The sequence below is a fragment of the Salvelinus fontinalis genome, chromosome 12, assembly GCF_029448725.1.
Source record: "Salvelinus fontinalis isolate EN_2023a chromosome 12, ASM2944872v1, whole genome shotgun sequence".
NCBI lineage: Eukaryota > Metazoa > Chordata > Actinopteri > Salmoniformes > Salmonidae > Salvelinus > Salvelinus fontinalis.
The window spans coordinates 20177800-20238747 of NC_074676.1; the positions used below are offsets into that span (position 1 = coordinate 20177800).

Genomic DNA, 60948 nt, shown 5'->3' on the forward strand with positions numbered 1-60948 from the left:
ATAGAAGTGCCCATCCAATAAGGCTCAAGGTCATTGGCCACAGATTATATTACGTCAAATCACGTTATATGTACAGTAGCTTTGATTGGACTGATAATGTCAACATCATACTTTCACAATCTTAGCTAGCAGTCATCATCATGAATCAAGTTGATAATCTACTGAAAAATCCTTTTTAATCCTTGTTATATGAAAATAAATAATGAAGAGAAATTATAGATAAAATGTATCGGTGCTCATCGTCTATTGGACATAAACATTACACAACAACTTAGAAATCACAAATTCAACGAGTGGTTTGGAAGGAATCATTGGCAGTGGCTGTGGCTGTGTGGTCCCAAATTTGGGATTAAGGGGCTCTTTTCCAAATTTAAAATGATAAACATTCAACATTGGCCAGGCTGTCAATAAAGCATGATTTGTGCCACGCTCAAAACAACTAACTCGGAGGACCACAGCGCCATCTTCCTGTTCTAGTGAGCACAGCATGAACAATGTGAGTCCAAAAATGTATAGTATGCTGCTTCATAAATGATGTAATATGCCATGGAGATATGTATACTGTAGCTAAGAAAGTAATGCTAAGTGTTTGTTGTGTAGTAAGATGTTAGTAGCCCATGTCCCTTGCTCTAATAATTTGGTCTATTTACCCCTATTAATTTCGCTTACTGTTTTGACTGTTCTACTGTAGCCTATAACCTGTTTTAGAGAAATGTAATCATCAAATATTGTAAGAGATTTCACTGTCTGCTTATATGGCCCCTTTATTTATCCTACAGTTCTGACTTGGTGTACAGGGAGAACACTGTAAGAATGGCCCATGTTCTGAATTCTGTTGCTGTACATTTTAAAAGTGCTAAACAAGTAGTTATATTGACTGTTACGTCCACCCTAGCTCGCTCATTAATGTCTTAATCAGAATTAAGAATGGCCTCTTATCCGCTTGTCGTCCCCTTATGCCATAGTTTGTACATCTCAATTGTCAATAGAAACCACATCTGTTTAAGCAAGTCAGCCATATCAGCTATGTTTTTTTAAAAGGCAGTAAATGAGGCTGAATTAACTGTTTCGGTGCCAGACAAGGCTCCTCTGATAGCCAGGTGTAGCAGTGGTAAAATGTTGGGACTGCTGTTGGGACAGCTTTCTGTAGACCCTAACAGTTTTTTGGCACCGTTTGTCACCGTTATTGTGCGATTAATGTATTGTTTAGTGTTGTGTAGTGTAACTGGTTGTTGACCTACCCCCAAGCCATAAGACTCCTGAACACCTAATCAAATGGCTTCCCAGACTATTTGCATTGCCCCCCCCCCCCCCTTTTACACCGCTGCTAATCTTGGTTGTTATCAAATCAAAATCGAATCAAATCAAACTTTTTGTCACATGCGCCGAATACTACAAGTGTAGACTTTACCGTGAAATGCTTACTTACAAGCCCTTAACTAACAGTGCAGTTCAAGAAGAGTTATGAAAATATTTACCAAGTAGACTAAAATAAAAAGTTATAATAAAAAGTAACACAATAAGAATAACGAGGCTATATACATGGGGCACCGGTACCGAGTCAGTGTGCGGGGGTACAGGTTACTTGAGGTAATTTGTACATGTAGGTGGGGGTGAAGTGACTATGCATAGATAAACAGCGAGTAGCAGTAGTGTACAAAAAGGGATGTGGGGGGGTCAATGTAAATTGTCCGGTGGCGATTTTATTAATTGTTCAGCAGTCTTATGGCTTGGGGATAGAAGCCTTCGAGGAGCCTTTTGGTCCTAGACTTGGCTCTCTGCTACCGCTTGCCGTGCGGTAGCAGAGAAAACAGTCTATAACTTGGGTGACTGGAGTCTCTGACAATTTTATGGGCCTTCCTCTGACACCACCTATTGTATAGGTCCTGGATGGCAGGAAGCTTGGCCCCAGTGATTTACTGGGTCGTTACGGTCAGATGCCGAACAGTTGCCATACCAGGCAGTGATGCAACCGGTCAGGATGCTCTCGGTGGTGCAGCTGTGGAACCTTTTGAGGATCTGGGGACCCATGCCAAATCTTTTTAGTCAACTGAGAGGGAAAAGGTTTTGTCGTGCCCTCTTCATGACTGTCTTGGTGTGTTTGGACCATGATAGTTCGTTGGTGATGTGGACACCAAGGAACTTGAAACTCTCGATCCGCTCCACTACAGCCCCGTCGATGTTAATGGGGACCTGTTCGGCCCGCCTTTTCCTGTAGTCCACGATCAGCTCCTTAGTCTTGCTCATATTGAGGGAGAGGTTGTTGTTCTGGCAACACACTGCCAGTTCTCTGACCTCCTCCCTATCACCGTCTCATTGTTGTCGGTGATCAGGCCTATCACTGTTGTGTCGTCAGCAAACTTAATGATGGTGTTGGAGTTGTGTTTGGCCACGCAGTCGTGGGTGAACAGGGAATACAGGAGGGGACTAAGTACCACTAAGGGGCCCCAGTGCTAAGGATCAGCGTGGCAGACGTATTGTTGCCTACTCTTACCACCTGGGGGCGGCCCGTCAGGAAGTCCAGGAACCAGTTGCAGAGGGAGGTGTTTAGTCCCAGAGTCCTTAGCTTAGTGATGAGCTTCATGGGCACTATGGTAGTAGAGATGTAGTCAATGAACAGCATTCTCATGTAAGTATTCCTTTTGTCCACAAGGGCAGTGTGGAGTGCGATTGAGATTGCGTCATCTGTGGATCTGTTGGGGTGGTATGCGAATTGGAGTGGGTCTAGGGCTTCCGGGAGGATGCTGTTGATGTGAGCCATGACCAGCCTTTCAAAGCACTTTATGGCTACTGACGTGAGTACCACAGGGCGGTAATCATTTAGGCAGGTTACCTTCACTTCCTTGGGCACAGGGACTATGGTGGTTGAAACGGTAGGTTGAAACGGTAGGCCTGCTTGAAACGGTAGGTATTACAGACTCGGTCAGGGAGAGGTTGAAAATGTCAGTGAAAACACTTGACAGTTGGTCAGCGCATGCTTTGAGTACACATCCTGGTAATCCATCTGGCCCAGCGGCTTTGTGAATGTTGACCTGTTTAAAGATTTTGTTTACTTCGGCAATCGAGAGCGTTATCACACAGTCATCCAGAACAGCTGGTGCTCTCGTGCATGATTCAGTGTTGCTTGCCTCGAAGCGAGCATAAAGGCATTTAGCTCGTCTAGTAGGCTCGCGTCACTTTCCCTTTGTAATCCATAATAGTTTTCAAGCCCTGCCACATCCGACGAGCGTCAGAGCCGGTGTAGTAGGATTCAATCTTAATCCTGTATTGACGCTTTGCTTGTTTGATGATTCATCTGAGGGCATAGCGGGATTCCTTATAAGAGTCCGGATTAGTCTGCCGCTTCTTTAAAGCGGCAGCTCTAGCCTTTAGTTCGATGCAGATGTTGCCTGTAATCCATGACTTCTGGTTGGGATATGTACTTACAGTCACTGTGGGGACGACGTCGTCGATACACTTATTGATGAAGCCGATGACTGAGGTGGTGTACTCCTCAATGCCAATGGATGAATCCCGGAACATATTCCAGTCTGTGCTAGCAAAACAGTCCGGTAGTGTAGCATCCGCGTCATCTGACCACTACCGTACTGAGCGAGTCACTAGTACTTCCTGCTTTAGTTTATGCTTGTAAGCAGTAATCAGGAGGATAGTATTATGCTCACATTTGCCAAATGGAGGGGGGGGAGCTTTGTTTTCATCTCTGTGTGTGGAGTAAAGGTGATCTAGGATTTTGTTTCTGTTTGCAAATTTGGTAAAAATGATTTAAGTTTGCCTGCATTAAAGTCTCCGGCCACTAGGAGCGCCGCTTCTGGGTGAGCATTTTCTTTTTTGCTTATGGCTTAATAGAGTTGGTTGAGAGCGGTCTTAGTGCCAGCTTCGTTCTGTGGTCGTAAATAGAATGTTACAAATAACATAGATGAGAACTCTCATGGTAGATAGTGTGGTCTACAGCTTATCATAAGGTACTCTACCTCAGGCGAGCAATATCTCGAGACTTCTTTAATATTAGACATCGCGCCCCAGCTGTTATTGACAAATAGACACACAACCCCACCCCTCGTCTTACTAGAGGTAGCGTCTTTGTTCTGCCGGTGCATGGAAAATTCCGCTAGCTCTATATTGTCCGTATCGTTGTTCAGCCACGTCTCGGTGAAACATAAGATGTTACAGTTTTTGATGTCCCGTTGGTAGGATAATCTTAATCGTAGGTCATCAATTTTATTTTCCAATGATTTCACGTTAGCAAGAAGAACGGATGGCAGTGGGCGTTAACTCGCTCGCCTACGGATTCTCCGAAGGCTGCCTGATATGTGGCCCCTTTTCCTACTTCTTCACGCCAACAGTGTAGATCTGGTCCTGTTCCAGTGAAAGAAGGATATCCTTCTCGTTGGACTCGTTAAAGGAAAACGTTTCTTCCAGTCCGCAGTGAGTAATCGCTGTTCTCATGTCCAGAAGTTATTTTCGGTCATAAGAGAGGGTAGCAGCAACATTATGTACAGAATCATCTATGCATTGTCACTTTAATAACTCTACCCACATGTACATATTACCTCAACTAACCGGTACCCCTGCACATTGACTCTGTACCGGTACCCCCCTGTATATAGTCTCGCTATTGTTATTTTACTGCTGCTCTTTAATTACTTGTTACTTTTATTTCTTATTCTTATTCTTATCCGTATTTTTTATATTTTTTTAACTGCATTGTTGGTTAGGGGCTCGTAAATAAACATTTCACTGTAAGGTGAAACCTGTTGTGTTCGGCACGTGAATAATACAATTTGATTTGATTTATACACATGCCATGTTCAACCAGTTAGCAAGTCCTAAATTTCCAAGTTCCGACTAACACGTGAACGCGGCATTTGTACAAGGTATGACAACAATTCATGCTTTCATTTAGTTTCCCTGGCAGTGGCTGGCACTGTTTCCAAATGCTAACCTTTTAGCATGGGTGTTGTTGTGGGTGTTGTTAACCTTTTAGTATTTGTGGCACAAATCCCATTCAAGACATGGGTCTGATATTAGCATTTTTCAGGCATCATGTTCAAAGCATGGATAGGTAGCTCAATATATGGTAGTTGTGTGGTAAGAAACGGAAGGAAAAAAACACTGCTCACTCAAGACTGTCTAACTTATAGCAGAGCACTTTTGACACACCCACTACTTTCCACACACCCACTACATTCTTTTCAACACACCTACTCGTCCATACTCCAGTCGCCATATTGGAAGGCAGTTATCCCCTTTTCAAGAGATTTCCTCTTGAATTTTCCCTGAATTAATTTAGTTAGCCAAAATGTAATCTTGGTTACTAGGTAAAGGTAAACCGTACAGGGAAGTTTCCAAACACAGTGAGGCATGGCTTAATGTGACCACGCCCCAATAGACGGTACAACCATAGGTAATATAGCTAGCTATAAGTGCAAAATTATCTAAATATTTGTCACATTACGTACGTAGTGACGTCTCCAGCTTCAGCAATTTTTGCAATTCGTTCCAGTCACTGGCAGCAGAGAACTGGAAGGAAAGGCGGCCAAAGGAGGTGTTGGCTTTGGGGATGACCAGTGTGATATACCTGCTGGAGCGCGTGCTACGGGTGGGTGTTGTTATCGTGACCAGTGAGCTGAGATAAGGCAGAGCTTTACCTAGTATAGACTTATAGATGACCTGGAGCCAGTGGGTCTGGCGACGAATATGTAGCGAGGGCCAGCCGACTAGAGCATGCAGGTCGCAGTGGTGGGTGATATAAGGGGCATTGGTAACAAAACGGATGGCACTGTGATAGACTGCATCCAGTTTGCTGAGTAGAGTATTGGAAGCTATTTTGTAGATGACATCACCGAAGTCGAGGATCGGTAGGATAGTCAGTTTTACTAGGGTAAGTTTGGCAGTGTGAGTGAAGGAGGCTTTGTTGCGAAATAGAAAGCCGATTCTTGATTTGATTTTGGATTGGAGATGTTTAATATGAGTCTGGAAGGAGAGTTTACAGTCTAGCCAGACACCTAGGTATTTGTAGTTGTCCACATATTCTAAGTCAGAACCGTCCAGAGTAGTGATGCTAGCCGGGCGGGTGTGGGCAGCGAACGGTTGAAAAGCATGCATTTGGTTTTACTAGCGTTTAAGAGCAGTTGGAGGCCACGGAAGGAGTGTTGTAGGGCATTGAAGCTCGTTTAGAGGTTAGCTAACACAGTGTCCAAAGAAGGGCCAGATGTATACAGAATGGTGTAGTCTGTGTAGAGGTGGATCAGAGAATCACCCGCAGCAAGAGCGACATCATTGATATATAATATATATATATTATCACGGCATCTGGTCATTACATACACCTCTGAAGGTAAATAACGTACTTATTTTCAGTATTCTTGAGGGTCCCAGAGATAAAATGTAGCATAGTTCTGTTTGATAAAATCTATTTTATATTAAAATGTAAGAACTGGGTTCTACAGTTTGAACCCCTGCCATCTCTTATCTGATTGTATTTTATTTATTATACCTTTATTTAACTAGGCAAGTCAGTTAAGAACAAATTCTTATTTACAATGACGGCCTAGGAACAGTGGGTTAACTGCCTTGTTCAGGGGCAGAACAACAGATTTTTACATTAGTCAGCTCGGGGATTCGATCTGGCAACCTTTCAGTTACTGGCCCAATGCGCTAACCACTAGGCTACCTGCCGCCCCAATTATACCTGAAAATGTACAATTATTTGTGTAAAACTAAGTGAAATACGACTCATACGATCCACTGGCTCATGAATAGAAGTCACAAACTCTCGTGGTAAGGTGACTTTGGTGAGCTTAACAATCAATTTTAGATACTTTCGGTTGATTACAAACAAAAGATAATACAAACAAAAAAACATGTCACATTTATTTATTTTTCATCTTTGAAATGCAAGAGAAAGGCCATACAAGCTTTCTCTTGCATTTCAAAGATGGGGGAAAAAATGAAAATGTTTTTTTTGTTTGTATTATCTTTTACCAGATCTAATGTGTTATATTCGCCCACATTAATTTCACATTTCCACAAACCTCAGTGTTTCCTTTCAAATGGTATCAAGAATATGCATATCCTTGCTTCAGGTCCTGATCTGAAGGCAGTTAGATTTGGGTATGTCAACTTAATTGAAAGAAAAGGGTCAGATCCTTAAGAGTTGGTTAAAGGGCTAGTTCACCCAAATTACAAAATGACAGCCTATTGGTTTCCTTACCCTGTAAGCAGTATATGGACACGGTATGACAGCAATCATTGGTTTAGTTTCCCTGGCACCGTTTCCAAATGCTAACATTTTAGCATTTGTGGCACAAATTCAGTTCAAGTAATGGGTCCGACATTAGCATTTTTCTTGCATGTCCAAATCATCCGAAAGTATCTAAAATTGATTGTGAAGGTCACCAAAGTCACCTTACCTCGAGAGTTTCTTCTGTTTAAGCCAGAGGTTGAGTCTGAGTCGTATTTCACTTGGTTCTAAACAAATAATTGTACATCTTCAGTTATAAAACTGACGATTGTTTATTTTTATTAAAAGTATCGATGATGGTTGTACTGTTGTTTCATGCGTTGTATGCGTGTGCTTACTGTGACCGTCACTACTTCCCAAGTTGTTGCTGGACTGTAGTGCTTGTCAAGCGGGAGCAAAGGGCACTGTGTCCACTTGCATAATGGTATATACCATATAGTTGTAATTTTTATTAGAAGTTTATAAATAGCATGTCAATATCTGAACAATGAGGAAAAAAGTAGTCAACTTCAGGATAAATTCAGCCACTACTCACCCACTTGAGAGACTACCCTGGTCTTGTGAAGTCCCATTTTGTGTGCAAATATTTTCAGCACAGCCTGTAGGCATAGTGCCGTTGCAGAATTATATATATTTTTATTGGTCCGCTAATACATGACTAGTAAAGGCCCAGTGCATTACTTTTGTGAATAAAAATATATTTTTATTACGATTTTTCAGGGGTTGCCGCAACACTCTCAGAACCCTTACTTCCCGCGGCTATGCCTGTAGGTCCAGGTTGTGGGAACGACTGTTTTCTATACTGACTATTGACAACCCAGCAGTGGTGTAGTGGTGCTTGGAGAAGTGGGTATACTCTAACATTGGACAAATTTTCAAAGCAGCCCGCCCAGCAAAGAAAAGGCGCCCTGTGTAAAACATTCTAACAGTGACCCACATTCTGAATTATAAAACCCATCATATTGGTCTTTCACAGTCAGGACAACCCCAGCTTTACTGTGCAGTAGGCTAATGGTAGGCCTACTATTAAAACAGAAGCTGAGTCTGAAATTCACAGGTTTCAGATTTTCCCCAATGTTTCCAGGTTTTCGTTCAGTCATTTTCTTTTTTTTACAGAAAAACAACTAAATTGTATGATCTACACTGCTCCCAATAAACTTGACACCTGTAACAACGTAATATATTTGGTACAAAAGCTCATACAGGATAAATTATATATCCTAACATCACTTTATCGGTCAAAGACTCAACATCAAAACTCAAAAGAACAGACAATGACTCTGTTTCACCACTCTAGCAACCATGTCTACGTCGCACCAAATGACGAGCGTCACAAACACCGGGAATCTTCCACTTCAGTTGGTCAACTTTAACATTTACTACAACCCCAGTAATAACGCCTTTCAATGGCGCCATTTTCTTGAGAGCGAAACAAGTCACACATTCGTTTAACGCCGAGCACCTTCTTCTCCCTCTGACCTGCAGAAACACAAACTATCACAACACCACTTTTGGTTACCCTCATCGATTTCAAAGTACCCAACTCTGTTTTCACCCACCCTGAACCACAAATGGATCAGCCAAAAGGCAAGAGTCCACTTTCTCCAAAAACTCATCTTTATCCTGACCCTCCGTGTAAGCCTCGGGCTCCGAGAACTTCACCACACCTACCACCTCTGATACTTCGCCCTGATTCACTTCTATTTGTCCTCAGCTCACTTGCTACCATTCATCTTTAACAAACCATCTCCCTTTCCCCACAATTTTTAACCGGCTCAAGCTCGTTTTAACCGACTCAAGCGCTCTCGCTCTCTCTCGTGACATATCTTGTTCTTGCTTTCTCAAGGGACGCCATGTCACAATCTCCGTACAATCAGCATGAACCCCTCGGGATGTATGTAGCGCTCAACTGTGCATCCCACTTATAATGCAGCTGCTTCGTGTTGATGTTATTATTTATCAAAAGCTACAGCGACACTTCTCAATTTCAAACAAGCTCGCTCTCCGCCTTCCTTCTCCGACGTGCCTGCGTTCAGCCTCGCAAAACAGTCTTGATCTGCCCAATTAGCTGATTCGCTTTCCATACACCCACTCCTTTCGACACACCCACTCTCTCATACTCCGGTCGCCAACAACCCATACTTGAAACTCATGAACAAGGAACTCCCGTGAAAGCAGTTGGGCGGCCATTGGGAAAAAGTGTACGGACTAGCTAAATTGTCATCTTCAACCTAGCTCGTAGCGTGTGTGCAAAATGACTTAAATTCGTCATAATCTTTAGTTTAGCTAGATGATTCACTTTAAAGATCGGTATTTACTATTTGAAGATCTGTTCATGCGTTTCACTGAATTTCCAGCATGGGAGATGGCAGTGTCATACCCAAGTTCGGTAGTATGAAGGCTTTGCTTGGGATAGTGGCTGGGGCTGGAGCCTCATACGGGATTTATAAACTTCTCAGTGTAACTAGCTTCAAGGAAAATAAAAAAAGTGCCTACAGCGAAAGTCATGGCCCCAAGAATAACTCACCCGGTGGTATAGTTCTGCAGCCAGGGAGCTTGTTAGCTAAGGTGTCCGGGTTGGATGTGGTTCGTGGAGGCGAAAGTCAGGCCGTGGATGTTGCATCAAGTAAGAACATTAGCTAGCGAGGTAACGTTGGCTAGCTAGCCAATAAACTAGCGAGCCAACTGAGCCTGTCATTTTGTCAAGCTTACGTTACCAAGTCTTTAGTTAGCTAAGCTAGCTAGTCGGTTTGTTTAAATCATTAATGATCGTGTAGATTATCGAACGTCTTATATATACTTAGCTAGGTAACTAGTAAATTCGTGCGGTGCCGTGGTTGAGCATAAATCATTATTCATAACCTTAATTGTCGAGTTAGCATGTTTAGTCCTCTAGCTAACATGCAGCTTACATGTGTGTTGAAAAGGTTGCTGCTAGCCAGCTAGGTAACTAGCTAGCATTGTTGACCGCATGATCTAGTTTTGCTGTTGACAAACATGCCAGCGAACTTGCCATCTAGCTTGAGTAACTAGTGATTCATGGGAAGAGTCCTGTATGTCCTGTTGTCTACAAGCATTTGGCCAGTTTAAGACATTGCTTCTCTTCCTCAGGTGACATCATCTCTAGATCACCTGGAAGCCTGGAGCCACAACACTTGAAGATGCTCCTGTCACTTCTTCAGGGCAGCCCCAACCCCTCTGACAGAGCCCAGATCCTCATCACTTTAGGAAATACTGCTGCCTTCACTGTAAACCAGGTGAGACAGGCTTCTCTAAAGCTTGTCTGTTGCCTCAATTCAAACCACTGAAAAGGTTTCAAACGATAATTTTCCAATTCACATGTTTGGCTTTCTAGCGGTGTCATTACTCTTCAGTGGAAAATCTGTATTTTCTTGTTATATTCAATTGGTGTAATATTTCTGAAATGTACCATATGTTAAGCGATTCAAATACCTGTGTTTAATGATTGTGCCCTGTCTGAGTATTGCACATACAAGCCAACTTAATTTTCTACCCCCTCTCCCTCCCAGGATCTAATCCGTGAGTTTGGGGGCCTTCACATCATAGCTGGCTTCCTGTCAGATCCTGTGCCAGAGGTCAGAGTGCAGACTCTGAATGCCTTGAATAACCTGAGCATGAACCTTAGGAACCAAGAGCAACTGAAGGTAAAACCCACCAGATTTATTTTAGTCTTTTGCTTGATTCCAAAGTAAAACATCACCCCTCTAGGCACTTATAGTACATCTGAAAGGATGGATGCATGTGCAAATCAGGAGGGCTATGATTTCCTACTATGCCAATTTCTCTACATGAAATGGGACATAACTATAAAACTATCCCACTCTTGAACTTTGATATACCTGTAGAGTATATTAGGTTCAACAATAAATATATATTTTTAAAATGGTATATTTTCAATATTCATGTTTATATTTTTCAATATTCATGTGAGAAATACTACTCATATTACAGAGCAAACGGTAAAGCTTCATATGACACTGTTGTTTCATTATGGAGTCTTCAAAGGGGGCCTGGTTAAGGCCAAAATGTCACAAACGTTGGAACTTCAATTATTTCTCAATTATGCTTTAAGATACAAGTGTCAGGTATGTAAACAATCCTTCCTCCAAAATATCCTTCTATGTATTACATTTCATGAAAAAACAAAAAAAATCATGGTCCGGTTTTGTTCTAGTTTCGTAAGGTAAAAATTCACAGAGCCTACCAAATGTCTAGCAGTTATCATATTGCAGATTCTAATCAAATCATTTTGGTTCTTCAGGAAGTTAATTCATTTAAAATTGAGTACCTGATGATGGTTAGGATTAAAGGTCCCGAACAGCCATTCTGATTCCAGTGTAAAATATCCTTTTGAGTGTCTAAAACATCACCCATAATATTTGTTTTGGATAGAAATGCAAAAAAATTGAGAAATCACTCATGGCTAATTACCAAAACGTTTTAAAAGACATGCTGAGTTGGCTGGCCGCTTATATTCTTGAGCTTGCATTGACGGAAAGCTCTTTGAAATGCCGATGTCAAGCAAGTTCAAATAACATTTTATTTGTCACATGCACCGAATACAACAGGTTTTTCACCTTACAGTGAAATGCCTACTTACAAGCCAGCAGCATACCACCCTGCATACCACTACTGGCTTGCTTCTGAAGCTAAGCAGGGTTGGTCCTGGTCAGGCCCTGGATGGGAGACCAGATGCTGCTGGAAGTGGTGTTGGAGGGCCAGTAGGAGGCACTCTTTCCTCTGGTCTAAAAAATATCCCAATGCCCCAGGGCAGTGATTGGGGACACTGCCCTGTGTAGGGTGCCGTCTTTCGGATGGGACGTTAAACGGGTGTCCTGACTCTCTGAGGTCATTAAAGATCCCATGGCACTTATCGTAAGAGTAGGGGTGTTAACCCCGGTGTCCTGGCTAAATTCCCAATCTGGCCCTCAAACCATCATGGTCACCTAATAATCCCCAGTTTACAATTGGCTCATTCATCCCCCTCCTCTCCCCTGTAACTATTCCCCAGGTCGTTGCTGCAAATGAGAACGTGTTCTCAGTCAACTTACCTGGTAAAATAAAAAATAAAAAAACAACAATGCTTTAAGCAACTTACCTGGTAAAATAACGGAAAAATAAAATAAAAAGAAGTTAAGAGAAAAAGTGGTAAGTAAAAAATAGAAAAAGAAAAAAAAAGTAGCGTAATTTAACAGCAGCAGTAAAATAACAATAGCAAGGCTATATGCGGAGGGTACCGGTAAGGAGTTAATGTGCTGAGGCACTGGTTAGTTTGAGGTAATATGTACATGTAGGTAGAGTTATTAAGATGACTGCATAGATTACAAAAAAAAAAAACAAAAAAAAACAGTAGTGTAAAAGGGGAGGTGGGGGGGCATTTGATTAGCAGTTCAGGAGTCTTATGGCTTGGAGGTATTTGTATTTATTATGGATCCCCATCCTGGGGTCCAGCAAAATGAAGGCAGTTTATACAATTTTAAAACATTACAATACAATCACAGATTTCACAACACTGTGTGCCCGCAGACCCCTACTCCACCACTACCACATCTACAGTACTAAATCCATGTGTATGTATAGTGCGTATGTTATCGTGTGTGTGTATGCATGTGTCTGTGCCAATGTTTGTGTTGCTTCAGTGCCGCTCTGTTCCATAAGGTGTTGTAACTGTTTTTTTAAATCTAGTTTTACTGCTTGCATCAGTTACTTGATGTGGAATAGAGTTCCATGTATTAATGGCTCTATGTAGTACTGTGTGCCTCCCATAGTCTGTTCTGGACTTGGGGACTGTGAAGAGACCTCTGGTGGCATGTCTTAAGGGGTATGCATGGGTGTCTGAGCTGTGTGCCAGTAGTTTAGACAGACAGCTCGGTGCATTCAACATGTCAATACTCTCATAAATAAAACTAGTGATGAAGTCAATCTCTCCTCCACTTTCAGCCAGGAGAGATTGACATGCTATTAATATTAGCTCTCTGTGTACATCCAAGGGCCAGCTGTGCTGCCCTGTTCTGAGCCAATTGACATTTTCCCAAGTCCTTTTTTGGGCACCTGACCACACGACTGAACAGTAGTCAAGGTCCGACAAAACTAGGGCCTGTCGGACCTGCCTTGTTGATTGTGTTAAGAAGGCAGAGCATCGCTTTATTATAGACAGACTTCTCCCCATCTTAGCTACTACTGCATCAATGTTTTGACCATGACAGTTTACAATCTACTTCCTGCTTTAGTTTTTGCTTGTAAGCAGGAATTAGGAGGATATAATTATGGTCAGATTTGCCAAATGGAGGGCGAGAGAGAGCTTTGCACGCGTCGCTTTGTGTGGAGTAAAGGTGGTCTATAGTTCCCCGCCTCTGGTTGCACATTTAACATGCTGGTACAAATGAGGTTAAACGAATGAGTTTCCGTGCATTAAAGTCCCCGGCTACTAGGAGCGCTGGGCTCTGGATGAGCGGTTTCCTGTTTGCTTATGGCCGTATGCAGCTCATTGAGTGCTGTCTTAGTGCCAGCATCGGTTTGTGGTGGTAAACGGACAGTTACGAAAAATACAGATAAACTCTCTTGGTAAATAGTGTGGTCTACAGCTTATGATGAGATACTCTGCCTCAGGCGAGCAAAACCTTGAGACTTCCTTTGATTTCATACACCAGCTGTTGTTTACAAATATACATAGAACGCCACCCCTTGTCTTACCCAAGGCCTTTGTTCTATCCTGCCGAAGAAGCTTAAAACCCACCAGCTGTAGGTTATTCATGTCGTCATTCAGCCACGACTCGGTGAAAAGTAAGATATTACAGTTAATGTCCCTTTAGTAGGATATACATGATCGTAGTTCGTCTATTGTATTATAGATTGATTGTACATTGGCTAATAGGACCGATGGTAAAGGTAGATTACCCTCATGGAGACGGATCCTTACAAGGCACCCAGATCTTTGTCCACAATACCTCCGTCTCTTTCTCTTGCAAATGACGGGGATGAGGGCTTTGTCGGGCGTCTGAAGTAAATCTTTCCCGTCCGACTCAAAGAAAAAGTATTCCTCCAGAACGGGGTGAGTAATCGCTGTCCTGATAACTAGAAGCTGTTTTCGGTCATAAGACACAGTGGTAGAAACATTATGTACAAAATAAGTTACAAATAACGCAGAAAAACATACAACAGCACAATTGGTTACGGGATCGTAAAACGGCAGCCATCTCCTTCGTCGCCATTCTTATGGATGCAGTGTTGCAGTGAAATCATCTCAAGCAAATTTTGTGATACACAAAGCAACTCAAACAACATTCAAATTGCATCAGTGATGTCAAATGTTTTATACTTCTCCCGTTTGTCATGTCTCTTGTGACGCAGTTAACAGCAGCACTGATGGGTGTGTTGACTTGAACAGCCCCTCCCTCCCTTTGTTCCATGCTGGCTGAAGACCTAGCTAGCCAGTAACTAGCTAACACCAGACACAGGTGAAAGGGGAAACATATAAGTAACTTTTCCATAGATGAATATGGTAAACTTTGAGTTATATTTGCTGATACCCTACAGCAGAGGTGTCAAACTCATTCCATGGAAGGCCTAATGTCTGCAGGTTGTTGGTTTTCCCCTTCAATTAAGCCCTAGACAACCAGGTGTGGGGTGTTCCTTACTAATTAGTGACCTTAATTAATCAAGTACAAGGGAGGAGCGAAAACCCATATACACTCGGCCCTCTGTGGAATGATTTTGAAACCTGTGCCCTGTAGTCAAATGTTGGCACCAGTAGAGTAGCTATATAAACCACACTCCACTGCAAACATGCATTCTCTGATGTTGGTTACAATGCAGTACTTATTTAAAGTAGGTAAGAGAATATCGTGTTACCATTGGTGTGTTAAAATAAGAGAGTTAGGGTGATGTCACCCTGTCCCGCCTCTGGAATCAAAGTGTTTGACATGGGGGAGGGGACCTGTAACTTTATGATCAAACTTTATAAATGTAGAAGCAACAGTCATTTTTCATACTTTGGTCAGCATTCTCATGAAAAACATGATTTTGACTGTTCGTTGTCTTTTAAGACCTTCCATCCTTAAGTGTTTCTATACTCAATACTCAATTCAATACCTAACCTTCTCTTCAAAGAGGAGAGGGTTTTTAACTACATCAATTTCTTCAGTTTAACAATCAACGTGTCTGTCCTCTGTCTGTCAGGTGTACGTGGCCCAGTTGCTGGAACTAATCGAGATGTCTCCGGTGAACTCTGACCTCCAGATGGCTGCCCTCCGGCTGCTGACCAACCTGTCCGTTACAGACGACCACCACCAGCTACTCAGGGGGTCCATCACCCTCCTCCTTTCTCTGCTCGTTGTTAGCAACCAAGTGTTACAGGTACAGTAGGAGCCATTTATGGACTGTTGTATAGCTTGTGTATATTGGAACTCAACCCAAATGTGATTCAGTGTAAATCCCAGTTATGATTGAATAATGTATTCCTACTTTTTCTTTACAGATCCAAGTTTTAAAAGTGCTTGTGAATTTATCCTCCAATCCTGATATGATGGATGACATGGTGCAAGCTCAGGTAAGACCGACATACAAATACATTTACAGTCAAAACAGACACACGGTCATCAACTCTGATAGGGCCTCGTATTACAATGATTGATAATTTAGCCTACATTTAAGCTTGAACTATCTAGTCACAAACCAGATCTGTTTTCTTTGAACTGTTGACTCAGTTCAACACCTGGGTCTTTGGGTGTGCATATCATACCTAGTCTCATGAGCCAGACTCAGTCTTCCTTTAGTATTCCCCTGATGGTTGTCCTATGCGCCAGCGTCCATGGTCCTGCTGTGTCATTATTGTTTAGAGCTCTAAACTTGACTTGAGCTGTGTTGTTGCTCTCTGCGTCCTTCCCAGGCTCCAGCCTCTGTGGTGCTGCTGTTTGACGTGCGGACCAGCTCGGCGGTTCTCCTGCGGCTGCTGATGTTTGCAGGGAACTTGAAGGCCTGGAGGCCTTCTGCCCAGGTGGCGGAGGCCCTGAGGAGGAGACAGGATGGCCTGTACCGAGTCCTGCTGGATGAGTCCTCCCAGCTCCAAAGCAAACTGATCCAGCTGCTCTCTCACCCCGATGGCGAGGTCCGAGCCCAGGTGGCCCGTGTTCTCTTGTAGACCCCCATACCGAACTTCAAATCTCGACACTTACCTACATTATTAATTTAACCTCCAACTCCAACCTGATTTTTCCCAACCTTGACTCCTTTAACCTCCAGCTCCTCCAATCTTCCTAATCCCCAGTCCTCCTTAATCATGCCACCAAACATGCATCCTACTTTCAAACCTCCACCCTCTTACCTCCACAACCCAACCAGACTTAATCAATCTGCCCAGGCCTGCCTGTGCCTTCAAACACCACCCTGCCCTTCACCCCTTCTGTCAATTCCCACCCAATCTGTGTCCTACTTCTCCACTCCAAACCTCAACCCAACCATCATAAACCTTCACTTCAGAAAAATCACCTACAGCCATTGGAAATCTATCCAATTATCCACCGATCAGTGATCATAAAGGAAGGAGGCGAGGTGGAGAGGAAGCCATTTAATAGTATTGAGACTCGGGCCACCTCTCCCTCCCACTTCTCCTTCACTTAGGCTGGAATTTTAGGCTGTATTTAGAGGCAGTGCTCCACTTCCACTGTGTCTTTCTCTCTCCTGAGAACATGTTGTCCGCTTTCTCTTGAGGCATCCTGTTCTAGGCGAAGCCCCTTAACCTAAACCCACTGCCAAAACCTTTCAAGCAAGGAGAATGTGTGAGTAATATGCCCTCCAACACCTCACCCAACTAACTGCCCCTGCGTGGTGTGCTGTGCATATGTAATGGCGTTGGTTTGGTGAACCACACTTGCATGATGCGTAAACTTGCCTGAGAGCTGAAGACTTGCAATTGCTCCCTGACCTAATACCTAGGCTTTAGCAGAGTGGGCTAACACATCTTGTGGAGGAGACAAACTGGAGAGGCTGGCCAATCGTTACTGTACTTTGAAGTTACTGGATCTACACAATTTGAATGCCTTGTTGACACCAGGGATACACAGCTCCAGTCTTCGAGTGTCAAGTCTTGCCCTCTTAAACTATCAATCAGTAACTGATTTACATCTGGGAAACAAAGGTCAAGTTAGGTATATCTGAAATGTGTGCACTAGCAGCTTAACGCTTTCAAGCGGAAGGGGTACTCCCTACAGACTGCTTAAATAAATTATAGGCTGAAACATTCCGTGACTTGAATTGTTTGTGTAAAGCACTGAGATAAGAAAGATGACAACCAGCTCGTCTCAGGCTTCCTATAAAATCATACAGCTGGTGAATGAGACTGAGCCAGGTCAGACCTGAGAGGACTGGAGTTATGGACCCCTGATGCTGGTGTGTCACACACTAGACAGTTTACAGAGGAGCGAGGGAGACTACTGTCACTGATCTCCTGTTTGTATGACTCAATAAATGTCAATAGGGTTTTCCCTGATCCAACAACATTCACATCATCCAAATGGGATTTTTTAGCATTGATCTCATAAGACATGAGCTGAGGCTGATTTGAAGTATAGGCTGCACTGTACTAGGTTTCTCCAACTCCCAGCACCTAGTTCAGGTAACCGTGGCCAGATTGAAGACCATGACTGTTTCAGTGTTTCCCCTACCCCCCTGTATAGTTGTTCCCCGTCTCAGCAATTTTAGTGGCAAAAGGCCTGGATGTGGCTTTGGGGGCCTTTGCGCCCCACCTGGAAAGTCATCTAGGGGGAAGACTGGATAAATAGATTTTTTTAGATAGGTGTGTCAGTGCTGGTCTGGAACAAAAGCATGCACACCCAGAATTTCTCTGGGACTGGAGTTAGACCTCACTGGTCTGGTCTGTACAAATGCTGCAAAATTCTGATGTCGAGAGACTCCGTGCCAGACCCAAAACTATCTCTTCTCCCAGGCTTTTGTGTTTTCGAGCAGAGATGGGAAGATGGATGTGTATTTTTTAATCAGTACCAACGGTAGCATCCCCTTGTGTAAAGCTTATCTACTACAGTTATTCAGGAAATATTTATTTTGGATTATTCAATTGTTTCTAGTTTCAACCCAGTTTTGGCCTTCTTAATGTATAGATTTGTTTAGTTTGTTTTACATTTGTGAGTAAATATGTTTTATTTTAAAGGTGACTGCCTCCAACTCTCAATGCCTCATTATTTGAGGTTCCTTTATTTCCAGTAAAATACGATGTGCAATCTATGCCCTCTAGTGTTGAAGCTGGTAAGTGGTTCAAAGCCAGCATATTATTATGGCACTGTCGGTTTCTCTGACCAAGAGGGAGGGGAAAGGTTTGTGAATGCTCCCCCCCACATAGCAAAAGATTATTCATGTTTTCATGCTAATACAACTCTTTCCACAAACAAAAGCAGTGAGATCACACATATTGATTGTATTGTCAAAGTCAGACCATGTAGACCAGGAGCATAACAGTTGATTTAAGCAGAAAGACATTTGTCAATCACAGTGAAGACTCGTCAGAGGAGGAAGGGGAGGACCATCCTCCTCAGTGAATTTAAAAAAAATAGTAAAACATTAAAGTTATCCTTTTTAGATAAAACTATACTAAATATATTAACGTTACCAAATAACTGCTTAAAACACACTAATTGTCAATGAAAGTCTAAAGTAGCCTCAACAGCACTCTGTAGGGTAGCACCATTGTGTAAACGGAAGACAGTTTGTTTCCGTCCTCTGGTCACATTGACTTCAATACAAATTCTTAGGAGGCTCAATTATGACAACTTCCAGAGGACACCCTCCAACCTATCAGAGCTCTTGCAGCATGAACTTGTTGGATGCATTTGCAGTTTGTTTTGTCTGTTTCTGAGTAGGGATATCTTCCCTTGACTCGACAGCTTGGGTAATGGGATGGCTGGTTGAGTGGGGCTCCCGAGTGGTGCAGTGGTTTGAGGCACTGCATCTCAGTGCTAGAGGTGTCACCACAGACACCCTGGTTCGAATCCAGGCTGTATCACAACCGGACGTCATTGGGAGTCCCATAGGGCAGTGCACAAATGGCCCAGCGCTGGCCGGTGTAGGCCGTCATTGTAAATACGAATTTGTTCTTAACTGACTTGCCTAGTTAAAGGTTAAATTAAATAAATTCAGCTTGTTCATTATAGACATCAAAACTGCTGGAGTCCCCTCTATTAGCTCCAAAAGAGGAGTCAACATAATTCATGTAATTTCCAAAGCCACAGGGTTTGTAAGGCACTTCTTTTGCCCCTTGTTTAACAGGGACTTTGACATGTTGCTCTGAGACAATGTTAGGGACTGTTTCCCTTTTAGATGGGATGGTGGGTGGGCTGATTCTCTGAGTGCTCACATAGGTTCCACTGCTCTGAGGAAAACCTCAAGTCTGTGCTGGAAACTCTTTCCACAGGTCACATATTTGGGCTTCTTGCTGATGGGGACTTTCAGCAATTGCTTAGAGAAGGGAGAAGTCTTCTTTGACCCAAGGCCTGGTTACTAGTGGGCTTGGGAAATAAGATGTTTTGACGAGAGAAGCCTCTAGGCCAGAAGAGCTGGATGTTGCAGGTCGGTACGCTGGAGACATATCTGGATATGTCTCCAGCGTATTGTGTTTGTGGGCATTGGGGACTGTGTCATTATGGCATCAAAACTGCTAGAATAACCTTAATAGTTTCCAAAGCGACTTGAATGCAAGAAGCTGGACACCGGGTCTGGAGCCCATGTCTTTGGGCTTTTGAATCGGACTGATTGGGACTTGGTTCTGCTGCTCAGAAACTGAGTGACCAGAGGGCTGGTAGTTTGTGGGCTTGGGAAATAAGATGTATTGGCTAGGGGGGCTGACCTTTAGGAAACTCACTTATCCACCAGTTCTGTAAGGACCACATTGTCCAGAGGAAGCGCTAGAGGGGGAAGGTCTTTGTACATTAGCTTTCCTTGGCCGCTGGACATTAGGAACTCTTCCCCCGATTGCTCAGTTTGGCCGGGCGGCCAGTTCTAGGAAGAGTCTTGATGGTTCCAAACGTCTTACATTTAAGAATGATGGATGCCACTGTGTTCTTGGGGACCTTCAACGCTGAATACGTTTTTTGGTACCGTTCCCCAGATCTGTGCCTCGACACAATCCTGTCTCGGAGCTCTACGAACAATTCCTTCGACCTCATGGCTTGGTTTTTGCTCTGACATGCAATGTCAACTGTGGAACTTTATATAGACAGGTGTGTGCCTTTCCAAATCATGTCCAATCAATTGAACAGGGGTGGGAAAAGTACCCAATTGTCATACTTGAGTAAAAGTAAAGATACCTTAATAGAATATTGACCCAGTAAAGTACTAGAGTAAAAGTATTTGGGTTTAAATATACTTAAGTATCAAAAGTAAAAGTATAAATCATTTCAAATTCCTTACATTAAGCAAACCAGATGGCACTATTTTATTGTATATATACAGTTGAAGTTGGAAGTTTACATACATTTAAACTCCATTTTTCACAATTCCTGACATTAAATCATAGTAATAAATCCCTGTTTTAGGTCAGTTAGGATCACCACTTTATTTTAAGAATGTGAAATGTCAGAATAATAGTAGAGAGAATCATTTATTTCAGCTTTTATTTATTTCTCATCACATTCCCAGTGGGCCAGAAGTTTACATACACTCAATTAGTATCTGGTAGCATTGCCTTTACAGATGAACGTGGTACCTTCAGGCGTTTGGAAATTGCTCACAAGGATGAACCAGACTTGTGGAGGTCTACAATTTTTTTCTGAAGTCTTGGCTGATTTTTTTTGATTTTCCCATGATGTCAAGCAACTGCGTTTGAAGGTAGGCCTTGAAATACATCCACAGGTACACCTCCAATTGACTCAAATTATGTCAATTAGCCTATCAGAAGCTTCTAAATTCATGACATAATTTTCTGGAATTTTTCAAGCTGTTTAAAGGCACAGTCAACTTAGTGTATTTAACCTTCTGACCCACTGGAATTGTGATACAGTGAATTATAAGTGAAATGATCTGTCTAAACAATTGTTGGAACAATTACTTGGGTAGTGCACAAAGAAGATGTCCAAACCGACTTGCCAAAACTATAGTTTGTTAACAAGAAATTTGTGGAGTGGTTGAAAAACGAGTTTTAATGACTCCAACCTAAGTGTATGTAAACCTCCGACTTCAACTGTATATACGAATAGCCAAGGGCACACAGCCAGGGGTACACTGTTTAGTGAGTACGCCAAATCAGAGGTAGTAGGGATGACGAGGGACGTTCTCTTAGTAAGTGTGTGAATTGGACCATTTTCCTGTCCTGCTAAACATTCAAAATGTAACGAGTACTGTTGGGTGTCAGGGAAAATGCATGGAGTGAAAAATTACATTGTTTTCTTCAGGAATGTAGTGAAGTAAAAGTTGTCAAAAATATAAATAGTAAAGTACAGATACCCCAAAAAACGACTTAAGTAGTACTTTAAAGTAATTTTACTTAAGTTCTTTACACCAGTGCAATTGAATTTACTACAGTTGGACTTCAAGTTGTAGAAACACCTCAAGGATGATCAATGAAAACAGGATGCACCTGAGCTCAATTTTGTGTCTCATAGCAAAGGGTCTGAATACTTATGTAAATAAGGTATTTATGTTTATTTAGAATACATTTGCGAATTAAAAAAAATATATGTTTTCTTGGTCATTATGGGGTAGTGTGTGTAGATTGAGGGAATAAAAAAATAAAAACATTTTGGAATTAGGCTGTGATGAAACAAAATATGGAAAAAGTCAAAGGGTCTGAATACTTTCCGATTGCACTGTAAGTGTGGCTTGGAACGCTGCTCATCCAATCAGCATCCAGGACCCAAACAAGTTGTATAATAGACCCATAAAAATTAGTTCCAAACCTCTCTGCCAATAACAGCTAGTTTTCTGTTATTTCCTTCCCTACTCAGACCACTCCCAGACAGTCCTAGCAAAGTTCTTACTTGAGAAACACTCTTTGCTACAAAGCTATTTTGTCATTTAAAAAAAATCATATAGCATATAATCACACATTTCATTTGGCATTTAACAACCATGTCAATCTTAAATGCTCATAAGGGCTCCACAAGGTCACTCCATCCCTTCCTGTTTTGGGCTAAATTAAACATTGCCTTCCAGGTGATCCCTAGTCTGGTCTTGATGGTATGTGAGGGCAGGTACTGTAGTCATAATTGCTAGTCATGATTCATTTTTACTGCCGCACCTGTTTTCACAGTAACTATTGCTGGATATTTACAGTGATGATAAACCACAAAACATGGAACAATATTTCACAGGCAAAATATTTATTTAGATTATTTCTTGCGGACTCCAACTAAATTAACGTAATTAGGAGACTCCTTCCTCCACCATGATATTTAGCAGGTGGTTCCACACTGATACCATGCATGTTTATGAATGCAATTAAGACCTCCATTCAGCTACTGGCCTTTTCCCATGCTGGCATGGCAGTGTACAGCAAATCCAACCTTGTTATAGCCAACCACCCTTAACTTCTTATTTTTATAACAAATGTGTTGAATACCCCAAATTGTTTACATAGTCAACTTACACACAGCTCTGACACACACACACACACACTTACCCCACCAGACATGCCACCAGGGATCTTTTCACAGTTCCCAAATCCATAACAAATTCAAGAATATAGAGCCATTATTTAATGGAACTCCATTCCATCATCTATTGCTCAAATGAACAGCGAACCTGATTTAAAAAATAGATAAAGAAACACCTTATGGCACCACGTATGTATTGTTATGTAGGCTTTATTAATGTAATTCTGTCCTTGAGTTGTTCTTGTCTATTAATGTTCTGTATTATGTCATGTTTTGTGTGGACCCCAGGACGAGTAACTGATGCTTTTGCAACAGCTAATAGGATCCTAATAAAATACCAAATACCTCCCCCTGATGTAAATATCTGATGTTCATCTGGCCCAAGCCAGGATCAATTGGACAGTGCCTTCAGAAAGTATTCACACCTAAATAAGTACAAATGTGCTTAACAAGTCACATAATAAGTTGCATGGACTCACTCTGTGTGCAATAATAGTGTTTAACATGATTTTTTAATGACTACCTCATCTCTGTACACCACACATACAATTATTTGTAAGATCCCTTAGTCGAGCAGTGAATTTCAAACACAGATTCTGTTTGCAACAAGGCACTAAAGTAATACAGCTTAAAATGAGTCGTGTTATGAGTATGCTTGTAAATGTTAAGGACTGGGGAGTTTTTGAAGAAGAAAAATAAACGCAATGGAGTTAAGCACATGCAAAATCCTAGAGTAAAACCTGGTTCAGTCTTGCTGTCCACCAGACACTGGGAGATTAACTCACCTTTCAGCAGGACAATAACATACAACACAAGGCTAAATCTACACTGGAGTTGCTTACCAAGAAGAAAGTGAATGTTCCTGAGTGGCCGAGTTACTGTTTTGACTTAGATCTGCTTTAATATCTCTGGCAAAACCTGAAAATGGTTGTCAAGCAATGATCAACAACCAATTTGATAGAGCCTAAAGGTTGTTTTAAAGAATAATGGGCAAATGTTGCACAATCCAGATGTGGAAATCGCTAAGAGACTTAACTAGAAAGACTCACAGCTGTAATCGCTGTCAAAGATGAGTCTGAAATGTATTCACTCAGGGTTGACATGTATTTTTCATTAATTTTGTTCAAATGTTATATATATTTTTAATCCATTTTAATCCCAGTTTGTAACACAACCAAATGTGGAATAAGTAAAGGGGTGTGAATACTTTCTGGATGCACTGTAAATGGATCAGAATCAACATTTCATGTAGTGTACATATCACAGATAGGTGGTTATTGTTTTGCATGTCACTTGTCTCACTGTGCCAGACACCACACCATGACTAAACGGATGGGTACAAGGCCTCTCACAGGCTGTCAAATGCAAGCATAGGCTGTCTTTGAGACTTCCTCTGGTGAAAGGTTTTGAGAAGTTTGCGACACTGAGAGCACGCACACACTTACACACAAACGCTTTCTCTCTATGGCTATGAGCATGCGATGCTCATTTTCAGTTCAGTATTCACAGATGAGTGGAGATTGCTGTACGTCTTCCTTTGTAAATGTGTAAAGGATGCACATGAAAGCCCGATCGAGCGACCAAGAGATAGGTAGACATATGCCCACTCAAACTGTATTACGAGGAATGGGAAATTAATAGGAACACCTTCCCAGTAAAGGTCTAAATGCCTAGCCTACAACACAGCCTATATAGTGCAGCAATCACTACGTTTCCCACAATTCCATGTTGCCTAATCCGTGAGCGCAGAACTCTCGGCCGTCATACAACAAGGTTGAGCAAGAAGCGCGTGATGGAACCCATTACTATAACTGACTGAGATACTGATTTGTCTCTCTCAAGCCCACACATGTCAATAGACACAGAGAGTCGACGGCGGAGATCACCCATCGACAGTCAAGGTGAGGCCGAGCTAAATAGCCTATTATTGATGTAGCTAGTGTTGTGCGATGTTAAACTTTTTTTAGACTATGTAAACTAACACACCAGCCATATACTTCGTCTCGTCGATGTGCTTTAAAAAAAAATCTATGTCATATAATAAATAATCCTACCGCGAAATAATACCTACATGTTAATACATGCACATTAGGCTACAGTGTCATTTCAAGAAATTGAACAAAGGGAAAAGATAGGTGCATTGTCTATGCCTATCCTTTTTTTGATAATGACTGTGTTACTACTGAATAAATACATTATTGTCGCGGTCACTTGAATCAAAATCTGAGAATAACCTGTGACGTATGATCACACGGAATACGCTACAGGTTAGGCCAAAAACGGCAGATGGCGATATTATCTGGTTTCATTTTACCATCCAAAGGCGTTGTATGCAGCCGGCAATACACTGCTATCCACCTTGGACCGGTTCCTACCTACAACGTTCTCCATTAAGGCTGCAAAGGCGTTGATTTCCTCCTGAAATAGATATAATGGAGAGATGGTATTTTTGTTGTTGTTGAAAATATACATACTTTCTTTATGAAACACCATTTTTAACACCATGCAAATGATACTTCCTGGTGTCGCGCCCTGCGTTCAACTAGCGGTAAACAACAGATGGCTGCAAACAGATGGCAGCACGGGATATGCAACATCTGGGATTAGTGTTTGTAGGCATTAGCCACTTTAGCATGGTGGTGGAACATTGTGTTTCATAAAGAAAGTATGCATATTTTCCCCATTTTTTCGCCAGCCTTCTTGCCATTGAATATAGTTAAGGAGGAAATCGATGCCTTCGCAGCCCGAATGGAGGAAGAACCGGTCCACTGGGATACGGGATTATTGCCTGCTGCATACAATGCAGACTGTAAATTGGAAATGACTCAATATCACCATCTGCCGGCCTTTGGGCTAGCAAAAGGTGTGGTGATACTGATGGTTTGTAGGGACTGATGGTTTGTTTACATAGCTGTTTAGAACTAACATAGCAGGTTAGGGGAGTTAAGCAAATTAGTAGAACTAACAACGCAGCAAGTTAGGAGAATTAACATGGCAAGTTAGGAGAATTAGGTTAAGGTTAGGAAAAGAGTTTGGGTTAGATTTAAAATGCTAGTTGTCACCAACTGTTGTCCCTGATACGACAACTAGATGGAGCTGTAGGCCTACTTCATATAATGACAACCATAGAAACATAAACAAACCATCAGTCCCGACAAAACAATAGTATTATAACACCTTCACCAACACATGCTCGGACACCTATCACGCAGGATTTTTTTCCTTGTGTCAAATGTTCTGCTCAGAATTTTAGAATTCATTGGGCTATAATACAGTTCAATTTTTTTTTTTTTACATAACTAGATAGGTGATAACATTGTGGACTTTTTGCTTTTCCTCAACCCCAATCATCCCCAGTCATATCCATAGAAATAGAATCTCATTCTAGTTATGTTCAGTTTCCTGAGCGGGAAAAGGTGCTGTCGTACCCTCTTCACGACTGTCTTGGTGTGTTTGGACCATGATACTTTGTTGGTGATGTGGACACCAAGGAACCTAACTCTCGACCCGCTCCACTACAGCCCCGTCGATGTTAATGGGGGCCTGTTCGGACCGCCTTTTCCTGTAGTCCACGATCAGCTCCTTAGTCTTGCTCATATTGAGGGAGAGGTTGTTGTTCTGGCAACACACTGCCAGGTCTCTAACCTCCTCTCCTCCCTCTCATCGTTGTCGGTGATCAGGCCTACTGTTATTGTGTCGCCAGCAAACTTAATAATGGTGATGGAGTCGTGTTTGGCCACGCTGTCGTGGGTGAACAGGGAGTACAGGAGGGGACTAAGCACACACCCCTGATGGGCCCCAGTGTTGAGGATCGGCGTAGCAGACGTGTTGTTGCCTACCCTTACCACCTGGGGGGGGACTTCCGTGAGGAAGTCCAGGATCCAGTTGCAGAGGGAGGTGTTTACTCCCAGGGTCCTTAGCTTAGTGGTGAGCTTTGTGGGAACTATGGTGTTGAACGCTTGAGCTGTAGTCAATGAGCTGCATTCTCTCCTAGGTGTTCCTTTTGTCAAGGTGGGAAAGGGCAGTGTTATTGTATGCTGTAGTGTTAAGATTTCCCTTCACTGGAACTAAGGGGCCTAGCCCGAACCATGAAAAACAGCCCCAGACCATTATTCTTCCTCCACCAAACTTTTACAGTTGGCACTATGCATTGGGGTAGGTAGAGTTCTCCTGGCAAAAAATACTAAGCGCACACTTCCAAGAACTAAACAAGTTGAAGTCGAGCAGTCATTTGAAAGAGTAAAAATAAATTCAGCGTGACAACTCGGGCGAAATCCATTAACGGCAAGATAATGAAATTCATTGCCCTTGACAATCAACCATTCTCTGTCGTGAATGATGTGGCTTTCGCCGCCTGGCCCGAGCACCCCGAGCCACGGTACACATTACCAAGTAGGCGCAATTTTTCAGATGTTGCCCTACCGGAGTTACACAGTATTGTTGAAACGCACATCCATGAGCTACTTGCTATGGGCGTCACTGCTATTAGCTTCACGACTGACATTTGGACCAGCGATGTCAGCCTCATTGGCATGCTGAGTCTGACAGCACAGTGGGTCAATGAGGATTTCGTACTGAGGAAAGCTGTATTGCATGCTCAAGAATGTGCTGGTTCTCATACCGCTGCTGCCATTTCAATGGCATTTGAGAACATGTTTGAAACTTGGAAACATGAACACACTCCTAGCTCCATTCGAACAACTGACTGGAGAAATAAGCTCATCAACTGCCTCTGCAGCAGACGTGATACCCTCTGTCATGGCATTGAAACGCTTGCTCAACAAAACTGCCGACAGACCGTATGGGTTAAAACTTGAAAAAGTACTCTACAAGAGGCTGCGAACTAGCGATTTGGTGGCATTCTCTCTGAGCCACTTTACTGTGTCGCCACCTTGCTCGATGCTAGGTACAAGGACCACTACTTCGATGCAGACAAGAAACCGGGTTTACGTGAAATGTTACAGACACAGCTGGACAAGATGGTAAAGGACACAGTGACAGTGTGCACTGAGGAAGAGAGGCCACGGACAGACATAGCTGAAACTTCACTGCTTGACATGTATGATAAAACCTGGATGAGACTGAACAAATGAACAACGAAACAGGACAGCAAGTATGTGAAAGAAATAGGTTTTGATTATGTTTTACTGGTAATGGGGACATACGTAAATGACAACAAAATAACTTTTTGGTCAGTGTGTGGTTAGGTTTTATTCAGGGTTACTACTCATTTTAGTCTAACAGGCATTGCTGTGTTTACAAAGTAGCTCTTTTTCCCCATGGACAAATAATGTCACTGAATGGTAGTGGGTACTGTAAGAACCGATTACCAGTAAGACACGTCTCACAAGTTTGATCTTTCAGTGTTAAGGACAGGAACTGCCCTTGTTTGTGGCTGGCGGCCTGCTAGTATCAACATTGGATAACGTCTGTCTGCCTCGTCTGGTTACAGGAATCATTAAATGTTTGTAAAATGCAGTTGAAACTATGACCTTAAGGGACATTGAAGACATTTTGGCAGAAAGATGGGGAAGTTCAAGAACATAGTTTTTGTATTTATACTGGTAAAGGGAAGTGATACTAATCCTTCTGTATTTTACTCAAATCAAAGGTTATTGGTCATGTACACAGTTTAGCAGGTGTTACTGCAGGCCTACTGTGACTATGAGAAGCCTTGGTACAGAAAAACAAGTCAGGGGAACATTAGATCACACTTTGGCCTAAGTACATTGCATGACTGCTTACCTGGGTGAATAAAGGTTAAATAAATAGTGTAATGTATTGGGTCATAAAGTTTATTTGCCACCATCAAGCACATTCTGAAAATAACCGACCAGGCAGGCACGCCTGTCTTGTTTCCTGCAGAGTTTTGTCTCTGTGAACAAGCCCAGCTTATGTCTGTCTGTGCCCATCTGTCTGTGGCTGTGTGTGTCTGCCTGTGGGAGGTGGTAGTAATTAGAAACAACAGCTCTTGTTATAGCCAGTATACAGTGCAGACGAAGACACACGTCAGACTTAGTTATGACCAGCACGAGTGTGTTCTAACTTAAATCACATGCCTCTCCTCCTCTTCCAGACATGAAGTACAGGGCATTGTCTCTGACCTACGGTCTTAACATGTCTCTCAAGTTCCACCAGAACACCACACGCTAGACCAGTGTTTACCAAACACTTTGGGCCATGGCCAGAACCTCTTGTGCCATTGCTTACATCTCCTCTCCTTGTCCACTCCCTGCAGATTATCCATGGGACCAAGATCACCGGGGGGGGCACCTGTGTGTGGCCAGCCTGCACTCCGAGCTGAGGGATGCCTGCACCACCTCGCTTTCCCCCTCCCTCCTCCCCGGACCAGGTGTCTACACGCCAAAATGTCCGTCCACACACACACGTGAGTACAAGGTCCAGTCACATTTTGGTACTATAGCACTAGGAGAAGAGAGGGCGCTAACGGTTGAAATGGATCCGGGCCAGAGATGAACTTTTGGTTGTTATTATTAACCTCAATAGAGTTTGATTGTAACATGATTGAATACATCTCACCCTTCAGGACTCAGCGCCCATGCCTCTGATGATGTATGGGAGGATGCCACCAACAAGACCACTATCAGAGCAGAGAACGAAGTGGAGGCCAACAAGCTAGCCAACAACTACAGGGTATAGTACAGTATAGTATATGAAGCAGAATAAACAACATTGCAGATGAATGAAAGATGTTGATCCATCCCAGGGATGCAGCACACGATCATACAAATTCACAATACTTACACTTTCAACACAATAAAAACATACCATACCAAGGAATTTAAGAAAAGTCACTAACAAAACACGTTCCTGAAAAACAAACACATTCCTCAGTCAAAACGTAATCAACCAACTGTCTGAAATGTCCTAGCGACACCAAAACATCCAACTTTGTAGAATTCTAGAGATCATTCCAAAGGTGCATAATTAACTAAACGCAGATCTACCTAACTCAATGCTGACCAAAAGGATCTCCAGAGTTGGCCATCCCTGTGATCCGGTCTGGTGACTCATATGTCTGTAATTTAACAGTGATGTAAGGTATGGCAGAAGTTTGCACGAGGGCTTTATAAACTAAAATAGAGCAGTGCATTGATCTATAAGACTTTAGAAAATGCATACAGAATGCAGTGTACTGAACCTATCACCGGTAATAAAGCATAGTGCACTATAATAAACTGTGTCCATTGGCTTCAATATAGTGGCAGCTGCATTCATATACCGTGCATTCGGAAAGTATTCAGACCCCTTGACTTTTTCCATGTTTTGTTATGTTACAGCCTTATTCTAAAATGGATTTTGAAAAAATTAAATACCTTACTTACATAAGATTTCAGACCCTTTGTTATGAGACTTGAAATTGAGCTCAGGTGCATCCTGTTTCCATTGATCATCCTTGAGATGTTTCTACAACTTGTTTGGAGTCTACCTGTGGTAAATTCAATTGATTGGACATGATTTGGGAAGGCACACACCTGTCTATATAAGATCCCACAGTTGACAGAGCATGTCAGAGCAAAAACCAAGCCATGAGGTTGAAGGAATTGTCCGTAGAGCTCCGAGACAGGATTGTGTCGAGGCACAGATCTGGGGAAGGGCCTCAAAAGGGCCCCAGAAGGGCTTCCATCACTCTTAAATGGAAGAAGTTTGGAACCACCAACACTCTTCCTAGAGCTGGCCGCCGGGCCAAAGTGAGCAATCTTGGGGGAGAAGGTCCTTGGTCAGGGAGGTGACCAAGAACCCGAAGGTCACTCTGACTGAGCCTCCAGAGTTCCTCTGTGGAGATGGGAGAACCTTCCAGAAGGACATCCATCTCTGCCGCACTCCACCAATCAGGCCTTTATGGTAGAGTGGCCAGACTGAAGCCACCCCTCAGTAAAAGGCACATGGAGTTTGGAGTTTGCCAAAAGGCACCTAAAGACTCTCATACCATGAGAAACAAGATTCTCTGGTCTGATGAAACCTAGCTTGAACTCTTTAGCCTGAATGCCAAGCGTCACGTCTGGAGGAAACCTGACACCATCCAAACGGTGAAGCATGGTGGTGGCAGCATCATGCTGTGGGGATGTTTTTCACAGGCAAAGACTGGGAGACTAGTCAGGATCGATGGAAAGATAAACGGAGCAAAGTACCGAAAGATCCTTGATGAAAACCTGCTCCAGACCGCTCATGACCTCAGACTGGGGCGAAGTTTATCTTCCATAAAGACAACAACCCTAAGCACACAGCCAGGAAAACGCAGGAGTTGCTTCAGGACTGAATGTCCTTGAGTGGCCCATCCAGAGCCCTGAAAATAGCAGCGCAGCGACGCTCCCCATCCAACCTGACAGAGCTTGAGAGGATCTGCAGAGAAGAATGGGAGAAACTCCCCAAATACAGGTGTGCCAAGCTTGTAGCGTCATACCCAAGAAGACTCTAGGCTCTAATCGCTGCCAAAGGTGCTTCAACAAAGTGCTGAGTAAAGGGTCTGTATACTTATGTACCTGTAATAATTAAGGATTTTTTTGTTGTTTATTTTTATTTACTTTTTTCTCCCCAATTTTATGATATCCAATTGGTAGTTACAGTCTTGTCCCATCGCTCCAACTCTCGTACGGCCGAGAGCCTTGCGTCCTCTGAAACACGACCCTGCCAAGCCGCACTGTTTCTTGACACCCTGCTTGCTTAACCCAGAAGCCAGCCACACCAATGTGTCGGAGGAAACACCATACAACTGGCGACTGTGTCAGTGTGCATGTGCCCGGCTCGCCACAGGAGTCGCTAGAGTGCGATGGGACAAGGACATCCCAACACAGCCCGGGCTCGTACCGGCCAAGTACATTTTTTTGTTTGTTTTTTTGTTTTAATGAATTTACCAAAATTTCTAAAAACCTGTTTTTGCTTTGTCATGGGTTATTGTGTGTAGATTGATGGGGGGAAAACAATTTAATCAATTTTAGAATAAGTCTGTAACGTAACAAAATGTGAAAAAAGTTAAGGGGTCTGAATACTTTCCGAATGCACTGTATATAAAGTGTGATATTGGGACGCAAACTCAACATTTAAACTGACATGGTACAGGTGTCTTCTTTTTTTAAGCCCATGACCATGTGTGTGAGGCGTATACTTTTATTTCAAAGTAGATTTGTTTAAGACTACCAAGAAACACTCTGTGACCCTGATTTAGCCCACTGCAGTAAAATGTTAACATGGTTAAAACTATCATTTTGCTATCATGGTCATTCCTTGCATCCATAGCTCTGTCGTTGAATTTGAGAGTTGTTACATTTCTCCAGCCTTATCCCCCGCTTTTTACTGAAATAGTGTTGGGGAGAAGGCTTTGTCATTGTTTTAACTGCTGATTTGCCACTGTACGCAGGGTGTCTAGCACATCACAAGTAGAGTTGTTGAAATGAAAACAAATATTTACTAAATCTGAAGTTAGAAAGTATGTTTTGTACAGGTTCAAATGAACTGTAAATCATGTGTGCACATTTACTCTCTCGCTGTGTGTGCGCGTGCATGCGTGTTTTAGTTTGGATTTAGGAAGTGGAAGAGTCATGTGACGGAGCGTCCCTTTGAGGACAGGTCGGATGTGGTCAAGGAGCTCTATTCAGAGCTCAACGTCATCAAACCACACACAGGTGAGTGTTTGTGTGTGTTTTTGTGTATGTAAGGAGGAAAAGTAGTCAACTCTATAGATGTCACTGTGATACTCAGTACAAACCCTGAAGTCCTCAATCATGGCTTGCTGTGAATAGGACTACATGGCGTCATCACTAATTTCTCTCTGTCTGTGTCTGTGTGATGTTAGGTCATCTGATCACCTGTGGAAATGTGGTGTATGTGTTGTTGTTTGGCTGGTGGGTGTCTCTGGGCTACCTCCTGGTCAGCATACTGATGTTCATCACCATCATTGAAGTACCATATGGTATGGATATCCATTAGCAGTACTTACTGTCTATCCTTTGGCAGTACTGTGTTATCAATTTTTTTTGCCACATGCGCCGAATACAACAGGTGTAGACCTTACAGTGAAATGCTTACTTACAAGCCCTTAACCAACAATGTTTTAAGAAGTTTTAAGAAAAAATAGGTAAGTCCAAAAAATAGAAAATTAAAGTAACAAATAATTAAACAGCAGCAGTAAAATAACAACAGCGAGGCTATATACAGGGGGTACGGGTAGAGTCAATGTGCGGGGGCACCGGTTAGTCGAGGTAATTGAGGTATTACCCTCGCTCTCATCAAAGAAAAAGTAGAACGGGGTGAGTAATCGCTGTCCTGATATCTAGAAGCTCTTTTCAGTCATAAGATATGGTGGCAGAAACATTATGTACAAAATAAGTTACAAATAACGCGAAAAAGCACACACAATAGCACAATTGTTTAGGGAATCATAAAACGGCAGCCATCACCTCCGGCACCATTATTTTCGATAATTATGATAATTATTATAATTGGTGGACTCCAATCTGAGATGAAAACTTTGTATCTTGTGGAGGGAGGGATTATCACATACTGCCATCCTAACATATGATTCCTTTAGATATGATTGAGTCTCTCGCTCTCTCTCCCTTTCTGCTTTTAGGGAAGATGTGCTGGAAGTTGTCTTGGTATTTCTTATGGCCATTTGGGAAGTCCATACAGGAGGTACAGTAATACGTGTTTTGTCCATCACATTGCTTCCACTGGAAAAGATCAGGTTAGAGGAAGTCAGTTAGAACTGTTAAGATACGCCACATCTGTTTCAGCTCCTGTCTTCACTTCCTGTCTGTTTGTCTGGGGTGGCTGGGTAGCAGAAGTCCCTGTTTCCTTTCCCTACCACAAGCCATTCACCTCATAACACCCACTTCATCTGACTGGTCATTAAAGGCAAATGTCCACAACAATCATGTAGACTTAAAGGTCTATGTTATCGAAGCATATAAAATAGCTAGAATACAGCTAGATTGTTGAACATTGTTGAACATGTGATGACTTATAGGGCAAAGATTAGACAGACAGACAATGTCCTCTAAGAGAATGAATGTTGTGTCTGGGCTAAACTCTCCTGTGTTCCCCCTCTAGTTGGGAGGAGGTGTAGGGAGGTGCTGTGGGAGGTTCCCCCACTGTGAGGCCATCCCAGAGGATGTGGAGGACAATGAGGACGCTTCTCCCATCCTCCTGCCATCACCCACTGAAGAGCCCATCCCAGACCTGCTACAGGGGCCACTGCAGCACAAGCCCTACTGGGTAAGAGTCTGATGTGTGATGTGGGGGCTTATAGACAGTTGCGGAAAAATATATTGACACCTTGCACTTTTCTTAAATAATTCCTAATTTCTACTAAAATAAAATTTAACAAACTTTTGGTCACCACACCTTGTTATTGGATTTTCAACATTGCAGAACCAATTTTATTTTTCTTAACTTAAGTTTACACATTTGATTTAGAAAATAATGAGCTTGCTGTACCTTTCTGCTAACCTTTCATGTTTGTTTACTTTTCCTTTACGCGCACATTTTTTGTGGTCACCCTCCCTTCACATTTCCCACTGTCAATTGTGATTGATAATTATTCAAACTTTACTGGTGAAACGTCCATGCAGCACCTCTATACAGTAGCATAGCCTACCTGTGTTTAGTTTCAATCAAAGCACCTATTTTGCCTAGTGGCCCTTCGCACAATCATCCTAAAATCTCATACGAATTGAGATGGTGTTTTTTTGTCTTAGAGTAACTTTATACTATGCTATTATATTCGGCTCTTATGTAGAATGCTATCATTATGTGATATTGCATACATTGATTCAGCTTTGATCTAACTTTATTAAACGAGCACCATTCGCCATGAGTAGTCTGTTATCTACAATTAGAGCAGCGATTGTGCGTAAAGTAGAGTGTCATGCGCAGAAGTTTCGAGACCTTTAGCTGTCGGGAAGAGGGGTCCAGAAAGGTTGGATCTGCAGCCACTGCGTGTGATTTATACCTTCTATCTGTCTCCTCTATCCTGTGTAGCATCGTGTGAGCACGTATGTGTGGCTGCTGTTGGGTTATCCTTTGCTGGTTGTGGTTCACTCCATGGCCTGCCTGATCTCCTGGCTGCTGGTGTTCACCATTCCCGTGGCCAAGATGAATGCCCGGACCCTGGCCTCCATCCTTCTCATGCCCCCTGAGAACCTGTCTGTCTCCACCTGCTCAAAGAGGAAGGTAGGGGCAGGGCAGGCAGACAGGGCGCTGATAATTTAAGAATTTAAGCCAGGTATAGCCAGATCTCCTCCTTGGGTGTTGGCTATGCAGGCCTTTGTTCTAACCCTGCTGTAACACACATGTTTTAGAAAATCTAAGGCCTTGGTGAGCAGCTGGTAAAATGAATAAGATTTTCTAGATTAGGTCTCTGTAAAGAAGCCATGTATTATTACTAACTGTAATATCCTGTATGACTTCCAGCCTCAGGGTTGTGAGACTCGAGCGCTGCTGTGCTGCTACCACGCGGTCAACTGGTATTACTACAAATACACTGTGGATGGGATCAATGTGTTCGCTGTCAGTATCCTTTATCACAAGGCCTATAGTGTTGGGGCCAAAAGGACTAGGCCGGCGTTGTTTTTGGACCAGTCATTTTACATTTTACATGTTGAATTCCTTAGCCCCTTCATCAGACCTCCTTCCCCTGGTGATAGTGTCCCTGGTGATTGGCTATGTAGATAAAGGAAACCAGTTTGCCAGCTCTGAGGTCAAGTTTGCCACAGCAGTCGGCTCCATCATTCCTCTGTCCTACTACATCGGCATGGGCATCGCCAGGTCAGCACACGCACTCACACACAAATACTGGAGGGGGGAGTGGGGTATGTTGAGCCACCCTTGTTTCTAGGAAACCATACACAAAATTAACAATTTGACCAAATATTTGGGAAGAGGTCATCATTTCATGGAGTCTGTGAAGGAAGAAACCACATGGAAAAAGTGGTAAACAGTTGCGTCCAAAATAACAGATTTTCAGCAAGTCAAATTAATTTATTGTGTTAAGGTGTCGTGATGCTTGTATATAAACAAAAGTAGAGATTGTTCTATACATCAGTTGGTGTCTCTTTAAGCTTCTATATGATGTCCTAAACCTAGCATGAAGGTACATCCTTGTAGCTGTGTGGGCTAATAGTAAAAATGTTTGCCTTGGGGGCAAGTTGAGCCAATGGCAAGTTGAGCCAATGTAAGTGTTTTCTTTCCAGGTGTAATGCAAGTCATTATCACTGGGATATGAGGTAACAACAGGGCCTATGTTTAAAGTGTACAAAAAAGTACAAATTGTTTGTTAGGCGTTAAGCCTGTGTTAAAAGATGCTTAATAACCATATCAGTGCCGAGACCCCAGCAAAAAGGGTCTTTTCATTTATCTAACTTTCTGCATCTGCATGTCCAGCCCTTATATTTAGGATCACAATGAAGTGTTTTACAATTTTATTTTCAGGACGACCAGAGCTACAAGTACAACACAACACAATTTGATATGAAACAGTTGCATTAATGAGTTATATTGACAAATGAGTGCTGCAAGTACAGCAATAGAATATACAACTAGTCAGTGACATCTCTGTGGAGTTTGTGACAGCAACTATGTGAGCTTATTACAGTATATGTCGTGGGATTTCCTGTGATCTTCTATGTAGAAGAACCCCTCACCTTCTAACGACTCTTGTGAGCAAAACATGTTACCTGTTTGTGAGAGTCTCAGCTTTTCATGGTTAGCTTTTAATAGTTTGTAGCTCAACCCATTCACTCTACAGAGATTTTTGTAAAAAGACCTGGCCCCGCTCTAGCTCAGCCCCCATTAATGGTCGGTATCTACGGATGCAGAGGAAATTGATTGATCCAATGGTACAACCCATAAGTATGTATGTAGCTCATACACACTATGTTTAAAAGGTAAGTCCAAAACGCACCGGTGTTACAGTGGGACTCATTGGTTCAATGATTCAAAGACAAAAAAGCTATTTTGATTGTGTAGAATGGTGTTTGGGAAATTAGGATATACATGGTTTTAAAAAGGCAGTGATAATATTTCATTCGGTACAGAAATGTGTAGCTGGCAATACCCAGGGTAAATTGTGTCAAGAGACAACTTTTTTGGACAAGCTGTGTTTTCAAAACTGTAATGTTTACATGAATTACGATTTATTTCCAGGGATACACAGAACCCTGACAGATATCTTTGTTAGAATGGATACTATATTTCCCTTGACAGATTGATGCTGAATGAAAAAAATGGCTCTTCTTACCCCACTCTCTCCTACATATTCCCATAAACAAACATGGATACAGTACATGTATACTTGAGGAGCAAACATGACTAGGAATACTCGTATTACCCTTTATTTTAAAGCTGAATAAAAACAAACCCACAACAAAGTCATATGAACAATGCCCCTTATCCCTTCTGCAGTATCTCTGCCCAGAGCAACTTTGCGGTGGGGGCGGTGGTGAATGCGACCTTTGGCTCCATCACAGAGATGACCTTCTATATCACGGCCCTGCTGAGGGGTCACCGCGCTGGTAATGCCTGTCTGCAGGAGATCGTTAAATCTGCCCTCACCGGCACACTGCTGGGCTGCATCCTCTTCATCCCTGTGAGTCACACACACACACACACACACACACACACACACACACACACACACACACACACACACACACACACACACACACACACACACACACTGAAATGTAATACGTCTCTTTTTCCTTCCTCTTTTGTGCGTACTCTGCCAACCACCCACTCTTGCTCACTCTTTCGTACCTCTCTAGGGGATCTGTATGATCATAGGAGGGCTGAGACACAGGGAGCAGAGGTTTAACAGTCGTTCAGCTGGGGTCAGTTCTGCCTTGCTCTTCATCTCTGTGGGAGGTGAGTCCAGACCTCCTCACCACCAACTCCTCCCTTCGTCCTTACTCCTCACCCCGTATTACCCCGTATTACCTCACCCCGTTTTATTCCCCTGGCTTACCCTCTCCTCATCCTGTCTCTGTAGGTGTGTTTGCCCCCACGCTGTTCTCTAAGGCGTATGGGAACCTGGTGTGTGACAACTGCACCAATTCCACAGGGGGAAACACCACCAGCGGGTCCTTCGTCTGCCGCAACTGTCACTACGACCTGGTCAGTAACGCTTAGTCATGCTCAATCATTAACGGACACAGGGTCAAACTGTAACATTCAATCATTAACGGACACAGGGTCAAACTGTAACATTCAATCATTAACGGACACAGGGTCAAACTGTAACATTCAATCATTAACGGACACAGGGTCAAACTGTAACATTCAATCATTAACGGACACAGGGTCAAACTGTAACATTCAATCATTAACGGACACAGGGTCAAACTGTAACATTCAATCATTAACGGACACAGGGTCAAACTGTAACATTCAATCATTAACGGACACAGGGTCAAACTGTAACATTCAATCATTAACGGACACAGGGTCAAACTGTAACATTCAATCATCAACGGACACAGGGTCAAACTGTAATTCCGCAAAGTAACAGAAACACTCTTCTGTATAGTACTGTAGTAGACAGTCATGTGGCACTGAGTATTTCACCTGATGATATATTGTCATCTTACCAACAGAGTGAGAACAACTACACCTTGTTCCACAGCCACATCCAGTGAGTGTTGAGAGGTTCTGCTCCAAATTATTAGCACTTTTTTTGTAATTCATGATCTGAGTGAATATTTAAAAAATATATACTTTTGTAAAGAATTGTAATACTCATCTTTATTTGTGTGTGTATTTGTGTGTGTGTGTCTCAGGCCACTGGTGTACACGGTCTCCTTCCTTCTGCCTGTTGCTTACATCATTGGTTTAATCTTCACACTGAAGACACACTCACACATCTACGACATTCACGTTGGCGAGGGACAGGGTAAGAGTAAAATACACACACACACACACACAGTTATAAACTGTATAAGTAACAGCCATCCATAACTGTGTGTGTGTGTGTGTGTGTGTCTGCAGTGACCGGTCACCATGGTGCAGTTGTCCACTGGTCTCGGTGGAGAGCTCTGGCCATCCTCATCATAGCCACTCTACTGATGTCAGCCTGCGCTGATGTTACCACTGAACACATCCAGCCCATACTGAGTCAGCCCAATATCTCACAGGTACTGTATACACACACACACACAGACACACACACAGACACACACACAGACACACACACACACACACACACACACACACACACACACACACACACACACACACACACACACACACACACACACGGTTGTCTTGTCATCATGATGATCTCCCTATCGCTCCCTCTCCTCTCGACCCTCACTCTCTCTCTCGTTGTTCATCAGTACTTCATAGGAGTAACAGTGCTGGCCATGGTACCTGAGATCCCAGAGATTGTCAACGGGATCCAGTTTGCCCTTCAGAACAACATCAGTCTGAGGTGGGTCCTCACTAACAGAGGTCACGAACAGTTGTTTTTCCTAACCACATGATCTGACGGGGTAGAAACTGCAATGGTGACCTGTTGGTTAGCAGGTATTCTCTGACCGTAACAAGTGTTTGATGGGGAGTGACTGACTGCTCCTCTGTTGTGTTGCTTTTCTCAGCCTGGAGGTGGGCAGCTGCATCGCTGTACAGGTCTGCATGCTCCAGATCCCCCTGCTTGTTTTATTCAACGCCTTCTACGTAAGACACTACCCCTTGACTGTACCTATCACTAGATAACTAATCAATAATATAAGTCCAGTTGAGAAAGGAAACCGCATGCAGCAGGATGTGTGAGCAGAACCTGGTCAGCTTAAATGGAGCTCCAACTCAGGTAGGCGTGATTGTTACTAAAGTAGCATCCAATTGGTGCACTCTCAGCTGATGTCAGCTAAGGCGGGCACTCGGATTCCCTTTCTGAAGTGACTTCGCTTAAATTTTCATGGATGGATTACATTTTTTCATTTGATTTGTCAACTCACCCAAAGACCATAGTTATACCATGGGAGACTATAGAAATAAATGTTGATGGTAAAAACAGACAAGTAATTTCCTGTGTGTGTGTGTGTGTTATGACAGGATGTGGGCTTTGTGCTAATATTCTGTGACCTGCATCTGTGGGCCAGCATCTTCAGCGTGGTCCTCGTCAACTACATCTTCATGGATGGCAAATCGGACTACTTCCAAGGTAAGGCGTGACTGGAGGGTTTGCCTCAGAGCGATCCATCCAAACCTGTATGCCTGACTGTTTCTGCATCAGTCAACATGGCATTGTAAACAACAGTGTTGTTCAATGCAGAAACGGTCAGCTACACTGTACACAGGGTAATCAATTAACACGTTGAAATGATCATTGATCCAATCAAATCATCCTTGTCCATCTGTTGCCGGTCATCGTAGGATATTGATTATTTGAGCATGAGAGAACTGCCCTCTAGTGGATTAAGTGTTTATCTGGACTGTGTTTTCCTCTCGTCAGGCACTGCTCTGGTGGTGGTCTACCTCATCCTCCTGGCATCGTACTTCTTCGCTCCATCGCCAGCTGGCTGCTGAGGGACTAATCTGAGCATCATCTTGTTACCTTTTACATCAGACTAAGTTGCATTTGTTTTTTTACTCCTTAGTTAAGTTATTTATGGAATTGAATATGGTGTGCAGACTGCTAGACATCTAGAAATTTCTCTGGACTGCGGTTCAAAAAACATTCTAACAGTTGGTGATGAACACTGTAGCGTCAGCCCACTCTCACAACTCCAGCTAACAAAATATATACTGTAATCCTCCTGTTCCACGCTACATTTCGTCACTCATCTGATTCTGGCAAATCAGAATCTACATATTTTCTTAGAACCACTTCTCTGAATTTACTGATTTTACACACCAACCAAACCTTAGTACTGTACTCCCTTGCTGTTTAATATTATTGCTTTTAAAACCATCACTGAGAATGTTCAATAGAAGCTATGCAAACTGGAGGACAACATTCAACTGTCAGAGCTATGATTAGTCGGTGTACAGTTTGGTAAACTTTACACTGGACCTCTCTCCCTGGCTTAGGTTTGTTTTTATTTTTGTACTTGTTTGAAAACACTAGGGTGTTTTCAGCAGGCTCTGTAAAGAAGGTATTTTTGTACATTTAAAACATGTTTAGAAGACGTCAAACTTATTTTGTCAATGCTAAAAGTATTTTAATGCAAAGGAATAAATACATTTAATAGCCAAATGTGTGGGTGTTTAACGAGCCACAGTTGCTTTGACGATAAATCATTCTGAAAGACCTTAAGAATTTGAAAATGTCAAAGGGCCTATCCAGACTTCCAGATCACTATGGTTAATGGAACCTTTTTGAAACGTCAGCCACTTCACTTGTCAAAGTCTGTCATCCACCCGACCTGACAATGACAATTATCCAAGTTGGACTTTTTCCTGCATTACAAAATGTATTTTTTGCAATCAGATTAATAAAGCACTTTTGTGGGGAAAACTCAATCGGAGTGGCTGGGCCTGGCACCCATGGCTGCACCCCAGCCCAGTCATGTTAAATCCATAGATTAGGGCCTAATGATTTTTTCAATTCACTGATTTCCTTATGAACTCATAGTTTATTGTTGTGTACATTTTTCAGAACGCTTTACAGAAATACTTAGTTTCATCAGCTGTCCGGGTAGCTGGTCTCAGACAATCCTGCTGATGAATAAGACAGACGTTGAAGTCCTGGGCTGGCGTGGTTACACGTGGACAGCGGTTGTGAGGTCGGTCGAACGTACTGCCAAATTCTCAAACTACGTGAGGCGGCTTATGGTAGAGAAATGAACATTCAATTAAATTCTGTCAACAGCTCTGGTGGACATTTCTATAGTCAGCATGCCAATTGCACACTCCCTCAACTTGAGACATCTGAGCATTGTGTTGTGACAAAATTGCACATTTTAGAGTGGCCTTTGTAAAGGTGCACCTGTAATGATCATGCCGTTCAATCAGCTTCTTGATACGCCACATGTTAAGTGGATGGAATATCTTGGCAAAAGGAGAAATGCTCACTAACAGGGATGTAAACAAATTTGTGCACAACATTTGAGAGAAATACGCTTCTTGTGCATATGGAACATTTCTGGGATCTTTTATTTCAGCTGATGAAACATGGGACCAACACTTTACATGTTGCATTGATATTTTTGTTCAGTATAATACAAAGCCAAAATAAGTCTTGTTTGAAAGGGAGTCAGTTAAATCAAATACATAGTACCTGGATTTTCAGGCCAAATAATACACCAGTCAAACAAAGTTTAAAAAAAAAGTGCTTACAGTACATTTATTGATTCAAACAATTAAATTAAAAAATCTAATGGAGTCATGACAGCGTCATCATGATTGCCTTTAATTGCGTAGAGTCAGGTTCAGTTTGTCCATCCACTTTCAGTACAGCGTGTGTACATCCACATTCAGTACAGCGTGTGTAAAGTGACTACATTCACAGGTTGACATGGAGTTCCAAAATCTATTACTTCCATAGATTACCAACAAAACAATACAGACCACTGGGTGCAGTGTCTCATACAGAAGCCCACAGTTTCCCAAAAAGTATAGTTATAGCAAAGGCAAATTTCCCAGTCCAAAATCAACCCTTAGGCACTATCCCTTGATACTTCTCATGATCCTAAAAGATTTGAGTGGGTGTCAGAAACATGTCAGAAGCCAAACCTAGTCTTCCAGATCTACAAGTAGTAGCCAGGGGGCTAGAGGATTGGCATTGATTTCAGACTGAGCACCTGTATTCTGTGCAGAAACTATAGTATAAAAAAGGAGGACCAGAGGTGCCAGGTGAGTTACATTCTATCAGTCTAACTGACAGGGAAAATGTGTGGGATATTAAAGAAAGAAAATTAAACCCAACATTGTTGAAAATTTAAAGGCAGAGTCGTGATTTCATTGGTTTTTCCACCAGATACATCTCCAGTTTGGTTTAATGTTAAAATGACCTGAAGACACTGGTGCACATCTTTAAAAAGCAAAAATAGGATAAATGCAGAAGGGGGTAGCTGCAGGCCAATATGACGCCCAGAGTATGGGTGAGTGGGCATGTCAAAAGGATAGTAGTGGGCGTGTGGAAAGGAAAGTAGTGCTCTGCTATAGGTTACACCAGAGTTTCCTGGGGACTCCAAGAGGTGCACATTGTGGTTTTTGCCCCAGCGCTACACAGCTGATTCAAATAAATCAACAAATGATAATTTGGTTATTTCAGTCAGCCGTGTAGTGCTGGAGCAATACAAGACCGGGTGCACTAGTCATTCGCACTGGCTTAAACTGACAGGCAAAACGTTCGAGTGGCAACAAATCTGCCCAATTAGCCGATTCACTTTCCATACACCCACTCCTTTCGACACACCCACACTCTGGTCAGCATATTGGGCTGCACCGTACCAAATAAGTCTATACATAGTCTGTCCAACCAAATTCACAAGTTAAGGGTTCACTATGCGTGATCGACATTCAGAAACCCAAATAAAAAGAACGCTAATGGACAGAATGGTTTGACCAAAGGTCAGTAAACAGAATAGGTGGAAGGAGGACAACATTAAAAGATGAGCGAGTCAATGGCTCATATTAGTAAAGCATGGGGGAACGGAGACTGGTGGAGGGCTATATGGACATTTCCATGTTTTCAGTGACTTGGAGTAGAGTTAAAAGCCATGCTTCAGGGACACATGTTTTCAGTGACTTGGAGTAGAGTTAAAAGCCATGCTTCAGGGACACATGTTTTCAGTGACTTGGAGTAAAGTTAAAAGCCATGCTTCAGGGACACATGTTTTCAGTGACTAGGAGTAAAGTTAAAAGCCATGCTTCAGGGACACATGTTTTCAGTGACTAGGAGTAAAGTTAAAAGCCATGCTTCAGGGACACATGCGTGGTAAAAGGAGAGAACTCTACACAACCAATACAGTTGTGACACTGGAAAAAATGATCTGAAAAGGCACTAAATGAAATAAATTGCGTGCTCTTGTTTTCACTTTGGAGCTACAGTACAGTTTCACACAGCTCCCTCTGTGTGTGTGATCAGGGTGTCTAAGACCGGAAGCTGTAAGACTCAGGTTCTAGAGAATCACAGTGCTGGCACAGGGGGTTCACACTGGCTCAAGAGGTGAACTATACAGAACAAGATTTGCCCTGTCTGTCCTAAATCAATGCCTTGCCCCACCAGCCTGCTAAATGAGACTTATTCGTATTAGACCAGTCAGTAGACATAGCAGCAGCTGCTTCTTTACCAGTGGGCTTCCTTACAGAAAACAAGACACCATGTTTATCAGCATCATGTACCCGGTCTGTGTCCCTCAGGAACCTATACATCACAGTATCAAAGAGACCAAAAAAAAAAAAAGTCCCTTTCGGCATTAAGGAAATAAACCACCACTGAGTTGGAAGTTTCTGCTATTCCCTTTTGAACAGCATGTGTGTGGTGGGAGGAATAATGAGTAGAGTTAAGGGCTCTCCATAGTGGTTTTCAGTCTACGGAGCTACGTTTGCGTCACGTTCTAAAAATTCAGCCGCACAAAAAAAAAATACGTAGAGCTACGTAGAGAGCTAAGCAAACTAACCTCCATCGGCTACGTTGCAGATCTTTTGCGTAGATTGTAGAGCCCTTTGGAATGCCTTGAAACAATACTCAAGATAACAGGTATGATTAGTGTGGTCAGCTGCATGCAAACATATAAAAGGATGAAATAAGTAGCTTTCAGTGAACTCCAATTTCTACTAAAACTCGACTCCTAGCTAATGAAATATGAAGGCAAACAATCCCTGAAATACACCAGGTCCCAGGGACTCCAACACAAATCTCAAACATTCCACTTGGGATTTCAAACTCAGTCAAAGTGCACACATTAAAAATTTAATTTTTTAAAATGGCATCCAATGTATGTTTGAGGATGACCTGACGTCAGTTCTTCCCTCAGTCCATTCCCAGACATGCCAACACACCTGTTCATTGTTCCATTGGCCATTCAGTCCCTCTGCTCAGTGGTGGCAGGAAAGGGAGTCAACTCAGTTCCATCCACGATCCGTTGGCCTTCACCGCTGTCCTTGCTTTGACCTGTTCCCACGTCAGCCGTGAGGGCCTGGTGGTCTACTTGATGCGCTGGATGAGGGTGTGTGTGAGGCCCAGGCTGAGTAGCTGCAGGGAGGAGAGCTGGGCCAGGCGAGGGAAGGCCTTGAGCAGCCTCTCCCAGGTCAGCTCCAGCAGACTGGGCACCACTAGCCACACCTTGTACAGAGACCCAGTCCTCCTGTTCTCTGACATGTTCACCACTCCACCATGCACATACATACAGCCAGCCTGGGAGAGGACAGGGAGAAGAGAGAGACGTGATTGAAAATCGTACATCCAGAAAAGTGTGCGTGTGTGTGATGTACTGACCGGTGTGACTGCAGCACAGTGGAAGTAAGCAGGCTCAGGCATGACGGTGGGTAGCTTGGTCCACTGAAAGGTCTGCAGGTTGATCTTCCACAGGTCAGCTAGGATCAGCTCCCCGTTGTAACCCCCACATAGAAACACCTCTGAAGGGGGAGACAGAGGGATGAACACTGACTCCCAGTCCATAGCCTAGACTAAGGTGGCAAAGGGACAGTATGTTATTGGTAACTTTCAAAGTTTACCAGTAAACTACCAGAATTTAGGTAACTTAAGGATTTTATGGAACTTTATCATGTGTACTTCAGATTATCACATTTATGCAATTATTTCTGGCCCTCTGTGTGGCCTTATCACATGTAAAATACACTGAGTGTACAAAACATTCAGACATCTGCTCTATCATGACACACTGACCAGGTGAAAGCTATGATCCGTTATTGATGTCACCTGTTAAATCCACTTCAATCAGTGTAGATGAAGAGGAGACAGGTTAAAGAAGGATTTTTAAGCCTTGAGGCATGGATTGTGTGTGTACGCACACCATTCAGAGAGTGAACGGGCAAGACAAAAGATTTAAGTGCCTTTGAACAGGGTATGGTAGTAGGTGCCAGGCGCACCGGTTTGTGTCAAGAACTGCAACGCTACTGGGTTTTTCACACTCAACAGTTTCCAGTGTGTATAAAGAATGGTCCACCACCCAAAGGACATCCAGCCAACTTGACAGCTATGGGAAGCATTGGTTTGGCGCCCCCTCTGGCTCGTGCTGTGGGGGAGATCTTCGTGGGCGATACTCAGCCTTGTCTCAGGGTAGTAAGTTGGTGATCTGTAGATATCCTTCTAGTAGTGTGAGGGCTATGCTTTGGTAAAGTGGGTGGGTGGGGTTATATCCTGCCTGGTTGGCCCTGTGCGTGGGTCCACAGTGTCCCCCGACCCACCCGTCTCAGCCTCCAGTATCTAGGCTGCAATAGTTTGTGTGCCAGGGGACTAGAGTCAGTCTGTTATATCTGGTGTAATTCTCCATCTTATCTGGTGTCGTGTGAGAATTTAAGTATGCTCCCACTAATTCTCTCTGCCTCCCTCTCAGAGGATGTGAGCCGTAAGATCATGCCTCAGGACTACCTGGCCTGATGACTCCTGGCTGTCCCCAGTCCACCCGTTCGTGCTGCGCCTCCAGTTTCAACTGTTCTGCCCGCGGCTAGGGAACCCTGACCTGTTTACCGGACGTGCTACTGGTCTCGGACCTGCTGTTTGACTCTCTACCGCACATGCTGTCTCGACCTCTGAATCCTAATGTTTGGTACTCATTGTATATCAAATAAGATTTAAAAATAAAATGACAAAAGCTGTAAAACATTATTTTAAATTTAAAACATCAACTTAGTGAATACAATTGTGTTTAACATGGTTTCAGCATGAAATATATATATTTTTTTTTTACACTTAATTTACTGTCAATACATCTTTATTGTATATGTTTTGGTGCCAAACTGGTGGAAGTTCTGAAGTCCAGAGTTGCTGAGTTAATTTTAAATTCCATTATTGATTTGATGCTTTTCATTAGCCTATTTTCTCATGAACCATGGGCTATCCCCTAGAAACTAAATGCACAATATGGACACAAAAATATATACTATATCATGCCTTAAAGTATTCATATCCCTTGACTTATTCCACATTTTGTTGTGGCACAGCCTGAATTCAAAATGGATTAAACAGATTTTTCCCCTCACCCATTTACTTACACACACACACACAATACCCCATAATGGTTGTTGATCATTGCTAGACAGCAATTTAAGTAACACTCAAAAGTTGACACACCTACTCATTTAAGGGTTTCTTAATTTTGACTATTTTCTACATTGTAGAATAGTGAAGACATCAAAACTGTGATATAACATATGGAATCATGTAGTAACCAAAAGTGTTATATTTTATATTTGGGATTCTTCAAAGTAGCCACCCTTTGCCTTGAGGACAGCTTTGCAAACTCTTGACATTCTCTTAACCAGCTTCACCTGGAATGCTTTTCCAACAGTCTTGAAGGAGTTCCCACATATGCTGAACACTTGTTGGCTGCTTTTCCTTCACTCAACTCATCCCAATTGGGTTGAAGTCAGGTGATTGTGGAGGCCAGGTCATCTGATGCAGCACTCCGTCACTCTCCTTCCAGGTCAAATAGCCCTTACACAGCCTGGAGGTGTGTTATGGGTCATTGTCCTGTTGAAAAACAAATGGTGGGACTAAGCGCAAACCAGGTGGGATGGCATATCACTGCAGGGGTAGCCATGCTGGTTAAGTGTGCCTTGAATTCTAAATAAATCACAGTGTCACCAGCAAAGCACCCCCACACAATCACACCTCCTCGCTTCACGCTGGGAACCACACATGCGGAGAGCATCTGTTCACCTACTCTGCGTCTCATAAAGACACAACAATTAATAACAAAAATCTCATTTTTGGAATCATCAGACCAAATCATCAGACCAAAGGAATCATCAGACCAAAGGACAGATTTCCACCGGTCTAATGTCCATTGCTCGTGTTTCTTGGCCCAAGCAAGTCTTCTTATTATTGGTGTCCTTTAATAGTGGTTTCTTGCAGCAATTTGACCATGAAGGCTTGATTCATGCAGTCTCCTCTGAACAGTTGATGTTGAGATGTGTCTGCTATTTGAACTATGTGAAGCATTTATTTGGTCTGCAATTTGAGGCTGGTAACTAATTACCTTATCCTCAGCAGCAGAGGTAACTCAGGGTCTTCCTTTCCTGTGGTGGTCCTCATGGGAGCCAGTTTCATCATAGCGCTTGATGGTTTTTGCAACTGCACTTGAAGAAACTTTAAAAGTTCTTGACATTTTCCATACTGACTGACCTTCATGTCTTAAAGTAATGATGGACTGTTGTTTCTCTTTGCTTATTTGAGCTGTTCTTGCCACATATGGACTTGGTCTTTTACCAAATAGGGCTCTCTTCTGTATACCCCCCTACCTTGTCATAACACAACTGATCGGCTCAAACGCATTGAAGAAATTCCACAAATTAACAAGACATACCTGTTAATTGAAATGCATTACAGGTGACTACCTCATGAAGCTGGTTGAGAGAACGCCAAGAGTGTGCAAAGCTGTCAAGGAAAAGGGTGGCTAATATATTTTGATAAATGTAACACTTTTTTGATTACATGATTCCATTTGTTATTTCATAGTGTTGATGTCTTCACTATTATTCTACAAAGTAGAAAATAGTACAACTAAAGAAAACCCTGCAATGAGTAGGTGTGTCCAAACTTTTGACTGGTACTGTAAGTAAAAACTGTAACTAAAAACTGTAACTAGGCCACTTGGGAACATTTAATGTCATCTTTGTAAGCAACTCCATTGTACATTTGGGTTATTAGGTTTATTGTCCTGTTGAAAGCTGAATTAGTCTCCAAACAGGTTTTCCTCTAGGATTTTGCCTGTGCTTAGCTCTATTCCGTTTCTTTTTATCCTAAAAAACATCTTAGTCCTTGCCGATGACAAGCATACCCATAACATGATGTAGCCACCACCATGCTTAAAAATATGAAGAGAAGTACTCAGTGGCGTTGTGTTTGCCCCAAACATAAGGCTTTGTATTCAAGACAGTTTTAGTTTAGTGCCTTATTGTAACATGATGCAGGTTTTGGAATATTTTTATTCTGTACAGCCTTCTTTTCACTGTCATTTATGTTAGTATTGTGGAGTAACTACAGCATTACCTGTAGTCACTATTGGCCTCACGGTGAAATGCCTGAGAGGTTTCCTTCCTCTCCGGCAACTGAGTTAGGAAGAGCGTCTGTATCTTGGTAGTGACTGGGTGTATTGATACACAATCTAAAGTGTCATTAAAAACTACATCATGCTCAAAGGGATATTCAAAGCCTGCTTTTTATTTCTACCCATCTACCAATAGGTGTTGTTCTTTGCGAGGCACTGGAAAACCTCCCCGGTCTTCCAGTGCCGGTAGTGAGGTAGTATGTGTGAGGTAGTCATTCAAAAATCATGTTACACACTATTATTACACACAGAGTGAGTCCATGCAACTTATTATGGGACTTTAGCACATTTTCACTCCTGAACTTATTTAGGGTTGCCATAAAGGAGTTGAATACTTATTGACTAAAGACATCTCAGCTTTTCATTGTTAATTAATTTGTACAATTTCTAAAACACATAATTCCACTTTGACATTATGGGGTATTGTGTGTAGGCCAGTAACAAAATCTCAATCGAATCCAATAAAAATGTAGGCTGTAACAGGTCAAATGGGGAAAAAGGTCAAGGGGTGGGAATAGTTTCTTAAGGCACTACATAGGATTTAAAATCATTTTTGCAAGTTAATCAAGTATAAATTACCAAAGTTACCATAAATTACCTGTTATTTACCAATATTACTGAAAATTCTAGTAACCCTAGCCTGGACACAGAGCTGATTCCTAGTAAACAGTTCTAAAGTTCTTACCCTGCCTGACCTGGACACAACTGTGACACCGTCGTGCTGCAGGATACCCTGACAACAACAGAACACACATCAGTTTACACGCGTGCACAGTAATGTGTATATGAACAACATTAGACCCTTATGCAACCAACCTATTTTTTCATGAGGTTTCGTGATGATCTCCTCCCAGGAGTTAGTCTCTAGGTTGTAGGCATGTATCTGAGGGGGGAACAGAACGTAAACCCCTATGTTAAAATATGTCAGTTAAACAACCATCATACATACATACAGTGTTCTCTCATCCTGTACTGTACTTTGTCTAGGGGATATGATGTCCAGGAAGTCCCGCCTCCTAGGATGTATATTCTCTGTCCATCATGGGCCACCTCATGTCTGTACCTGAAAGAGAGATTAAGATGTGTGTGTGTGTGTGTGTGGGGGGGGGGGGGGTAACTACCAGAAGATTAAGAGGTATATAAGGGGTGACTGACCTTTCCTCTGGCAGGTCCGTAGGGGGGTTGTTGGGCTTGAGGTGGGTCCACTCCCTGGTAGTCAGGTCCAGCCTGTGTAGGTCTGTGCTGTAAACGTAGCCTGTCGTCCCTCCAAACACATACAGATAGCCATTAATGATGGCCATGGCCTGGAAGGAGGAATGAGAGGGAGAGAGCATGGCTGTGGGGAATTTCCTTACTGTCAAGCCAAGGGATTCAGAATTAAGTGATTTGTTACAGTAGGTCATACTAACAATGTAAATAATTGTGTCAGTTATTTATTTTGAACGAGCGAATCCTTTCAGATCAGAGGTTAGGAAAGACAAAAGGAAGGAAGTCATATATAGTGCATTCCGAAAGTATTCAGACCCCTTAACTTTTTCCACATTTTGTTACGTTAGACTTATCTTAAGATTGAGGATTTTTATTTAATCAATCTACACTCACAATACCCCAGAGTGACAAAGCAAATATGTTTCTCAATTCCTTTGCAAATTTATTAAAATAAACATCAATACCTTATTTACTTAAGTATTCAGACCTTTTGCTATGAGACTCAAAATTGAGTTCAGATGCATCCTGTTTCCATTGATCATCCTTGAGATGTTTCTACAACTTGATTGGAGTCTACCTGTGGTTAATTCAATTGATTGGACATGATTTGGAAAGGCACACACCTGTCTATGTAAGGTCCCACAGTTGACAGTGCATGTCAGAGCAAAAACCAAGCCATGCGGTCGAAGGAATTGTCCGTAGAGTTCCGAGACAGGATTGTGTCAAGGTACAGATCTGTGGAAGGGTATCAAAAGATTTCTGCAGCATTGAAGGTCCCCAAGAAGACAGTGGCATCCATCATTCTTAAATGGAAGAAGTTTCGAACCAACAAGACTCTTTCTAGAACTGGCCGCACGGCCAAACTGAGCAATTGGGGAGAATGGTCACTGACAGAGCTCTAGAGTTCCTCTGTGGAGATGGTTGTCCTTCTGGAAGGTTCTCCCATCTCTGCAGCACTCCACCAAGCAGGCCTTTATGGTAGAGTTGCCAGACAGAAACCACTCCTCAGTAAAAAGGCACATGACACATGACATGAGAAACAAGATTCTCTGGTCTGATGAAATCAAGATTGAACTCTTTGGCCTGAATGCCAAGCGTCACGTCTGGAGGTAACATGGCACCATCCCTACAGTGAAGCAAGTTAGTGGCAGCATCGTGATGCTTTTCAGCAGCAGGGACTGAGAGAGTAGTCAGGATCGAGGGAAAGATAAAGAGCAAAGTACTGAGATCCTTGACGAAAACCTGCTTTAGAGCGCTCAGGAACTCAGACTGGGGAGAAGGTTCACCTTCCAACAGTACAACAACCCGAAGCACACAGCCTAGACAACGTAAGAGTAGCATCAGGACAAGTCTCGGAATGTCCTTGAGTGGCCCAGCCAGAGCCCGGACTTGAACCCGATCGAACATCTCTGGAGAGACCTGAAAATAACTGTGCAGCGACGCTCCCCATCCAACCTGACAGAGCTTGAGATGATCTGCAGAGAAGAATGGGAGAAACTCCCCAAATACAGGTGTGCCAAAATTGTAGCGTCATACCCAAGAAGACTGGAGGCTATAATCGCTGCCAAAATTTCATCAACAAACTACTCAGTAAAGGGTCTGAATACTTATGTAAATGTTTGTTTTGTATTTGTAATACATTTGCTTACATTACTAAACTTGTTTTTGCTTTGTCATTATAGGGCATTGTGTGTAGATTAAAGAGGGGGAAAAAGCAATTTAAATCAATTTTAGTATAAGGCTGTAACATAAAAATAAAAAAATTAAGTAAATGGTTCTGAATACTTAATGAATGCACTGTAGGAGTAATGGAAAATGCCATAGCCCAGGTTTAAAGCTAACCGTTAACTCTCCACAGACCACACGATGTGTCAGTGGGACAGCTCAGATGGTGAACAGATGAGAGCTCTTTACCTGCCCGTAGATTCGGTTGGGTTTCTTCCCTCGGCAGTTGAGCAATTTCCAGCGTTTGTAGTGAACATTGCAGACATGGACGTCGTTCCCGTTGCTTTCTCCAAAAGGAATCCCAGTGCCCCCAAACACCAATAGATTGTTGCTGTGTAAGACAGCTGAGACACACAGAACAAAACAAACTGTTCAACAGTCTGTTCTCAGTCTGACCAGGAACGGATAATAATGGTTAAGCAAGTTCATTTTGCAATGGATCGATGGGTACATAAAAGGACAGACAATCTTCAACTTATTCCCTTACCTGACATGGAAGCCAGCTCGGTGGGCATGTAGCCCTCTGTGTGGACCTGTTGCCAGGTAGCCGTGGCGAAGTGAAATCTCCACAGCTCCCTGAAAAGAGGGTAGTCCTCGTTCTCCGAGCCACCAGCCTCCTCAAAGTCAGGGTTGTATCCTCCAAACACATATAGGTTGGCATTGTCTGCCACACACCGGTGCCCGCTGCGGGCCGGGGGGGCACAGTGACCTGAGGGGGAGGTGAGTAAAGAGCAGGGTTTCATGGATGGAAGAGGGAGCAAGGGTGGGGGAAGGAGACAGGGTTACAGGGGAATTTTCCTTCCTCTTGCACTTCTTTAGTGCCCTTTGTGGATCTCTGCGATAACTTTAAGCAATAGCGCCACCTTTTCTCTTTCTGCCATATGGTTTTCACCTATTTAGTCCAGCCAAATTGAGGCAGGAACAAAAGCGCAGAAGGGGCCGTTATTTGGAATGGAGCCTGAAACATTGTCTAGATTTCAATCTAAAACGTGTATCCTACCCTTGTTGACTTGACTGCCCCTACATGATTTGCATGGGCTGAAGAGCCATAGATGTGTAGGCCTAGTCTGTTATTTCCCAGCTGTGTGTCACAGACAGCTGATCTAGACATAAATTAATATAATAAACTGCAGTGAAGTAATCCAGCGGGTTTCCATCAGATTTCTACCCAGAGCCATTATATAATCTGCTGCACAGATTACCAAGAACATGGCTGCATAAGCAGACAGCTTTCAACAAGCAAACGCTAAGACATTTCTGAGTATTTAAGAATCTAGATAAATAGGCCTAGCCATCACGTAAGCAAGCATGTGGTTAAAGTACTCCCTATATGACAGGCTTAGGAGAAAGTCTGCATGTTAAATTAATAATGAACCATATCTTATTGACATACTTCGTAACATTCACTGTGGCGGTGGTCCAGTTCACTGTGTGTAAGGATTAAATGTTCAGGCATCAGTATGATGAGCTTTGAGTAAACAGCAAAGGACTAAACAGCCCTATGGAATCATTGAGCCTCAAGATATTTTGTTGTTGAAAACACCAGAGGAATGCTTTTAGTGGAATAACAGATCAAATAGATCTACTTTCAGACACTGAGGAAAATAGGAGGCACAGGTCAAGGGCTCTAGACTGACTTTCTAATTTTACTTAAAAACATTTTTTTTTTAACAAGGAACAGGTATGAGCCTACGTTGAAAAATGTAGGAGCACAAAGAAAAATATTTGATGTAACAAGCAATTTTCTTTGTAGTAATGGTGCAAGCATGACGGTCATGAATCTGCGCTCAGTGTATTCTCCATGGCACTCAGGGGCAGCGGTACAGTGAAGTAATCATTGCAACCATTATCATTTGGGTGATTTTGTTTTTCTTCTCCTAGGCACACGGAGGTCTATTGCTTCCTATAACAATTATGACAATCGTTATAGGAGCAACAACATGACCGACTCACAGAGAGAAAAATAGAACAGAGAAAGCGAGACCTCAGAACACTCCATGACAAACATACATCCAAACCCAGAGAGACACTGAGGGAGAGAAAGCCTCCCTGGGTCCAACAGAGAAAGCTGAAGAGGATGAGTGAAAGGAGGAACCAGGGCCAATCAGAGTAAGAGAGACTCTTGCTAAGAGGGATAAAAGTGATAAAAGAGAACAGGAAGGAAGAGAAGAGGTGGAGTGTACCGAGAACCATTACAAGGGAGAGGAAGAGGCTGTTTTGATAGGAAGAGAGGAGGAAGCAGAGTGGTACAAGTGGATTTCCTTGAGTCATGGGAAATGAGAGGAGGGAGAAGAGAAGCACTGCAGACTGGACAAGGGAGTGTGAGAGCAGATAGGACATTAAGTGCTTGCCCCGTTCTGGCCGACAGCAAAGTCAGCTCAAAACAAAAGTGACGTACAGTAGGTGAAGCATGCGGGGTAATATGTAAGAATCTTTGTATTTCTATGCAAAAATGATTGCGCTTGATAAATCTGCATGCTTAATCTGCATTCCCAATGAAACCTAGTTTGAAAATTCAAACATATATTTCCTGAAAAAGAGATGTTTCTGAACAATGCTTCATGATGTCTTGTTGACAAGATGACCAAGTGGCGCTGATTACTATTCCATTTTAGCAGGGCGCACCCTGCTATCCCTGTTCAACCCGGGCCAGCTTAAATTGAATCCCTCATTCTTTAGCAGTCTGAGAGCACTAGAGTAAGGTTAGTATTGGTCGGTGAAGAGAGAGGTGGTCTTGGCTGCAGTCTCGGGTGTTACGGTTACCCACCTTCTCTCAGAAACCTATTAGGGATGCGGAAGTTGGGGCACGAAGGGGAGAAGATCCGCCGAGCCTGAAGCCATCTTACTCTCTTCTTAGAGCCTGCCAGTCATCACCAACCACAATCACCAGCCATGATACAGACATGTGCACACACAGACACAATTAGCAGAGATCAAAACCATAAAAACATTACAAAAGCAGACAGACCGACATTCCACCCCAAAGACCGACTTCCCCCACAAGGCTTTAGGTGAAGTTCAGTTCAAGCCTGCTTAGTGTCTAACCAAATAGGCTAGACAAGTGGCTTGTCCATTGTTGTATGACAAAGACATACATGTACCCTAATATTTATATATTTCTTAATTCCATTATTCTACTTTAGATGTGTGTGTACTGTTAAACACTACAGCACTGTTGGAGCTAGGAACACAAGCATTTCACTACACCCGCAATAACAGCTGCTAAATATGTGTATGTGACCAATAAAATGTGATTTTAGAGAGAGACACAGCCTTGGTGGTGCAGCTACCACATAAGTGGCTGACACTACCCAGCCCCTCAGAACCTAGAGTATCTTTGACTCGAGTCAAAAGATACTTTTCCAACCTTACCTTACATCAGTACTTGAGTTGTTTCAAAACTGTGGTTGCCACTGATTGGTCAATACTACAATATTTCCTATGGAAATACATTTAGATCTACAAGGCAAAGTCAGTAGTACAAATGACTGGCAATGGATTGCACAGAGGGAAAATGTATGCTTCCCACCATTAGTCAGTCTTCTTTGCATGACAGGTGACTTCCGTATCAAACTGAGCTAACGTTAGTTAACGTTAGCTGGCTAAAATACTTGGTTAAAGTCAAAGCTAAAGTTAATCGCCTGTCTCTAATAGTGTAATTCGAAGATCTGCCTTCCTAAACAATTACGCTGACTAGTTTTTTTTAGATTGCCCGCCAGTTAGTTACTTTAGCTAGCTAGCTAATTCTAGCTAGGTAGTTTTACATGGATAGCAGCTAGATAGAAACATAACAGTTCAGCTAGCTACAAACCTGAGTCTCTGATGGGAGGCCTCCCCGACAGTTTCTCGAATTTGTTGAGTTGATACAAGCCGCGACTACATTCACCATCTTCAACAGAGGACATTTTGAAAAGGTAACTAACAGTAAATAAAAACTTTCATCGATTGAAACGATGTCGCAACAAACTGTGATAAGGACAAAAAAAACTAAACACCAGTTGGCTAGACATGCATCCACGTCAACTTGAAACGTCGTCCACGCCAGATGAAATGCCCCAGCCAATCAGATAATCGAGAAGGCATTCAAGAGTTACAGTATTCTAAAACGTTGGGAAATGGGTTATAAACTGTTTGCAAACAAACTTCCAAGCAGATGGGTGGTAAATGTAGTCAGGGTTAACAGAGCAGACGTTTTGGAAGTTACTTTATAATGGATAGCCAAAGAGATATGAGGACATAGAATTAGGAATTAGATTTAATTTATTAGGATCGCCATTAGCCGATGCCAATGGCCGCAGATAGTCTTACTGGTGTCTGACCAGTCGCGGTCGGTGCCGTTTATGATGAGGGAGCATGGCCTATTTCTGTTACAGCATATTGGATGACTGTCATTTATATTCCATTAACCCAGTTCATGTAACATTGATAGTTTTAGGCTACTACATGATACTAAAATGTTCCCTGTACCCATATTGAGGTTACTACAACCTAGCCTATCAATGAAAGTCTACAGCGTAGGTGAACTCAGGTCGAGAGCAAATTTTGAGCTGACACATTGACAGACAGTGACACATTCAATACCACCTTGCACACTCTTGCCTACATCTAGCTGATCTGGGGTGTAATCATTAGTCTATAAGTTGCAAATGAGAGTTTCTATTGGACAAATTCAGGTATGTTTACCCCCGTTTAGTTCCGTTTAAAAACGTTTTTCAAAAGAATCGGAAGAATGAATACACCCCTGATCACACTTAAATTCTGTTCACTTTCATGGCAGCTACGTTGTATTCCTTCTGGCATCTATGCACTCTCCTTCTCACCTTTTCTCTTCGTTTGTGGAGTTCAATGCACAACACATGGTATGTGACCAGGCAAAAAAAACTTTCAAAGCCAAACCATATCATAACCGCTACACACAGCCTACATCGTTGTCACCATATTAGCTAAAGTAACGTCATAGTCAACAAAGCTAATAGAACTAACTCGTTAGTAAACCCGCTACAATCATGCATTAATGTTACAATGTATAGTCAGTAAGCAGTTTAGCACTTGTAAAACCAAAAGCTTACACTACCTTGGCTTGGAAGATGTCCAGTGTTGTGTTGAATAATCATGGCCAGATAGCTAACATAGCATCCTTCTGTTTAAGCAGGGTGTTTGAGTAGGCTAACCTAGCTAACTGCATTTACTAGCTAAGCAAGTGAAACTGAAAGTGAAAAACAAATCTCTCTCTCTTGCTTCTCCTTCATTTTTGAAGAAAGTAATTTGATCAAAACTGTTCAACTATTGTCTTTCTCTCTCTTCGAGTCAACTACTCACCACATTTTATGCACTGTAATGCTTGATAGCAGGTAGCCTAGTGGTTAGAGCGTTGGACTAGTAACTGAAAGTTTGCAAAAATGAATCCCCTAGCTGACAAGGTAAAAATCTGTTCCTAGGCCGTCATTGAAAATAAGAATTTGTTCTTAACTGACTTGCCTTGTTAAATAAAGGTAAAATTTACAACAACAAAAAATAGCTGTAGCTTATGCTTTCAGTATTATATTAATTCTTTGATCCTTTGATTGGGTGGACAACATGTCAGTTCATGCTGCAAGATCTCTGATAGGTTGGAGGACGTCCTCCAGAAGTTATCATAATTACTGTGTAAGTCTATGGAAGGGGGTGAGAACCACGAGCCTCCTAGGTTTTGTATTGAAGTCAATGTACCCAGAAGAGGACGGAAGGTAGCTGTCCTCCGCCTTCACCATGGTGCTACCCTAGAGAGAGTGCTGTTGAGGCTACTGTAGACCTTCATTGCAAAACAGTGTGTTTTAATCCATTATTTGGTGACGTGAATATATTTAGTATAGTTTTATCTAAAAATTATACCTTTTTAAATGTTTTAATATTTACATTTTTATGAAATTCACTGAAGAGGATGGTCCTCCCCTTCTTCCTCCGAGGATCCTCCACTGAGTCCGACACATAACGAAAAATACATTACAGACAAAATACTTTTGACAAAGCAAATTTGAGGAAAGCGCTTCTGAAGTTCTATCAACACATTGACTGTAGTACTTGCGCTAGGAAAGCACTCAACCACTGCTATTCTCTCTTCCGGGATGCCTACAAGGCCTTCCCCCACCCTCCCTTTGGCAAATCAGATCACAAATCCATTTTGCTCCTCTGTTCCTATAGGCAGCAATTCAAACAGGAAGTACCCGTGCTTAGGTCTATTCAACGCTGGTCTCAACAATCGGAATCCATGCTTCAAGATTGTTCACGCGGACTGGGATATGTTCCGGGTAGCCTCTGAGAATAATATTGGGTCTGAACCACGCCCTGTGCAACTGGGTCCTGGACTTCCTGACGGGCCGACCCCAGGTGGTGAAGGTTGGAAACAGCACCTCCACTTCACTGATCCTCAACACAGGGGCCCCACAAGGGTGCGTGCTCAGCCCCCTCCTGTACTCTCTGTTCACCCATGACTGCGTGTCCACATACGCCTCCAAGTCAATCATCAAGTTGACAGACGACACAACCATAGTAGGCCTGATTATCAACAATGACGAGACACTCTACAGGGAGGAGGTGAGGGACCTGGCGGAGTGATGCCAGGAAAATAACCTCTCCCTCAACATTAACAAAATGAAGTAGCTGATCGTGGACTTCAGGAAAAAGCAGAGGGAGCACGCCCCTATCCACATTGACAGGACCACAGTGCAGAAGGTGGAATGCTTCAAGTTCCTCGGCGTACCCATCACTGACAATCTGAAATGGTCCACCCACAACAGCGCCTCTTCAACCTCAGGAGGCTGAAGATATTTGGCTTGGCCCCTAAGACCCTCACAAACTTTTACAGATACACAATTGAGAGCATCCTGTTGGGCTGTATCATTGTCTAGTACGGCAACCGCACCGCCCACAACCGCAGGGCTCTCCAGAGTGTGGTGTGGTCTGCCCAACGCATCACCAGGGGCACACTGCCTGCCCTCCAGGACACCTACAGCACCCGATGTCACAGGAAGGCCAAAAAGATCATCAAGGACATAAACCACCCGAGCCACAGCCTGTTCACCTCGTTATCATCCAGAAGGCGAGGTCAGTACAGGTGCATCAAAGCTGGGACTGAGAGACTGAAAAACAACTTCTATCTCAAGGCCATCAGACTGTTAAATAGCCATCACTAGCCGGCTACAACCCGGTTACTCAACCCTGCACCTTAGAGGCTACTGCCCTATATACATCGACATGGAATCACTGGTCACTTTAATAATGGAACACTAGTCACTTTAATAATGTTTATATACTGCTTTACTCATTTCATATGGATATCCTGTATTCTATTCTACTGTATTTTAGTCAATGCCACTCCGACATTGCTTGTCCTAATATTTAGATATTTCTTAATTCCAATATTTTACTTTTAGATTTGTGTGTATTGTTGTAAATTGTTAGATATAACTGCACTGTTGTAACTAGCAACACAAGCATTTCACTACACCCGCAATAACATCTGCTAAATATGTGTATGTGAAATTTGATTTGATTTGGTGTGTGTGCATCTATCAGTTACACATACTAAAACATTATCAGTACATACACACAACAAGTAGGTCACATGGGGCAGAGCCATTGTGCTGTGTGGTGTTGCTTTATTTGTTTTTTTAAAGGTTTGCTGTTCACTTGCGCTATATAAGATGGAAGGGTGTCACGCCCTGACCGTAGAGAGCTTTTTATGTCTCTATTTTGGTTTGGTCAGGGTGTGATTTGGGTGGGCCTTCTATGTTCCTTTTTCTATGATTTGTATTTCTTGGTGTTTGGCCGGGTGTGGTTCTCAATCTGAGGAAGCTGTCTATCGTTGTCTCTGATTCAGAACCATACTTAGGTATCCTTTTCCCACCTGTATTTGTGGGTAGTTGTCCATGTATAGTTGCCTGTGAGCACTACATTGGCGTCACGTTTTCGTTTGGATGTTTATTGTTTTGTCGGAGACATCTTATAATAAAAAAGTATGTACGCTGGCCACGCTGCACCTTGGTCTACTGTTTCCACCTTAGACGATCGTGACAAAGGGAGTTCCATGCACTCATGGATATGTGTAATACTGTACGTTTCCTTGAATTTGTTCTGGACCTGGGGACTATGAAAAGACCCCAGTGCTGTGTGTAAGTTGACTATGCAAACAATTTGGAATTTCCAAAAACATTCATATTTCTTCTAAATACAAGAAGTGACACAATCAGTCTTTCCTCAACTCTTAGCCAAGAGAGACTGGCATGCATAGCATTAATATTAGCACTCTGATTACAATGAAGAGCAAGACGTGCGGCTCTGTTTTGGGCCAGCTGCAGCTTAACTAGCTCTTTCTTTGCAGCACTTGACCATATGACTGGGCAATAATCAAGATAAGATAAAACTAGAGCCTGCAGGACTTGCTTTGAGAATCTCTTTATTACAGAGAGACCTCTTTCCATCTGTACAACCATTCAATCTATATGTTTTGGCCATGACAGTTTACAATCTAAGGTAACACCAAGTCATTTAGTCTCCTCAACTTGTTCAATAGCCATACCATTCATTACCAGATTCAGCTGAGAACTTAGGATATTATTTGTACCAAATGCATGTTCAGGACCAGTTTATTACTGGCCACCCATTCCAAAACAGAGTGCAACTCTTTGTTAGCTGTGGTTGCTGATGCGTATAAGGTTGAATCATCAGCATATATGGACACACATGCTTGGTTTAATGCCAGTATCAGGTCATTGGTAAACATTTAAAAGAGTAGAGGGTCTAGAGCGCTTCCCTGGGATACTCCACACTTTACATGTTTTACATTAGAGAAGCTTTCATTAAAGAAAACCCTCTGAGTTCTGTTAGCTAGATAGCTCTGAATCCATTTTATGGCAGAGGTTGAAAAGCTATAACATAACAAAAGTTTTCTCAACAACAGGTTATAGTCAATAATATCAAA

General features: G+C 42.6%; 3 protein-coding genes across 6 annotated transcripts; 2 read left to right on the forward strand and 1 right to left on the reverse strand.

The window, feature by feature from the left end:
- The first annotated feature begins 9273 nt into the window (after positions 1-9273).
- Positions 9274-18427, forward strand: armc10 (armadillo repeat containing 10). The gene is made up of 6 exons (XM_055939999.1): positions 9274-9869; positions 10355-10500; positions 10774-10908; positions 15443-15619; positions 15741-15812; positions 16152-18427. The coding sequence occupies exons 1-6, from the start codon at positions 9602-9604 to the stop codon at positions 16401-16403; spliced, it is 1050 nt and encodes a 349-aa protein (XP_055795974.1). The 5' UTR covers positions 9274-9601; the 3' UTR covers positions 16404-18427.
- Positions 18428-24588: 6161 nt separating this feature from the next.
- Positions 24589-41071, forward strand: cax2 (cation/H+ exchanger protein 2). The gene is made up of 20 exons (XM_055939983.1): positions 24589-24761; positions 29099-29248; positions 29408-29514; positions 32396-32504; positions 32675-32791; positions 33452-33513; positions 33931-34095; positions 34861-35052; positions 35293-35392; positions 35505-35646; positions 37282-37465; positions 37644-37743; positions 37868-37992; positions 38472-38509; positions 38655-38767; positions 38863-39008; positions 39210-39304; positions 39471-39549; positions 39928-40036; positions 40328-41071. Exons 1-20 carry the CDS (start codon positions 24710-24712, stop codon positions 40399-40401), a joined length of 2259 nt encoding a protein of 752 aa, XP_055795958.1. The 5' UTR covers positions 24589-24709; the 3' UTR covers positions 40402-41071.
- Positions 41072-41951: 880 nt separating this feature from the next.
- LOC129866940 (kelch domain-containing protein 10-like) lies at positions 41952-56052 on the reverse strand. Of its 4 annotated transcripts, XM_055939991.1 has the most exons (10): positions 55801-56052; positions 54757-54849; positions 52477-52698; positions 52179-52333; positions 50211-50359; positions 50034-50118; positions 49872-49938; positions 49741-49788; positions 45260-45399; positions 41952-45178 (listed from the first exon to the last, which is right to left on the reverse strand). In XM_055939991.1, exons 1-10 carry the CDS (start codon positions 55892-55894, stop codon positions 44969-44971), a joined length of 1263 nt encoding a protein of 420 aa, XP_055795966.1. In that variant the 5' UTR covers positions 55895-56052; the 3' UTR covers positions 41952-44968. The 4 variants fall into 4 exon arrangements, with proteins under 4 accessions (XP_055795966.1, XP_055795968.1, XP_055795965.1 ...); XM_055939993.1 differs by lacking the exon at positions 54757-54849; XM_055939990.1 differs by having other exon boundaries at positions 41952-45399.
- Positions 56053-60948: the final 4896 nt, after the last annotated feature.

Bases quoted from the DNA above. Each gene is read 5' to 3' on its own strand.
- cax2 (XM_055939983.1), top strand. From the start codon at position 24,710: ATGTCAATAGACACAGAGAGTCGACGGCGGAGATCACCCATCGACAGT. The intron at 37,466-37,643 runs GTGAGTCACACA...GTACCTCTCTAG, and splicing joins GCTGCATCCTCTTCATCCCT to GGGATCTGTATGATCATAGG. The intron at 38,510-38,654 runs GTGAGTGTTGAG...TGTGTGTCTCAG, and splicing joins TTGTTCCACAGCCACATCCA to GCCACTGGTGTACACGGTCT.
- LOC129866940 (XM_055939990.1), bottom strand. From the start codon at position 55,894: ATGTCCTCTGTTGAAGATGGTGAATGTAGTCGCGGCTTGTATCAACTC. The intron at 54,850-55,800 runs GTTTGTAGCTAG...GATGACTGGCAG, and splicing joins GCCTCCCATCAGAGACTCAG to GCTCTAAGAAGAGAGTAAGA. The intron at 49,939-50,033 runs GTACAGTACAGG...TTCCCCCCTCAG, and splicing joins CATCATATCCCCTAGACAAA to ATACATGCCTACAACCTAGA.
- armc10 (XM_055939999.1), top strand. From the start codon at position 9,602: ATGGGAGATGGCAGTGTCATACCCAAGTTCGGTAGTATGAAGGCTTTG. The intron at 9,870-10,354 runs GTAAGAACATTA...TCTCTTCCTCAG, and splicing joins GGCCGTGGATGTTGCATCAA to GTGACATCATCTCTAGATCA. The intron at 15,813-16,151 runs GTAAGACCGACA...CGTCCTTCCCAG, and splicing joins ATGACATGGTGCAAGCTCAG to GCTCCAGCCTCTGTGGTGCT.